The 62,258-nt window shown below is 31.4% G+C and overlaps 6 protein-coding genes across 11 annotated transcripts; 1 reads left to right on the top strand and 5 right to left on the bottom strand.

The window, feature by feature from the left end:
• Positions 1-3,960: 3,960 nt before the first annotated feature.
• Positions 3,961-6,215, bottom strand: LOC118049531 (pentatricopeptide repeat-containing protein At5g66520). The gene has a single exon (XM_035059547.2). It carries the CDS (start codon positions 6,030-6,032, stop codon positions 4,641-4,643), a length of 1,392 nt encoding a protein of 463 aa, XP_034915438.1. The 5' UTR covers positions 6,033-6,215; the 3' UTR covers positions 3,961-4,640.
• Positions 6,216-6,384: 169 nt separating this feature from the next.
• LOC118049530 (transmembrane emp24 domain-containing protein p24delta9) lies at positions 6,385-9,412 on the bottom strand. 2 transcript variants are annotated; one of them, XM_073405739.1, is made up of 5 exons: positions 8,992-9,412; positions 8,614-8,665; positions 8,456-8,529; positions 7,387-7,463; positions 6,385-6,991 (listed from the first exon to the last, which is right to left on the bottom strand). In XM_073405739.1, the coding sequence occupies exons 1-5, from the start codon at positions 9,193-9,195 to the stop codon at positions 6,847-6,849; spliced, it is 552 nt and encodes a 183-aa protein (XP_073261840.1). In that variant the 5' UTR covers positions 9,196-9,412; the 3' UTR covers positions 6,385-6,846. The 2 variants fall into 2 exon arrangements, with proteins under 2 accessions (XP_073261840.1, XP_034915437.1); XM_035059546.2 differs by having other exon boundaries at positions 8,456-8,665.
• A 1,806-nt stretch (positions 9,413-11,218) lies between these two features.
• On the top strand, positions 11,219-18,324 carry LOC118049528 (phosphate transporter PHO1 homolog 9). 5 transcript variants are annotated; one of them, XM_035059544.2, is made up of 14 exons: positions 11,219-11,547; positions 12,855-13,485; positions 13,744-14,083; positions 14,180-14,228; positions 14,306-14,377; positions 14,476-14,605; positions 14,786-14,906; positions 15,067-15,325; positions 15,467-15,571; positions 15,652-15,696; positions 15,924-16,073; positions 16,222-16,500; positions 16,579-16,718; positions 18,003-18,324. In XM_035059544.2, the coding sequence occupies exons 2-14, from the start codon at positions 12,906-12,908 to the stop codon at positions 18,091-18,093; spliced, it is 2,361 nt and encodes a 786-aa protein (XP_034915435.1). In that variant the 5' UTR covers positions 11,219-11,547; positions 12,855-12,905; the 3' UTR covers positions 18,094-18,324. The 5 variants fall into 5 exon arrangements, with proteins under 5 accessions (XP_034915435.1, XP_034915433.1, XP_034915432.1 ...); XM_035059542.2 differs by having other exon boundaries at positions 12,848-13,485; XM_035059541.2 differs by having other exon boundaries at positions 12,831-13,485.
• LOC118049529 (SPX domain-containing protein 4) lies at positions 18,000-22,121 on the bottom strand. The gene is made up of 3 exons (XM_035059545.2): positions 21,615-22,121; positions 19,401-19,566; positions 18,000-19,261 (listed from the first exon to the last, which is right to left on the bottom strand). Exons 1-3 carry the CDS (start codon positions 21,927-21,929, stop codon positions 18,777-18,779), a joined length of 966 nt encoding a protein of 321 aa, XP_034915436.1. The 5' UTR covers positions 21,930-22,121; the 3' UTR covers positions 18,000-18,776.
• A 1,270-nt stretch (positions 22,122-23,391) lies between these two features.
• On the bottom strand, positions 23,392-27,796 carry LOC118049527 (cystathionine gamma-synthase 1, chloroplastic). The gene is made up of 11 exons (XM_035059536.2): positions 27,237-27,796; positions 27,049-27,152; positions 26,807-26,880; positions 26,540-26,708; positions 26,026-26,085; positions 25,718-25,921; positions 25,529-25,615; positions 25,298-25,405; positions 24,385-24,480; positions 24,163-24,281; positions 23,392-23,728 (listed from the first exon to the last, which is right to left on the bottom strand). The coding sequence occupies exons 1-11, from the start codon at positions 27,730-27,732 to the stop codon at positions 23,596-23,598; spliced, it is 1,650 nt and encodes a 549-aa protein (XP_034915427.1). The 5' UTR covers positions 27,733-27,796; the 3' UTR covers positions 23,392-23,595.
• Positions 27,797-53,583: 25,787 nt separating this feature from the next.
• LOC118049526 (transcription factor MYB16) lies at positions 53,584-55,894 on the bottom strand. Its single transcript, XM_035059535.2, has 3 exons — positions 55,567-55,894; positions 55,295-55,424; positions 53,584-54,637 (listed from the first exon to the last, which is right to left on the bottom strand). Exons 1-3 carry the CDS (start codon positions 55,697-55,699, stop codon positions 53,704-53,706), a joined length of 1,197 nt encoding a protein of 398 aa, XP_034915426.1. The 5' UTR covers positions 55,700-55,894; the 3' UTR covers positions 53,584-53,703.
• Positions 55,895-62,258: the final 6,364 nt, after the last annotated feature.

Raw genomic sequence — 62,258 nt, 5'->3', positions numbered from 1 at the left:
TTAGTACAAGTAAATGATTCAGTATTACGCTATCTTAGCCTCCTCATGGTATGCCTAGCTGGAAATACCTTTCACAAAAGGTTCAAGAAGTAAAGGTATTTAGCTAGTTATGTATAAAAAAAAATTCTAAAATGAAAAGAAATTTATTTTTAGCTAAAAGTTTTTTAAAAAATTATTAGCATTTAAAAGATGTATATGCATTTAAGGTGACACGTTTGGCCTTAGTAGATGGCAAAAAACACCCTTGTGTATCGTTGTTATAACCTTCATTATATACTCTTCCTTTTAATCCAACCCATGTCATCAATGTTGGAGCGATTTATTGTTGATGAGGTTTTTTTTATTATTATTTTTTCTTCAAAAAATTATAAGTTAATTTTATTTTAGATTGATATTTCAACTTTAATTTTTATTTTTTTACCCTCCCCAAATAACCATTATAACCTGCAACCAACGAGAGTTGCGAGTATTGTGATGGTAATTTTTTAAACATGTTGTGTTGAAAATCTTCAATCCGATGACCCTCCATGAGGAGCTGCGCCGAATCAGAAGTCTCCGCCATTAGGACCGCCGATGTAGAACCTATTTCCATGTACATTCCTTTTTGTGGGACCCATGAGTTTGGAGAGGGAAGGAAAGGAAGGTAACCGTACCCGATCGATGATCGGCAATGAGGGGGAATCAATGGTTCTCTTTCTTTTCAAGACAAGGGATCTCTTGAAGAAATCAAAATTTATGCTCTTTGTTTGAAAAATCACCTTTCTTTGTCGGTCCCACCACACCAATGAATTTGAGAAGATGAAACTAATTTCTATTGAAAATATATATTATTTTAGAATAGTATAAAATATATTATGTTGATGATACGTAAGTTTTGTTTTGGGTTGGAGGGTGTTTGATGCATTTTATATTAAATAAATCTTAAAATTTAATTAAGACTAAGATTTAGAATTTCTGTATGAACTTAGGTCAAGCTCTTTAATCCTTTAAAATCTCCTTTGATCATGTTTAGAAAATTTTAAGGGTGGGAGAAGGGAGGGCATATAAGGGGTTAAGTGGTAACCAAAATTAGGTTGGAGTAACAAAAATGTCAAGAGAGGAAAATTTACTTGTGCTTTTTTGGTTTTTGTTTCTGTCCAAACTATGCATTTATTTTTTTTTAATACAAATAATCAATGGTTATCGGAATATGTATTATATGTTAATTTTATTATATTTATTTGAAATTTATTGAGTCCCAAAAAAAAAACAATTTTTTTCCTTGAAACTTAGAGGCAATTTTATGATAAAAAAAGTTTTTATCCTAAAAAACTCATCATCAAATACTATTGATTAATAAAAGTGAATTAAAGTCGGTCATACAATTATTTTATTATTGTTATTAAAAAAATTATGACTAAATTTTCAAATTTGAATCTGAATTTTTTATTGGCATTTGTGATCAAATTTGGATCTATTTTTCATGAACCATAGAGTTTGAACAAGTGTAAGCGTATGATATTTCACAATTCACTCAAATACTTGGTACAACAATATACAGATATGATCCCATGTTCTAAATTAATTAATTGTATTCCTGGTAGAGAGTTAATCAATGGCAAATAATTATAAGAAACCTAAAACTATTTAATCTTTCAATGTTTATCAAGATACAAATTACTGTAGATTAAACAATATAAAAATAAAATTATCTTTACCAAAAAAAGTTTATCATGCAATTGAGGGTATAATTGTTTTTTTTCATGAGATATATTTGTCATTAAAATAATGATTGAGGAAAAAATGGTCCATTTATTTTTTGCTATAGTATAAATATTAATTTGCTCTTCAGAGCATAAATTTTTAATCTTTGGATAGAGGATTCTTGTCTTTCAAAAAAGAAAAAAAGTGAAGTTATAGTTTTGTCCTTGGGAGGGAAAAAATATACATGTATTGAGACACTTCTCCATCTTTTTAAAAAAAAAAAATAGTGAAAATACAAATTTTTAACCTTTGGATGGGGGATTCTTATCCTTCGTTTAATTGAATTCTTTTCAAAAAAACAATTCAACATTAAATTTATTAAAAATTGAGTTATGTATTCTTCATGCTGGTGTGACGCATGTCGTCAATGCTGAAGTGGTTTATTGTTAGTGAGGTTCTTCTTCTTCTTTTCTCTTTTCTCTTTTCTATTTCAAAAATTATAGGTTAGTTCTCTTTGTTATTGATATTCCAACTTCAATTCTTAAATTTTTTTTTTATTTTTTTTCTTAGCTCCATTGTAAAAGTTTAATTATTTTTAATTTTATCATTCGATCTCAATTTGTCTTCTATTATTTTCTTAAAATTTGTTTCTTATTCTTTTATTTATATTTTTTTTGTCCTTTTTGCAAAAGGTTTTATTTATTTCAAATTTCATCCTTTAATCCTAAATTGTTATAATATATATATATATATATATATATATATATATATATATATATATATATATATCAGTTAGGTCCTTATTCTTTCTATTTTTTTTTTTTTCTTGACTTTTTTGTAAAATTTTTATTGATTTTTAATTTTATCCTTCAATCCAAATTTATGGTATATTTGTTTTTAATTTGGTCCTCATTCTTTTTAATTTTATTTGTCTTTTTTTAAAAAGTTATTTTTCTTTTTCATTTCACTCTTTAATAAAGAATTGTAGTTGCCCTTTAAGTTATTTTTTATTTTGGTTTTTATCCTCGTTATTTTAATTGATATTTTTTATTTTGGATCTTCTTGTGTGATTTTTTTTTTTCTATTTTCATCCTTTAGCATTTGATTTGTTGGGGATTGAGTTTCATGGTTTTTCATTTATTTATGGTACTTCTAGTTAAATGACTTGATTCATGGGTTTAAAAAGTTAACAGGGGTTGATATCCCTTTTTTTTTTTTTTTTTTTTTTTCGGTTTCATCATTTACTATTAGGTTTTTTTCTTAAAAAAAAAATTGGCTTTGTGATTTTCTTTAATTTCTTTTCAATTGAATTATCTTGATTTTATGACCTGGAATGCGAGTCTGATAGGTTAACCTGGACTGACTTGGCTTTTATTGATAAGATTACATGTTTATTATGCTAATTCAGGTTAATTTGTATCGGTTTTTTGTCCTATTTTTACCAAATTTTATCTTATACTTAATTGGCTAAAAATTAAACAACATCATTTTTTCACTCATGGAAATTTTTTTTCCCAAGTTGGTCTTTTTTTTAAAAAAAAAAATTTACCCATTTATTATTGTTTTTTTTTTCTAATTAAAACAAAACCAACTTATTTAAACATTTGACACTATAATCCAAATCATTGAGTTTTTTTTTTTTTTTTTGAAAAAAAAAAAGGTGATCGTGAAACCTAAACATTATTTTCTACACGCGTGGCGTACCCCCTGCGGACATCTAGCACAGGCTATACAAGATCTTGTAAGATCATGTGTTCCGCTTTCAATGAGTTGGAACTAGCGGTATCAATGACTTTTGCATCCCCCTTCCATAATCACATCAGGAAAGCTAGGTTCATTTCCAACACCACAGCTTCTTCAATTTCCAATGCTTCAAACATCTTTGCCTCTTGCTTGGAATCCATATAGAACCTCTGCTTATTGCCCCCGCCGCCAGTGCTTTTGACAAAACCACCATCACAGATGATACTTTGCAAGTAACATTTCATGTATTCAATTGTTTGCATACATACTCTTCGTATAGTAGTACCCTCCAGAAACTAATCTTTTCATTCGCAATTTAATCCCATTTTGTCATGAAAACTACGACTACAAACTTTTAACCTTGACTACTGTACAAAATCTCAATCACTTGTCACTAAATTGATTCATTAATACTCCATTTTCTCTGTTTTACTTTCCTAATTCTATAACAGATCATGCTAAATGCATTCTGATAAATAAACATTGCTTATCGGTGTCCCCCCCCCCCCCCATATTGATAAAGAAGATGGGATAAATATATTAGTTGTTAAAATCTTAACAAAATCGACAATTATGTGATCCTACAATGCTAAATTTGACCACGGGCATCCACGGGACAACAACATCTGACTGGCTATGGATGCCTCAAGTTTACTTCGCTAGTCTCCCACACTTGAATCAATGGCCTCACTCCTAACCTTTGCCCCGTGAATATCTTTCCTATGCCCAGAAGGAGTATCTTAAATGATGGTTGGTGTACTGTCTTTGTCATCTGGATTCTAGAGCTATTTTCTTGAGAGAGAAAAAAAACATGTATGCGGGGATGACATACAGTCTTTGATCTAGCAGCTTCTCCAATAGTGTTTGCAGAACTCAAGCATTATGTTTCATTCTCAGAACAGCCCTCATATGATGTATTTCCAAAATCAGCAGTCCTGATCCCAAAGACGTCAGCCTATTAGAAACCTCGCTCCAGATAGCCTTTTGATTGATGATTAACACCTACCAAGAACACAGTCAAAATTGTTGAGATTGCTGCAGGACTGGAGCTGAACTTAGGCATGATTTATTGATCTCCTGTATCTTTACATTCCTTACAGGATGTGAAGTGCATCCCCACCCAAATACATCCTGGATTTTTTCTTGTTAAACCTACCATCATTGCTTGCTGCGTCCGATTCACTTAACCTGTTCGACCTGCGGCGGCATAAATATCATGAAGTATAGTACCCTCCATCTGGTTTTAACTCTAATAGCTTCTTCACAACCCTCTCCCCCATATACTCATCGCCATGTTTTCTACAGGCTGCAAGCAAAACTCCCCAAACAACGTCATTGCTTGGTAATGGCATGTTGGAAATTAATTCAAATGCCTCCTCTAACCACCCTGCTTGACCTAACATATTTACCATGCAACCGTAATGTTCAATCCTTGCCTCAATTCCATGGTCTCTCTGCATACTCTCAAAAAGCCTGTATCCTTCATCAACCAACCCCACATGTGCGTATGCAGTTAAAACAGCTAAGAAAGTTACCCCATCAGGTGCAACCCTATAATCAAACATGCGACTAAATAAACCGAATGCATCTTCAGGGTTCCTGTTGTTAGCACATGCAGAAATCATTGAATTCCATGTAACCAGACTCTTCCTGCTCATGCTATTGAACACCTCCCACGCTCTATCCATACATCCACACTTTGCGTACATATCGATCAATGCATTACAAAGTGAAACCATCCATCCAAACCCATTCTCATCAATATAAGAATGCACACTGTACCCCATTTGCAAATCACCCAAATTAGTGCACGCTGAAATCACACTAACAAGAGTGACCTCATCTGGTCTCACACCTTTGTCTAGCATAGTCATATACAACTCTAATGCCTCCCTCGAATACTTAGCTTGCGAATACGCAGAAACCATAGTTGTCCAAGAAACCACATCCCTCTCTGGCATCTGATCAAAAACCCATCTTGCACGCTCTAATTCCCCAGCCCTTACATGAGCTAAAACCAAACCCGACCACGAGACAACGTCCACTCCCACCGTCTCATCAAACACTCTCCAGGCTACCACGGGATTCCCCCTCGCCGCATACAAATGTATCAACGCATTTCGAACAAACAAATGCGAAGAAAACCCAAGCTTTAGCACGGCCCCGTGTATCTCATCGCCCTCTACGACCAATGGGAGGTTACGGTTTATATTCACTCTCACTCTTGACCGCGCTTTTATCAAGAAATTGAAAGTGAATTCATCTGGGTCTACACCATTTTGCCTCATCTGATTAACTAAATACAAAGAATAAGAAGGGATAGAGCTTTTAGCGTAGCCACGAATGAGGGTGTTATAGAAGAAAGTATTTGGATGGGGCAATTGATCAAACAGACGCTGAGCGTAGGCTAAATCACCGGAAGGTGAAACCGCAGCGAAGCGAAGCATCTTGGCAAGGATAATGGAGTGGTCGTGGAGGCCTGTGAGTAAGGAATGGGCGTGGATCTGCTTGAGGCGGGACATAGAGTTGCAAGCCTCTGCCATGGAAATAAGAGCGGACGCCAGGGTGAGAATTGGCTTGCATTGTTGGTTGTTTGGCGGGTGCATTTAGGTGGCTTGCTATTAGCTGAATTTTGAAAGTTTGCGTGGGAGTAAAAGCTTTATATATATAACATGGATCTATTTTTCAAGTCATCTTTGCAATAGTTCAGGGGAAGTATGGTATGCGGAGGTCTCTACATGTGTTTTTAGTTTATTTATTTTCGTGTTTATAAAATATTTTTGTATTTATTTATTATTATGATAATTATTATTTTTAATATTAATACATTAAAACCAATATGAAAACACACAAAAATTAATTTAAAATAAAAAAATAAAAAATTTTAATATTTTTAAAACACAAAACAAACAAACTCTAACATAAATTAGAAGCATCATCGAATAAAACTTGTTTCAATAAAAAAAAAAAAAACAAAATTTATAATTTAACTGCTAAATAATAAATTCCTAAAATAAAATCCAGAATAATCACACTATTAAAACTCCAAAATAAATAAAAACGAGTTCTCATTGTTGTCGTTAATTCTCCATCAGTCAGAGGAGATCCCATATTCAAATCCTCCCTCCTCCAACGCTAAAGAAAATGCTGCAACTCAAGTAGATAAACTTGGGAGCTCCTTCAATTCAACTACAGCACTGGTTTTCAACTAATTAATATTCAAATACATGCTGAAAATGAGATAGAGGTTATACTTTCTATTGTCAACATCTCTCAGCACTAAGAACTGCATGGAATCAACAAATTTGTTAGCGATGCCAGTCCTTGAAGTTTAAGATTGAGGATATAAAATGTTAATAGTTAACTGCTGAGAATAAATAGTTTGAGATATAAGAAAAAAGGGTGATTAAAAAAGCAGAGCTACAGCAGCTTCTTCCTCTCAAAATGTGACTTCAGATGCCAGAGCTGTAAACCAGCCACAGATAAGCAAACCACAAGTGAAAGGAAACTAAGGCCAGCCATTTTGGAGTTTGTTGATTGATTAAGCTCTTGCATTTCTTCTTCCCTGGATCACCAACAGGGAAAAGGAAAAGGCGAACATGAAATCTAGAGTAAAAGTAATGCTTCTCTGTCAAATGAATAGCAAAAGAAAGAAAAAAAACCAAGGAAAACTCTTAAGATAATAACGCCCAAGAACTTCGTTTTCATGAAAACAGAGTAGATAAAAAAGTTTTCTTTTTGGTATCTGAGGGTTATTAATTTAACCAAAGATTTATTTGGACTCTCTCATTGGAAAACTGGCAGCATCGACCGTGTAGCAGCAACATATTGAAAAACAATCAGTGACAGCAAACTAGAAAGAGTGTTGAAATGCATGGTATCATGAACAACCAGTACCACTCACCAACCTATCCAGACACGATATGAAGGCTTGGCTTAATAAAGTAATGGCATTCATACCTCACACGAAGATGAAACATCTCTTCATTAATAGATGTGACAGTATCCAGTAATTTCTTCAACTCAATTTCCATAACCTAGAACAAGAGAAATTATGCATCTACCAAACATATTTAACAGGAATACACAATATTTAATAGGATGCCCAAGGATAGAAATAACATTTTAGGAATGGAGTTCCAACTGCCAATGGAAGATTAGAATATTCCATACAAAAACTAAACCAGTTATTCACAAAGTACATTCTTAGCAATAGCATACATTTGACATCCTGAGAAGATAACATTTGTAACAGAATTAAAAATCCCCTTGTGATCTAAATGCAAAACTGGGCATCAGAGGGCTTTTAGTATATTTCCTTTTTGCATGTACTTGTTATTTCATGTCACTACCTTTTGATTATTGGTTCATCATCCTAACAACAATTAGACACTCAAATTCCTTGGCCCCAAAAAACCTGATCACTTATCGACAGCGCCATGAAAGTCAAAGAACCCATTCAAAAGTAAAAAAATAACTCCAGAACATAACCCAGAGCTGACAAAACTGTTTATTCCTATCGGTTATGGTTGGAAGATAATGTGAGTAGATGGTACTTGAAGGATTCCTTAAAGCATTAATTAAATAAGACACCAACCTTTTAACCCTTTTAAATTGTTGATCCTCACCTTCCACACTCACCCCTTTCTATGACTGATAATACCATCTCAATTTAAAATGTCCTCCCCACGCTCAATTCACCCAGGTCTAACTAAGAACCCAGCTCATATAGCAGATAATGCTCGCAAATGCATGATCATGCTATACTGTCCATTACAGTTGTAGAAGATAAAAATGATCAGTGCATGTAATAAAATAATTTTACCAAAAATACCATCAATAATGAATCAGCAAATTCAAAAGAGCTGTACAAAAAAGAATTTTTGTCACCAAAACCACCCAAAAATAGCAATATACATTCAGCAAAGCAAAAAACATTTCAGGAGCAATATACAGGAGTAAACTTTATGAACAAATTATCATAAAATGTCAAATTAAACAGAAAATACAGGCCAAAACAATCACTTACTTCAACTTGTTCCTTCTTAGCAATCTTAGACCAATCCTTAGCAGCAACACCAGTTTTCCATTCAAATTCAATAGCTACAGTGGTTTCTGGTTTGTGATCAGGGGCCGTAAAGCAAGTAGTGTAATCACCAGCCTCAGCTGCAGTAAATGCAAAATTACCTGAATCCACCTGATCCCCATGGTGATAATTGTTCCCATATGGCGATGTCACCTGTATCACCGCCACCATTACCATCGCCAAATTTGACGCCAAAAATCACAATAAAAAACCAAAAACAATAATTATTTATTACTTGGTTAGCATTGCACTAATGTCCCCAACAAATCTAATTGCAATTTCTCCACGATAAGATACGTTTCTAATATCAAAAAGTTTGATTTTTTTAATTTATTTTATCAAAATACAGACACAGACCCAGATATGCAATTACAGATACAAACCCAGATATGAACAAAAAATGCAAATATGTATAAATTTAACAGAACATTTTTTTTTTTTTTGTAAATGGGTTTAAGAGAGTGGAATTGAGAGATTACCCTGACATTAAGCTTGTGGGTATCAGGGAGAGGATAACCCTCATTAGGATTGACAGCATTGTACTTTCCAACAGTAATTGCGCTGTTCTTTATATCCTCTGATATGCATTTTGTGTGTCCTGATTGCAGATCAAACCTCATCGATTCTGTAATTGTCAAAAACAACCCAAGAGTTGTTATCATTAAGAGATTTGATTTCGACATTTTTTTTTTTCAAAGAAGCAAAAGGGAGCTCGAATTTTGGATTTTGAGGTGTTTCAAGGTTTTTTATTTGAGCTTTGAAAGAATGGGATATCTGCTTGTTTTGTCGTTTTAAGGGTCTTGTCTGCGAAATGTAATGCCTGGAATCCGGATTCGGCTTCTCAAACTCTCTTCCGACGTTATTCCGAGGGTGTTCGGAAGTTTGATATTTATTTTTTAAAATGTATTTTATTTTAAAATATATTAAAATAATATTTTTTTTAATTTTTAAAAATTATTTTTGAAATTAAGTAAATATTAAAAACATATTAATTTAAAATAAAAAAAATTTTAAAATTTTAAAATTTTTTAAAAAATATTTTCCAAATTCCTTTGCTAATGATAACCAACGACAATTTATCATGTAAAGGTAATTGTATATGTGTTATTCTACATTAATAATTGTGTTATTTTAAATTGAGGGTAAGTTTTCTCTTATTTTACTAAAACTTATTCTTATTATTATTATAAAAAACTTATTCATCTTATGTTTGGCTATTAAAATTATAAAGTCTTGTGGAATTTATGTTTTTTTATTTAATGATAAAAAAATATTTTTTTATATTAGCATAGTTTTATTTTTATTTTCCAAATTAAGAGTGAGTTTTTCCTTCAATATTATAAGATTCTCATACTGCCATGTTAAATCCCAAATAAATATATTAAAAAAAAGTTGTGTGACCTGGAAAAAAAAGAGACTAATCCTCTAATCGTGCAAAGAAGTAGCTGGTTTGAGGAAGATCGTGATTGATTCGCTTGGAGAGGGTAGCCCTGATTGAAGATGTTGGCCAATCAATAAAAAGAGATAGTTTGAGAATATTTTTGTTTGGAATTTGTATATTCACGTGTATTAATTCTTTTGCGTGCCAACCTATATATATATATATATATAAAAAAAAGAGAGAGAAGAGAAAGGATAACCTAACCATTTGATTGTTGGTCAAACAGTTTGGATTATTTATTTTTTTTAATTATTATCAAAGTATTATTCAAAGCATCCTAAGTCATTTTTCATACCTAGCCTAGTTTGGAATTAAAAACTTTTACTTTTTTTTGTATTCTCAGATTCAAGTTTTGTGATTGCTAATATAATGGCTACTAGAAACTTATATGATTATTAATTTTAAAGTTTGTTGGATTAGTCGAGACGCACGCAAGCTGGTTTGAAACACCCATATTAATAATAAAAAAAAAAATATAGGATAATATGAAGAACACGAATCTATGTTCATTCACTTGGCTTAACCAGCTCCAGTTATTTTCATACTTTATTTTGATCAATTTATCTTAACAAGAGATCAGAATGTGAATATGCAATTTGTCCAAACAACTAGCATCAGTTAAGTAATGGTGGTATTAAAATTCAAAAGTTTTTTCATCTAAACAATTGACTCGTTCATAAGACTGCGACTTGTACATAGAAAAATGATAAGTGTTTAGACTTTAGATCCACTTGATGACCCTGTAGACATTGTTCAAGTTACATTAATTTTTTTATTTATGCCTCCAAAATTAAAGTGTTTTTTTTAAATTAATATTGGTATTCAAATCAGCTTATACATAACTTAATTAATCTTATAAATTTTAAAACTAATGATTATATAAATTTTTTAATGAACTGTAAAATTTATAAAACTCAAACGGATAAAATTAATTACCTAGCTAATTATATGTTATTGAGAGAGAAGGTTATCAAGGTTAGGTATTAATCTTGTTGTCAACAATTAATTTTCAAATATAACGAAATACAACACTGCTCGTATTTCATTATCATTTATGAGAAGTAGGGAATCCCATAAGACAGATGGTCCCTTGTTCAAACTTAGGCTTCCATGCGGTCATGGGAGGTCCCATGCATGTTTTTCCATGCGGGAGGCTGTTGGCTCTTCGATACATGCATTGTAATTAATTCTCCACCTACCTTTTATAGTTAAGCTTTTAATGATTAATTTTTTCATTTGTTTCTTTTTATTTAATTCTCTTGTGACGAGAGAGAGTTTTAAAATATTGTAGAATGGTAAAACTAAGAGTGAGAGGACCACAATTTAGCTTTCTTATTACAGGCCTTCCACCGTCCGTCGATGAAGGACTTGTAGCCCTGCTGCTCGCCGTTCGTCGATGAAGGACTTGTAGCGGACTTGTAGCCCTACTGCTCACCGTTGTAGCCCTGCTGCTCACCGTTCGTCGATGAAGGACTTGTAGCCCTGCAGCTCACCGTTGTAGCCCTGCTGCTCACCGTTCGTCGATGATCAAAGTTATACAACCCTAGTTTATGCCGCCTATGCTAGTTGCTACTGCCTCTGCCTTTGCTTATAGGTATGGTTATATGCACTTTAATATCTACGAAAGAGTGAGAGGACAATAATTTATAACAAGGAGAGAATATATTGCTCATCTCAAAATTTTCAAAATTTTTATTTTTATTTAAAATTTTATTTTATTTATTTTTTAGTTTCTAAGTTTAAAAGATAACATAGAAACTTATTGGAAAATGATAACACTATTCCCCAATACAACCACTAAAAAAATATATTTATATCGATGAGTTTTTTTTCTTTAAAAGAGTTCATTAAAAATGATTTTTCTCTTTCTGAACATGATAGAAAAGACAAATTAGATTTATGTTTGATTTTTTAAATTTAGTTGATTTTTGTTTTTTTTATTTTTTAATGGTTTGTGGGTGTTACCTATTTGAAAAGTTAAACTACGAAATTAAAGTCGATTTAATGTATCATTATCTGAATATTTTTTTTAAAAGATTTAATGTTGAATATTTTGATAAAAGACTAATTATTTAGGTTATTTTTAAACCTGTTAAGTTGGCTATGACATGCCAGGATAACTCTCACATGATTTCAAGGTAAGGGAGAAATCAAGTTGAGAGATTTTAAAATTAACCTATTAGGCTGGGTTAATGATAACGCTAAAGAGTTCTAAGATAAACGAAAACGAATAGGTTTTTTATATGTCAAAACCCTTAAAAATTAAAGACACCATAAATATACAAAGACTCAACAAATACTTAATTTTACTTATTCATATTTCCACTTATCAAAAAATTATTATAACCTTTTATATAAAAAAACTAAAAACCTTAATAATACTTAATAGAAAAAAAAACCGGAAAAAATAATCCCTTTACATATAAAAAAAAAAAAACCTAAAAAATATTCCCTTGATATTAATTTTCAAAGTATGCCTTGCTTTTGCATCGTAGGAAACATGAAAGGGGATGTGCTGTTTGGTAGCTGGAATAGACCACCGAATAGAAACATAAAAATCCAAGAAGAAAAAGCTTAGCTGTTTCTTTCCAAATAACAGGATTTTTCAACCGTAATCAAAGGCTGAATATTCATGATTTCCTTGACCAACATGTCTCGTCTTCAAATGGAATATTTCCTATTTTCATTTGTTATGTTTCCAATATCTGGCATTGTGAAAAAATAAATTAATATATATATAAACATTCAAGCACTTCCTGCTAGTTTTGCGTGATTAAAGACTAATGCTATTGCTAATTGCTTTATATATATATATGAAATGGGAGTGGAAAATTGTACTTGCTGTGTCAGAAGCTTCTTCTATCTTCTCTTGATCAGTTGGTAACAATCATTAGACCATAGGCCAAGAACAAACATCGGTCATCTGCAGAATCATTTTGCTTTCCAAACAAGATGAAGTTTGGGAAAGAATTTGCAGCACAGATGGTGCAAGAATGGCAGGAAGCATACATGAACTACAACCATCTCAAAACAATCTTGAAAGATGTCTTGCGTTCCAGAACGCTAAGAGGCGCACCGTCACCTGTGGCAGCAGCAACCTCACATGGTTCTTTGAAGAGAAGGGTGTCACTCTATAGAGCATTTAGTGGCCTAACAGGCCGGTATAGAGGCTCACCAAGAAAGAGTGAAGATGAAGTGATACTAGTAAGTGCAGTCCAAGAAAATGGAGGAGATGAGCATTACCAGACCATGTTTCTCAATGCATCAGATGAAGGAGGAGAGAAAGAGCTTGTGTTCTTTAGGAGTCTTGATGGTGAGTTTAACAAGGTAATCAACTTTTATAAGAACAAAGTAGAGGAAGTGATGGGAGAGGCAGATGATTTGAGTAAGCAAATGGATGCTTTGATTGCGCTAAGGATCAGGGTGGATGATCCGGTTGTTGGTGGGTCTAATATTGCGAATCTTGCCGTCCCTGGTTTCTCCTCAGTGTCCGCATCGGTTGTTCATCCTCCCATCAACAGCACAAACCCAGGTTAGAGAGATCTGCGCTGAGTCTTGAAAGAATTATGCTGTTTTCTATAATTCCCCACCCCCCCTTCCTCTCTCCGAAACAGATGTTTTGTTCCAAGATTTCCTGATATTCAATAAAGATGGATAGCATTTAAAGGATATTTAATTTAATTTCTAAAGAGATTGTTGGTAGAGATAGATTGTAGCACATTTTGGTTTTGTTTGCGCCAAATGAATGATTATACTTGAATCTAAGTTCTACACGATTTCGAATGTGAAGGTTGGTCACGTATGGAGGTGATTCAAGAGGTTGAGATGAGCGCAGAAGCAAATTCAGAGGATAGTAACAGAGGGACCAACAACGAGAATTCCAATACCCAGAGGAAAACCAATGGATACAAGAAAGATATGAAGACCTTCAGACCGGCTTCGTTAGAAGTTCTGGATCATGTTAAGATCAATGTTGAGCCTGAAACTCCGGTGTCCACAGTAAAGAATGTCATCTCAAGTTCAAAATCAGAGTTGTCGTACAGCAAGGAAGAGCTGAGGAAGGCAGAAGAACTTATGACTCATGCTTTTGTCGAATTCTACAGAAAGCTTCGACTTCTAAAAAGTTACTGGTAATTGTCTTTCCTCCTCTCTGTGTATAGAGTTACCAGAAAACATAATACTTGAGTTTTCAACACAAGTGACTGAGTTACTGAATGGTGTAACAGCTTCTTGAACCAATTAGCATTCTCCAAGATAATGAAGAAATATGACAAGGTACTGTGGATTCTGTATGCAGCAATTAATCTTAACTGGAGTTCTTGGTATCAATTGTACTGTCTTTGTTATTGCAGATCACTGTGCGAAATGCATCCAAGTCTTACTTGAATATGGTGGACGATTCTTATCTTGGCAGCTCTGATGAGGTTAGACTACTAGGGAATACTGTTTATTCACTAGAGTGGATTTCTTTTTTTGAATTTTCACCGACTTTTCTTTTTTCTTCAATTTGTTCCCCGCACAGGTTACAAAGCTCATGGAAAGAGTGGAGGCAACCTTCATCAAGCATTTTTCAAATGGGAATCATAGAAAAGGAATGAACACTTTAAGACCAAAGCCTAAAAAGGAAAGACATAGAATTACATTTTCAATGGGTAAGATATGATTGTGAATCTTATAAAGTTGCATGATGCTAATGTAGGGTTGAGATCATGCGCAAGAGTACCTCTAGTGATGATCAATCGCCACTTCCGTAATTTTTCTAAGAAATCTTGAATATGAAACATAGGCCTTCATATATGCTTTTCAACAGTTGAATCCTTCTAGGTCTGCAGGTTTCTTCACAGGATGCTCAGCAGCGCTTTTGATAGCACTCGTTGTGCTTATACATGCCAGGGATATCCTCAATAGTGAAGGAGGTCCTAAATATATGGACAACATATTTCCACTTTACTCGTAAGTCGTGGTGTTTACAGTGAAAATCACAGTATCATACACATTTCCGCATCCAAAGGATGGCATCCTTCAAGCATTTGAATGCATATGCTCCTTTCTTGCAAGACTTTTGTATGTTTCTTTCTGTTTTGTATAATAATTTTGCTTCGCTTCACTGCAGATTGTTTGGATTCGTTGTCCTGCATATGCTCATGTATTCTGCTAACATTTACTTCTGGAAGCGTTATCGGATCAATTATGCGTTCATATTTGGGTTTAAGCAAGGAACAGAACTGGGCTATAGAGAAGTCCTCCTCCTTGCTTCAGGTCTTTCAGTGCTTGCATTGGGTGGTGTCCTCTCAAATTTGGATATGGAGATGGACCCAAGAACAAAAAGCTTCACAGCAATTACTGAATTGATTCCTCTGGCCTTGCTCACTGTATGTAATCATCTATACGCTGCACTTGATTCATTATCTCATTTGTTCGAGGGCAACTTTCTTAGTTAAATGCTATGTTGTGATTAACTTGTGATATAATAACATTTTCTTTCCAAGCCTGAGCCTTGTTCTTATTTGCAGCTTGTGCTTGTCATCATCTTCTGTCCTTTCAATGTCATATATCGATCGAGTCGGTACTTTCTGATCCACTGTGCTTTGCACTGTCTTTTCGCTCCTCTTTATAAGGTAACATGATTAAGAAATCCCAGAGGCATAACAATATACTTTCTCTTACAAAACTCAAGTTTTCCTTTTTGCTTCTGTAGGTTACCCTGCCAGATTTCTTCTTGGCTGATCAGCTTACCAGTCAGGTGCAGATATCTCCTACCGTCTCTTTTTTACTCGATGCTAGATTCCACTATTTGTCCATGATTTGATTTTAGATAAGTTGTCTGGATGTTGTCACTACATTTATTACCTGGTGACAAACTACCGACAGATGTGGTTGTGGCTCCTAGACAGATGCCAAAGCAGTTTTCTTCATAACCTCTCAAAAGATATGGTCTAATTCGTTAACGTTTTCTCTATCAAAAACCAGGTACAAGCTCTCAGGAATTTGGAGTTTTACATTTGCTACTATGGTTGGGGAGACTTCACAACAAGGACGAACATATGTAGTGGAAGTAAAGTTTTTGAAAGCTTCTACTTTGTCGTAGCAATGATTCCATATTGGTTTCGGTTCCTTCAGGTATATATGTTGCTGTTGAAGCAAGAGTTCATCTATAGCATCATTCTTCTCCAATATTTCTCCATCCTTTTCTTCTCTGTTCTCATTCTTGATGCATAATGCCATGTTCTTGAACATTTTTTTCTGACAATAGACTGCGGTGTTTTAGTGCCTTCGCCGCCTGTTTGAAGAGAGAGACTCAGGGCAGGCATACAATGGACTAAAATACTTTTTAATAATTGTCGCTGTGGCCGCGAGAACAGCATATGATTTGAGAATGGGAATGACTTTGAAGATATTTGCTGCAGCCACTTCAGGTGCTGCAACGATTATGGCTACATATTGGGACATTGTAGTTGACTGGGGACTTCTTCAGCGAGATTCAAGAAACCCATGGCTGAGAGATAAACTTGCTATTCCTAACAGAAGTGTTTACTTTGTAGCAATGGTAACGTGTTACATAGCTTAAATGTCCTTCTTCTTCCTACCGCCTGCTCATTAACCCTAACCCATGGGAGATTTGCAGGTGCTGAATGTTGTCTTAAGACTTGCATGGATGCAGACAGTGTTAGGGTTTAGACAAACACCTTTCTTGCACAGAAAAGCCTTGACAGCAATTGTTGCATGCTTGGAGATAATACGCCGTGGCATTTGGAATTTCTTCAGGTATGATCCAACCCTTCCTGCTCCTCCATTCTTGCTATTTTCCACCAGAAATTGAAGAAAAAGAATAACTCGTTGAAGTTGCGATAAAAGTGGTTAGATTTTTGACTTCTTAGGTTCAATGTTGTCGGAATTCACTGTTAGGTGGCCTAATTTGTGACAAGATTCTAAACAATTAGGTGGGAAGCAGAAGCCTTTCTTGCAAATGTATGAACACTTAAGTTAGCTTTTTCTAAGATTACTAACCCTTTAATCTACCCCATTTTTCTGCCTTAATAAATGCCAAGCATGCAAAGTTTAGCAAGTGGGTCGGATATTTTTTTTATTAATAAAAAATTTAAATATGTAAATTTTTTCAATGTGTTTTTTTACATAAAAATATTTATTAATTATTCATAAAAAAACAAAGTATACACTCGTTAATTAAATAAATTAAAAACTAATTGTGTAAATAAATAAGAAAAAAAATCATTAACAATAAATAAAAATAAAATTGAAAAAATTAAAAGATAGATATAGATCAAGATATTTAATTTTGCAACACTAGCTATTTAGCCGGTTGTGTTTAATAAATTTATTTATTAAAATTATTTTTTATTAAATAAAATGATAATAAAAACTGACACACATATAAATTAATTGAATAAAAAAAAAGAAAAATAATGTGCAAGACTTCAAATATTAAAAATATTATTCAAAAATAAATTTTTATTGTTTTTAAAAATAAATTTAATCTATATAAAATGAAAAATAAAAGTGTGTATCATACTAACTTCTTAAAAACTTATACACATAAAAAACAATCACTACTTAAAAAAAGCTAAATAATCAAAAAACAAACTGCAGTAATTTGATGATTCATCTCTTTATAACCAGAGATTGAAAAATAATATAAATAAATTTTTGTATTAAAAATGGATTTTGAAAATTGAAAGAGATCTAAGTTATATAAATTGTGTTATTTTTAAAGATTGAGAACATATACGTGTGTTTTGCAAAATCCATGCTACGCCACTGATTTTTTTTTAATTTTTTTAGTCTTTCTTTTTCTAATTCTATTATTATTTAAAAAATCAAAAGCAATTAAAATTAAATCTGCTTAAAAAACTTTTAGAGCTAAAATGAATGGTTAGAAAATAAACAATAAATCGAAATTATTTTGAGAACACAATGTAGATCTGAGCAATTCATCCACACTAAAACCTTTTTAGTGTATTCTATATAATTATGTAAGAACGTGGTGATGCATTTGACCATTGAATTCATGTTTTGGTTTTTATGGAACAGGCTGGAGAACGAGCACTTGAACAACGTCGGCAAATATCGGGCATTTAAGTCGGTACCCCTGCCTTTTTACTACGAAGACAAACGTGTATAGACATGTAAAGCAGAGAGAAGAGTTGATGATGGAGGACAGAATAATACAAGTACCAAAGTCACATGCATGCACCATCTTTCTCTTTTATTGTCCATTACGTTGTCTGTGTGTGTCGTCGGTAGACTGGAGATGTACGGTTGAAAGGGAAATATTGAGAGGACAGCCACGCGCATGAACTAGAGAGTTGCATACGACAACTAATTTCTGTGATTATTATTTCATTTGCCTCGATATGCCCACCCTCATGAAGCAAATCCTACAAGTCTAGAGGAATTCCTGTATTCAGTTGAAAACAATAAATAAATAAAAATTAAGGAGAACAAATGGGTGACGATAATGGTGCCATAGAATGTGCAGTGTCATGATAATGGACATAACAATTGAAGGCTTTATTCCCAAACATGAATTGGCAGACCCAGCGACAGGGGAAGCAGCAAACGATAATCAAATCCTGCATTTGAGACCAGAATTTACTCGAGTTTCCGGGAAATATCAGAATCTCCCTTAACACATGAATATGTCCTCTCCCGCTAGATTATCTGCGCCAAGAAAAAACATCTACAATTTTATATTTTGTTCGCAGCTTATAGCACCTGGGAAATAATGATACACGTTGATTATCCAGCTTCCACCAATTGAAAACTTCGTTTCAAAAAAAAAAGGGGGGGGGGGGGGGGGTATTGTTAAACAGAATGCACATCTTCTTGATCAATCTCCTCTCCATCATGCATTGTGGCTGAAGAGTTTGAAGTTGAGTTTGCAGCTGTTACAGCACCAGTACTTTCATCATCCTGGATCTTGAAGAAAGATGAAAATGATAGTGGATTGGAGGTGGAGCTTGCCTTTTGAAGGCCTCGTATGGCTTTCATGGCTGCAAGGGTGCTGCGATATATGTCGATGGTTTCCTCCCCAAGTGTTGTCGGAGGCCCAGGTGAGATACTTGTTGTGTTATTCAGAGATGGATTTGATTGATCTTGTACGATGTTGGTCGATTCAATGACTTCTGCCTCCAATGGAAAAAGGAGCTCAAGATTATCCTCGCATTCATGGACCAACCTTGTTAGAGGCTCTGTTGTGAAAAAAGGCTGATGAAGGGCAAGTTGTGTGAAAGGTAAGCGCAACAATCCTCCTGTCCTTTTATCATACTTCTTCAAAATCTTCACTAACCCTATCAAAGGAGAAAAACATTGAATATTGTCTTAGCAACCAATCTATATTTAACCCATAATGTTTGATACAATACAAAAGTCATTAGCTACGGTGCTTGTAGACAGCTAGGTGTAAAACAATAAATGCATCTGCAATACCTGCAAAATTTAAGGAGCTATAATTTTTTAGAAGCACCATCTCTCCATGAATGGTGACCAAGTCTTTACGAATATCCATCATTTCTTCACTAAATTCACTCTCTGATGTAAAAACTCCATCCTTGCTGCTATTTTCCTTTAGACTTTCAATTCTTTCCTTCAGCTCCTGTTGAAATCAAATATACGATTCAGTAAAGAAACACACCAGCATGAGTGCATAGCAACTTATAACTCTGAACACGACAGGTCACGTATAAACATACACAAAATTCTTCAGCGATTTGTTTTTTTTTTTTTTTTTTTTGGCAATGAAGACTTTCTAACAAATGTACAGAAAAAATTTGGTATTTCAAGCATCCCAGTGGCATAAACAAAGATTTAGTTAGAGCTAAATTTATATTACCAGCATGAGTTTTACAATATTCTATTAACCATGCAAGCATGAACACTGAGGAAGGAGAGTGGTTTGGTGTGGATTTTGTTGCATGTGATAACTAGAAGAGGAATCTGCTTAATTTTTATTGCCAAAGTGCTCAAATATTTAGTATAAAAAATATGACTATCACACCGTGCTATGTAAATTTACTATAATGAGTAACCTGGCCATAAAGGTGGTAAAAGGATGACTTATCACTCAGGAGAGGAGAGATCTTATTGGTTCTAGGATAATTTTTCCTGTTTCAGTTCAAACAAACCAGAATAATGATCCATCTCTTCTGCATCGTCTTAACACTGTTTAATAGCAAAGAAGGGTGATGGTTCGAAACTGTGCTATGATTTCATCATGATTATATAATTAGCTAAATCTTGAGACCGCTGTATTCTGTTTAATATTGGAAAATCTTGCGAGTAATGGACATTGTACATTATGAAAAGACATGCTTGACACTAGAAAGGATTAGAAGCATTTTCCCATCAGAAAAAACCTGCTCAGAATTCTGGTCATTAAAGTCACATAGTTTTGTGAGAATGCATCGGGAACCTTAATATCAAAGGACCCTCCACGAGTTGGCATCTTCTTACAACTTCATGCAGTATGAGCATGACATGACCTGGCTAGTTCTGTAACGATATGGAGGTGATTCTAAAGACATCAAATTGTAAGCAATAAACCTAGCATATGCTTTTAATACTGATAAATATAAAATTATGTTTCAGAGACACTGAAACTAAGATTAATAAATAAAACACAGAACAGTTGCTCCCAACTGCATGGGTTTGGCTGCAAAATTTCTTCTATGGCTCCTAATATTATTCACAAATCACAACCCCTGGCTAGTTCTGTAACGATATGGAGGTGACTCTAAAGACATCAAATTGTAAGCAATAAACCTAGCATATGCTTTTAATACTGATAAATATAAAATTATGTTTCAGAGACACTGAAACTAAGATTAATAGTAGCTAAACAAAATTTCTTCCATGGCTACTAATATTATTCACAAATCACAACCCGATCTATTCTAGATTATGATACAACATGTTCCCTCACCGCCCCCCTTTTCTTTCTCATTTACGATCTGCTGGCCCTCTTAGCAACTTTACTATCCCTAACTAATCTCAAAACACATGCGGTCAAATGAAAAGGGAAAAATCATCCAGTCCAATCTGTCAGTTATCTTTTCTGCATGATCAGAATTCTCATATATTGACGACCTGGCATTTCATTTGAATATCCTCATTTCAGCACCCTCAATTCCCTCAACTGACTTCCAACAATCCCATTGTCACCTATAATTGACGATGGTTGGCCTTATAACTATACTACAAAATACTCTGCTCTACTTCAGCAAGTTCCACAAACTGGAAAAGATATTCTTAACTTTATCAAGCCCCTCCAATCCCATCGACAATCTCCTCTTCACATACTGTCTGACAACACCACCCAGCACTACCAGGGAAAGGAAAGCCACTCACTTTTATGCGTCTTTTTTCCTTGACATCCCACTATTCTCCTGTTCCAATGAAGTCACGATGTCTTCTCCATTCTACTCCTCTCCTGATTATTCAAAAACTTACAAAACCCTTAAACCAGACCTATGAGTTCGGATTTACCAAACATGCATATGGGAAAAACGTTAAAAGCCACCATCAAACCACAATACCTTAAATTCCCAGAGCTATAATAAACAAAAGCCTCGAAATTAAAAACCCACATGCACAAAGCTATAAACATGTAAAACAAAGAAAGAAAAGAAAAATCAAGAAAGAAACCTGAAGGCGTATAACAAAGTCTTCTTCTTTATCAACATAGAAATCATTGAACTTGTCAAGCTCTTCATTAAGAATTCTAACAAACCATTCTTGCAAATCCACCAAAGGCCTATTAGTATTGCCATGAACATCACCAGTGAGCGGAGGAGGGTGTGGATGGAGTTGAAAATTAACGGGGCGATCAAGGTTGAGAGAATCAACGGTGGGAGGTAATTGTTTGAGGAGTTTCTTGAGGGGCTTGTAGCAGAGAAACTTGTCCCTCCACTCAGGAAGGGTTTCTTCTAGGTGGGTCTTGAATTCTTTTCCAAACTTCATGGCTTGATGGTATGCTTATGGATTTGTGCGGTGCTGTGCTGTGCTGCATTCCATGTATTTGTAAAACAAAGAGACAAAGAGCATCAAAGTGTGTATAGTAAGGGGAAAAAACCCATGATAAAAGAATCCTAAAGGGTAAGGAGGAATTTTGGAATATTTGGAAAGTGGATGGGAGATGCGACTTAAAAAAGATAGAGGAATATGCAGGCTTACAACTATATATATATATAAAGATGGATTAAATAATAGATGAGACTTGTTCAAAATAAAATAACATGTAAAAAAATGTTTTGATAAAAACTGTTTGATCTAATCAATATTAAAATCTCTTGATCTAGTTTCTTGTTTATTTTGAATTAAAAATTATTCCACATAAATAATTATTTTAATTTAATCTAATTGATTTGACATGTTTAAATATAATAGTTTAAATTTTTTAAAAAAATTAGATAATATCTTTTGGATTTTGTGGCTTGGAAGCCTTGGATCACATACTCCACTAACTTTAACAATGCTGTTTTTTTTTTTATTATTATTTAATAATATGATAATAAAAATACACTATCAACTAAATACAAACACTTATTTGATGTTATGATAATCTAAATTAAAAAAATATATATAAGTAATTTAAAATTAAAAAAATAAAAAAAAAGGAGAGGAACCACTCCTCTAATGGTCATGTTCTTTTAATAATTTAATTTAATCTACAGACTTATTAATTAAATAATATTGGCTTGTTCTTAAAATGTGTGTATTATTTTAAAGTTAATTAAAAATTTGTTTTCCAAAATAATTTTTTATATCAAAATATATGTTAATAATATTTTTTATTATTTTTAAAAAAATTATTTTTACATCTACACAAAATGATTTGTAATTTAAAATTAATAAAAAAATAAAAAAATTAAATTTTTTTCAAAAATATTTTAAAAAAACAAAAATAATAATACCTAACCACCCGTCACTTCACCAAAATTATCGTCAGCTCTCTTATTTCCAAATCTAAAAGGTAGTCCGTCATCGATCGATGGTTCCTGAGCCGAGTGCGAGTACAACTTGCTCGAGGAAAGCCAGGTTTTTTTCGGCCTTGGTGACGTAAAGCTTTTTGCTCCTTCAGCCTTGTCCCTTGATTTTTACCCAAAACGGATCCCGACCAGGTCCACTGCTTGCTTCAATCATACGTGGATCTTGCCTGCCTTGCAAGCCAATCATACGTGGATTTTGTGCTTACATAGTGGCCACAGTCCGGTTTTGATTTCCACCGTTGAAATCGCAGTCGTACACTTTATAATGTCAAAAAAAAAAAGCACTTAAATGCCAACCAGCTGTTTCCCAAGAAGAAAAGGCCCATGGCTCTACGCACTTGGATCGGTTGAGAGAAGATTCATCAATGATTCAAACAAGGAAAACAAAGATTGTTTCTAGCCAGGAACATGAGCACAAGAGTCAACGCAGAAAATAGAGAAATGGCTAATAGATAAAAAGGTTTCACAGTGTTTCGTCGACAGAACAGAAACTGTAAATAAGGTGATCAAACGCAGTTACGAAAGGAAAACCTTAAGAAAAGAAAAGAAAAAAATTAAAGGGGTAGGTGAGGAGCCGTCTATGGTCTCCAAGCTTTGACAGTGCATCGAGCCTTCAAAGCAACTGCTCCCAGGCAGCTTCAAGCACTCTCTATGGTCTCCAGAGCTTGAAGTATATCAGCCTTCAAATCTTCGAAGTCTTCAACTCCAAAGCTGAACCGAACCAAGTTGTCCTTAATCCCATACTTTTCTCTCTCTGATCGACTCAGATCCCTGTTTTCAAATTCAAGGGGAGAATGAATTGATGAGAGATATCATAGAACCATGAGCATGCATTAACATAACTCGCAAGAATAATTATAACAGTTGCGTCTATTTTGTTAGTTAGCCCTTTCCAGATACCAGAAACTGTCACACAAAGGCATGTGTAAAAACATAAACCTTCCAAATATATACTCTGCTGCTTCAACAAAAAAAAAATATTTTTTCATTTAGACGGTTGAAAAGAAGAAATATGTCCTCTATGTTAAGGCAAGAAAATTTCTACAAAAACACACAATTCAATGCTTAGATAGGCAAGATTTTGGTTTTCTTCCGACCAAAGAGTTTAGTTTTGTTTCTTAAACAGATTGACTAAGCTCATAGTCAGCCAACCCACAACAGAAGGGAACATGAAAATATATACACGAGGAAGATTAATTACATACCAGTAAGACATAATGGCTGGCTGATCCACAATGCTCTCGCAGCCTCCAAAAGAAGGGGCAATATAAGGGATTTTCAATGCATCCACAAATTTTGAGGTTATGAGCAAGTCTCCATCAACCTGAAACATCAAAGAGGAAAAGCGCTTAAGAATATTATATAACAATTACAGATGTACTGCCAAGCCATTAACACATTCAACTCAAGCAGTCAGAAACACCCACCTCGAAGCTCACCACACCACCAAAACCAGTCATCTGCTTCTTGGCAATGTGATGTTCAGGATGACTTGGCAAGCCTGGATAATAAACGCACCTCACCTGCGAGTATCATTGCATGAGTCTTCCTGAGTTTTGATACACAATACAGTGGCTTTATGTTCAAAACCAAAAACCATATGCTCCCTCGGCTCCAATAAAAGGATGTCCTCATTTCCCTTTTTGTTTATCCCAATATTTATATCCATTATCTCAAACTTCCTATTTTGTTTTTATTAAATTAAACTCAACAGTTTTTCTACAACTGCCTTCATCATGGAAGGACAATATTCAAAACCAAATAAAAAGAGATGACTTCACACAAAATTCATCAGTCATTCTTAATATGTGTGCATAGTCAAAGAAGACACTTGTGGAGCAAAGGTAATATCATGTATACTTATGGTCTCCTTTCTATACACTTGTTATATATACCAAACAGTTCGATGAAAATTGAAGAGAAAAATGATCCACTTTCTTACCAGAGGACCATATAGCTCTGCATGAAGAAAACATTTTAGAATTAAAAGCACTAAATAATTCAGTAAGAATCTCTTAGTCCACCATCAAAACCACCTTGCTGCTTAATTATACAGACAAGGGACCAACATGCTTGCATGCTTTACAAAGGTAAACTCAAGTTCCATATCCAACATAAAACGACTAAATGGATCAATTGCAAAAGAAGCTAATTTGGTAAACATATAGCTTGATGTTTCTCAGAAAGTTTTAACAATGATGATCCCTACAATGTGTGGAAAATATAAAATCCCCTTTAGTATTTTCTATACAATATTTAGGTATACCAATGTCACTGGAGAGGATTCTTCATCAGAGGACAGAGAAATATAAAAATTAGAGTTCATTATAACATACATACCTTGGGATGCGCCTCTAAAATTTTGGCCATCCTCAATGCTGTTGAGTTCTGTTGCTGTACACGAAGATGCAGTGTCTTCATGCCTCGGATGATCAGATAGGCAGCATTCTTTTGAAAACGAAGAGGAAAAAAAGGAACCTTAAGTTATTCTTCATAGTAGCAGGAAGAATTTATATATAAAATTCTGCATTATATATATTATCCAGAAGTTTAATTAATCAAAGTACTCACCGGGTTGAGTGTACCTCCCAAAACATGATGCAAATTACGAATCTCTGAAACTACCTTTGTAGAACCACTTATGCATCCTCCAAGGACCTGGAATAGATGTATGTATCCAATGATTTAAGTTGGAGAAAATTGGCAGTTCATTTGTTGACAAAATTTAATTAAATGATTAAACCAATTTCGCAAACCTACATCATTGTGTCCCCCGATGAACTTTGTTGCAGAGTGCAGAATAAGATCAGCTCCAAGAGCAAGGGCTTTCTGGTTTAGAGGTGTTGCAAAGGTACCATCAATGCAGACTAATGCTCCTTTTCTGTGGCAAAGCTCTGAAACCAATTCAATGTCAACACATCTCAGGAATGGATTGGTAGGAGACTCGGTGAAGAAAAGAGAAACCTGCACAGAATTATTATGCCATGCAATTTAGGATGACATGTCATTAAAGTAACATGCTCAAAGAAGACTTTCAATAATATAATAAACTATTCTGCACTACTGACTTTGTTGATCTCAAGTGCAGATTCCAAAGCTTTCACATCTGCAGGGTCAATCACAGTAACCTGCATAATGAATAATGATCAAAATCAAAGCAGAATGACACCAAAACATCCCCCAAAAAAATATTATCACGCAAAACGTGTGATTAACCAAATCTTAAAGAAAATAAGATACAAAATTTGACATGGATCTACCAAACATGAAGGAGTGGATCTATGTATTATTAACCTCAAACAATCTCGCGTAGACAGATTGCAAGGAACTCCTCCTATATTCAGAAATACAAATGTACATATTTTTAAAACATGATAAAAGAAAAGTTATGCATTAAGATCCTTTTGTAAAACTGCAGTTAATTCCCAACATTAGAAAAGAAATTTTTACACGTTATTACAAATTCTACGAAAAGAATAGTTAAAAACTTGATCTGTTCTCTTGAAACAAAATAAATGAAACAACAAGTTTTCACAACCTCAAAGCACACAAGCAACAGCATGCAAATGAAAGAATCCATACCGTGATCCCCATCTTAGGAAGAAAAGTCTCCATGAAAATCCTAGTCTTCCTATAGCAATCTGTGGTTGTCACAAGATGACCACCAGCAGGTACCAACGCCAACAACAAGACAGTACTAGCACACATCCCAGATGCCAAAATCAATGTTGATTCCGCTCCTTCAAGCTCACTGAATTGAAAAAACAAACACGACACAGACACACTCTTATTAATCATCATGCAACCATACAAGTCTAACAAACCCCAAACTAACTACTAAACACAAACCTTATCTTGTCCTCCAAAACCTGTGTGGTCGGATTTCCATACCTACCATATTCATAACTTGCATGGCGCTTCTCCTGTAACAACATTGTAGATTACCACAAAACTAATCAATACATTATAGCACATCATTAATCCATTCTCGCAGATTTCATTAATACAAATAGGAACATCAAATGGCATAGAAATGATTTCAACGTAGAACTTGGAAGCCTTAAAATGCATAATTATGATATTATTATTACCTTGAAATCAATAAGCTCTTGGGTTTTCTTAAAGAAATAAGCAGAAGTATTAACCACCGGAGTCGTGATTGCATCTGTCACTATACCGCGACCTAATCTTTCACCTTCACACAACCAAAAAGAAATTAATTAATAATAATAATAATAAATTCAAAAAAAGAAAAGCGAAATCAGATTTGAATGCTTACCAGCGTGAACTGCAATGCTTCCATCAGAACTCAAAAACGACTTGTATTCCAAATCGCTACTCAAATCCTCCAACTGTACAACACTTACATTCTTATTATCACTGCTATCAATTCCCGCCACCTCATTTCCGGCCAAGGTCACGGCCGGCTCGGCTGCGGGGATTGCGGAGGCAGCAGCTGCAGCAGCAGCCGCCGCCGCCGCGGAGGAAGCACCTGCGGCGGAGTTGTTTGACCACGAGGCAGCAACGATTTGCGCTACGCCGATGTTGCTGCAGTTTCTTCGAGCTTTAGTGCTAAGCTGGCGAACGAAGTTGGGAGGAAATTTGAGAATCAGAGAGGACATGCCGGCGCCAGATAAAAAGGGTGTGGTTCCATGGCGAGCGGAGTTGGATCGGCCTTGACTGGGCTGGTCCGCGCTTGAGGAGGAGGAGTCGGAACGGCACTCGAAAGAGGATGCGACGAAGAGCTTAGGACACGGACAAGAAGAGACGGCCATGAGGTGGAGAAGTTTGGTCTCTCTTTGGCTTCACTGGAAAGGGAAAAGAAGCAAAAAAATGGCCTTACGATAAGCGAAATGGTCACATAAGTAGGCGTTGGGTTTTGTCGTTTTGTTTGGTGAGTTACCCTAATTAGTTTTGGATTAGTTTTTAATTAACTAGAGTTTAGGGTATCTAATATTATATTGAGTAAATAATGGGTGATTAAAGATAATAAGGGGGTGGGACAGGTTGGAGTAGGCTATTTCTCGATGTTTGTTGGATTTGTGTAAGAGATTCCAGAGGCGCGTTTGATCTAATTTAGGAGTGCGTGGCTTTTTTTATTTTTTTTATGTGTAGTCAATGCTTAACTTACTAAGAGATCAGCTCATAGCTGGCACGCAGTATATTTGATTGCTATAATTTCCTCCCATAGATTTCACTTACAAATAAAAAACAAATATAATAAATCTCATAGTTAATTTTTTAATATTTAATAAGTATTAGAATTTGAATCAAAAATCAAAATAAATTAGAGAGAATAAATAATAGACCATCACTCCTTCTCAAAACCAGCATCATTGAAACAAAAAAATGAATTGGGATTATAAATTATTGAATTACCATGTTAATCAAGATTGATGAAATGATGGTTTCATGAGCATTAACTCAAATCTATTATAAAGCTTCATTAATAAACCTACTTGGTTTATTTATTAAAACTAGCTATTTAACTTGCGTTCTGTTAGAAGTTATAATTTTTTAAAAATATATATTAGATATGCAAGCTATTTTGATGTGTTTCCTTACATAAAAAAATCAAAATAATAAATTATAATTGAAGGATTAAATTGAAAAAAAAAACTTCTTTGAAAGGAATAAGAATGAAAAAAGAAATTAAAAGAATAAAGACTGAAACTATAAAAGGAATAGGAACGAGCTTAGAAATTAAAAGAATAAGGACTGAAATTAAAAATAAAACATATGAGAAAATATAAGTGAAGGACTAAATTGCAAAAAAAAAACATCTATAAAAAAAATAAGAATGAAATAAGAAATTAAAAGAAAGAAGACTGAAATGAAAAATAAAAAAACAAAGAGGTTCAAGGTATATTTTATATGTCAGAAGAAGAAAAAAAAGAGAGGGGAAAACAAACGATCACCAGTGACAATCCAACCACCATAAGTAGACACGTGTCACTCCATATGAACATGGTTGCGCATCTAGAAAGATGATGGAATACCAGATTTGGCTACCAGGTGATGTCACACGTTCTATTTGAATAACATAAACACCATCCACTTGCTGGCGCGTGAACAACACGCTCCATCAGTTTTTTGATTCAAATATTCAAAAGTAAATATAAAAATACCAAAACATTTATCATGACCCGTTAATTACACAAAATATCCTTGTGAAAATATAAAAATACTTCCATAACATTTTTTTTGTTTTTACTAGCAAAGAAGTATTTTTATTATTAAGAAACCTGTAAAAAGTCAAAAAATCTCATGGTAACAGTTTTAAATTTTATGGACTAAAAAGTTTATCTATTGTTTAAAACTTTTTAGAAAAAATATGTACACCCACAAACAAATCGGTGAAAAAAAAAAAAAAAAAAAAAAGGCCTTAAGGGCTAATTTTTCCCACTAAAGAATAAATAAGTAATTTACTGTAGGAATCTACAGTCAACTGTATATATTACTACAATAAAAACACCATACAGTTTATAATTTTGTTAAATATATTCATAATAGATTTTGAATAAATGTAACTATAGTTCTTTCTTAACACGTGTAATTAATGCATTGCTATTTTAGTTGTCATGCTTAGTCATGTGTTTTTCTTCTAGAATATTTAGATTATTTTATAAGGAATATTTATGTGAGGGATTTTTGTTTTTCTTTGAGTACGGGGTTATGATAATTATAAGCAAAAGATGGCAGATGACGAGAATACAGATGAGTACATTTCCATTCTCATCGGAGAGAACCGTACCACTGTGGTCAAGAAAAAAAAAAAGACATCCATTTATAGAAAATTTAAAATTCTCAATCTGTGCACAGTGAAGAGATGAACGAGTAAATAAATTATTATGGTAATTATCATGTGTCTTGCACTAGAAATCCCACCTTCGTCTCGCAAAATAAACTTTAGCCTCTCAAACCATGTAATCTCAAGGCCGGTTTAAATTTTTTAAATATATAAAAAAATTATACAAAAAAAATAAAAAAAAATAAAAATAAAAATAATAAGAATTAAAGTTAAAATACCAACAACCAAAAAGATCAATCTATATTTTTAAGTGAAAGAGCGAGAGAGAAAAAAAATGGTTAATTGGCGACAAACCAAACTAAACCACCAGCACCGACACACGACATTCCACATAAAAGAGGATACAATGTTGATTTCAACGACATGATAAAAAATATATTCTTGGATGCTAGAAGATACTACATGTGTCACCTGAAGTGTGCGAGCACCTCCCATGCCATACAAGTACTTGTCCATTTTTGTTTTTTATATTTAGTTAAATACCACACTACCATTAAACTAACATGATAATAATAAAAAAATATTGTGAAAAGATGAAAAAACCTCCTGCCTCTAGTTTACAAATTTTTGTTTTTAAAGTTAATTTGGTCATTTCATTATGTTTTTTATATTTTTTTATATTTGGTCAAATAAGAAATTGTCTCTCAGCTAATATTATAATAATGAAAAAATCATTGTGAAAATACAAAAATATCCCTTGAGACTAGTTTTATTTTATTTTTTACTTCTAATGATATTTATATGTTTCACTATGCAATTCATATAAAAAAAAAAACTTATTTGTCACTAGTTAATTTACTAATGACCAATGATTCATGTAAAAATATTTTAATATTTTTAGAAGCTAATGTTAAATTTTTCAAATTAAAGGATAAAATCATTATTACAATATTCTAGTGAACAATATTTCTAAATTTGGAGCTACAAATTTTTTTCAAAGCCAAAGAGTTAATCTTTCATGTAATACACCTCATTAATCAATCATAAACTTTATCACTCTTAGCATGCTCTTTCTTTATTCTTCATTAAAATTAATATAACACTAATCATTATCCTTCGTGTTGCAAAGAAGCAAATGTCTTCTGGGATCAGTTATCTTGTAAAGGACTATGGATGATTTCCCATTTGCAGAAGAGAATTTGAATGATCTCTCACTACAAAAATGAAACTTGTGGGTAGTATTTTCATGTGTTTTTCTCAAAAATAAAAAAAATATTATTTTAATATATTTATTTTTATAAAAACACTTTAAAACCACTACCATAAGATCTAAAAAACAAAAATGGGGAGAATAAAAATATCTTTTTCGGAAAGAGACAGTGCATGCTAAGCCTTGTTTCTGGTGAGGAGTGGAATCAGCAATCTTCTGCTTTGGTTGGACCAGCCTTTTGAGCAATAATTCTGGCATGTTATGCTTCCACTTGCACAAAGTAGGTGCCTCGTATTGTCTAATAATTGCTCTTAACTGTTTCCTCGCACGAAAGAAAGATCGATGGCCACAAGAATCTGAGTCCTTTTTGTCAAGAAAACAACAGATTGAGAGGGTGGAAGGCGAGGAGCAGATCTTTTGGTGTGGCTAACAGCATTATCCAGCATCTAAAAAATCGCACTAGGGTTTCATGGATAACTTGAACACCAACAGTATCTCAAGCTATCTCATGAGTAGTTGTTTACTCCTCAAAATAAACATCTATGAATCTAACTAAATAAGAATAGTTGGTGTTTATTATGAATACCAAACAAGAAAAAAAGAGAGGCTAAAATAGATCAGAAAAGTTAAAAAAAACAATGAACTAAGAGATATAAAAGTCATGATAAATTAGAAGTGTTAGAAAATATGATTAACCAAAAATATACAACTAATTATAGAGATAAAAAGAGCTTACATGATTGATTAGAAAATCAATTCCTGTTCAGAATCAGAATGCTCAACATATTAAAATTGGCAAATTACATTTAATTAGAGTTTATATGACAATCAAGAAAAAAAGAGTTAGAAAATATGATTAACCAACAATAACCAAAAATAAAAAGAGCTTACATATATGATTGATTAGAAGATCAAATTCCGTTAAAAATAAAAATGCTCAACATATTAAAATTGATAAGTATTATATTTAATTAGTGTTCGTATGATTATCAATAAAAAGTCAAAATGTATTTGAATTCATTATGTAAATTCTTTTTATGTAGTAAGAAATTGTATAGGGCTAGGAATATTATTATTCATGTAAAATTTAATCTTTGTAAAAATATAAAAGACCATCCATTGCCTAGAAATGAGGATCAACTCCATATATATAATTTCTTTATGCAACATGCTTTTTTTTTTTTATTGCAATTTATCTTTCATTTTTCCTATACAACCTTTACAAATTTTATAGTTTTTTTTTTTATATAAATATTTTTGTATGTGCTGTCCTTATGCTTGGTAGTTTGTAAGTTAGGAGATGTGAAGGTTCTCCTTCCACTCTCTTAAAATTTGGCGCTAACTTCTTCTTTGTATTGTTCTGTTTTGGAGTGATTTGGGGGAACAGTCGGACGACACGTCATCATGGAGTTTGGATTGGTTCGGTCATGGAAAAAAGTGGAAGATTGCGAGTTGTCGTGGGACCGGAGAAAGAGACGTTTTGTTACAACGACGGTATGGTTTTTTCTTTTAATCAATTTTTAAGTATGTTTAGAGGAGTGGTAGTGATTATTTTTTAAAATAATTTTTATTTAAAAATAATATGTATTTTTATTTTTTAAAAAATATTTGTAATATCAATATATCAAAATAATTTAAAATCACTTAAAAAAATAAAAATATTTTTTTTTTCAAAAATTAATTTTAAAATACAAAAAAAAACATTCCTTCTATCTAATTATTTACTTCTAAGTCAAACTGAATTCTAAGTTAAACAAGGTAAGAAGTAGGAGTCGATGAAGTTTACCATCCACTCAAAATAAAAAAAAATACTTTGTTTATTTAAAAAATTAAAAAAATATTATTTTAAATCTTTAAGTACATAAAAGTTTAAAAAATTGCATGGAGGAGGTTGTGAGGGTCTCGGTAAAGTCAATTACCAAGGCCAAGAAATACTTTGTTTATAAAAAAAATTAAAAAAATATTATTTTAAATCAAAGTACATAAAAGTTTAAAAAATTGCATGGAGTAGGTTGTGAGGGTCTTGGTAGAGTCCACTTAAAGAATTTGGTTGGGTAGAGTGTAGGCCGGCCCGGTCCTACAGTTTACAACAACTTCTATTTATAATATTAGTTTAAAAAATTTAGGCAGTGTGAATAAGGATCATTTCTATATATATAAAACAAATATTTAGCATAACAAGAACAATTTTAAAATAATAATTAAGAAACAATTTAAATTAAAATATTAAATTAATCCAAAGAACAAACATTTGTTTAAGTTCCACCATGCAAATTTATATTAATATAATTAATCCTAACTACTAAAAAACTCAAAAGAAAGGCTAAAAATATAAACAAGCGAGACAATCATAATATATAATTAGCCAAATAAAAATAAGAATAAGATATTAAATCAGACCCGCAGAAATGCATGGCCCTGCTACTGGTATTATATATGAAAATGATAATATTTTTTATTTGTAGCTATTTAATTGTAATATTTATATCACCACAGTCCACATGTCCAGCTGTGTAGTGAAGCTAAATTAAGATCATACATGTATTTTATAATACCAAAAAACACATTCATAATATCAATGATGTCCATTGGCAAACTAAAGGGCCAAATAATAACTCTTCGAGTTCCAAGTAGGAAAGTTCATCGACTACAACTAGTTGTTACCAAAATTAAAATCTCCAACTTAAGGATAAATTCAATTAGACATGGCAATCAATGTATATTAAATATATATTTACGTAATGTTTGGTGTGCTGGATAATATTAATTCAACAAATAATTATTTTGTCATATGTTTGGTAAGCATTTAATTGAACTAGAATTTATTTTATTTTGTGTTGTAGATGTTGCATAGGACACAGTTGATCTGACACTTGGACTGGTCCGAGTTAAAAGAAAAAATATAGAAAGAATTGACTTGACTTGACCATGTAAAAAATTTATTGACTTTTTTTTTTCTTTTTTGTTGTCAAAACAAGGTTGCTTTGATTCTTTTTTTTTTAATACATTTTGGTCCATTATCCAGTCATTGCCCTAGGTTGACTCCCGAATCAAGTTTTAAAACTATAATAGTAATAATTTTTATCATATATTGACTCAAGTCAAATTGGGTTGACCATTCGACTCGTGACATGATCCTTTCACTAATTTGACCCCCAAATCGGGTTTTAAAAATATCAATGGTCAACCTGACTAGTGGCTCGAGCCTTATCTTAGATCGATCCCCGAGTCATGTTTAAAACTATAATAATAACTAATTTTATCTTTATATTGACACAAGTCAACAATATACTCGATCTATGGCCCAAGCCTTGCCTTAGGTTTACCCTCAAGTCGGGTTTCAAAATTAAGATAATAACAACTTTTATCCTTGTGTTGACACAGGTCAATGGTCAAACCGACCCTTGACCCGGGCCTTGCCTTTGGTCGACCTCTTAGTTGGATCTTAAAACTATGATGATAATTATTTTTATCCTCATGTTGACCTAGGTCAATGGTCAACCCAACCTATGACATGGGCCTAGCCCTTGTTCGATCCCCGGGTTGGGTTTTAAAACTATAATAATAAACACTTTTATCCTTACATTGATTGGGTCAATGATTAACCTGACCTGTGACCCAGACTTTGTTCTAAGTCAACATCTGAGTCAAGTTTTAAAATTATAATAATAATCACTTTTATCATTATGTTGACTTGGGTCAATGGTCAACCCAATTTGTGACTCAGATATTGCCTCAAATCGAACCCCTAATAGAGTTTTAAAACTATGTTAATAACTATTTTTATCTTTATATTATTCCAGTCAATGATCAACCTGACCCGTGACCCGGTCCTAGCCTAGCCTTAGATTGACCTTCAAGTTGATTTTTAAAAGTATAATAATAATCAATTTTATATTTACATTGACCTGAGTTAGTTCAACTCAACCCATAATACGGGCCTTGCCTCGGGTTTAAAAACCATAATAATAACTTATTTTATCCTTACATTATTCCAGGTCAGTGGTCAACCAGACTAGTAGCCCGGGCTTTGCCCTAGATCGATTTCTTAGTCATATTTTAAATTATGATAATAAATATTTTTATCCTTATGTTGACTTGAGTCAACGGTCAACCTAACACTTAATCTAGGTCTAGTCTCGGGTTGATTTCCGAGTCGGATTTTAAAATTACGATAATAACTACTTTTTTATATTTTGACTCGGGTCAATGACCAACCCAACCCATGACTAAGGTTTTGCCTCTAGTTGACCCCCGAGTAATGTTTTAAAAATATAATAATAATTGTTTTTATCCCTACATTGACTTGTGTCAATGATCAATCCTATATATGATTTGAGCCTTGTCCTGGGTTGACTTCTTAGTTGGATTTTAAAATTATGATCATAATTATTTTTATTATTATATTGACTCGGATTAACCCAGATTAGCTTTTTTAGTAGAGATTTTGGATAAATTTGCCCTTTTTATTTTATTTTAGCGCGACAAAACTTTCTTCACTAGAATAACTTTGAACAAGATAAAAATTGATTTTTATAGAATCCAAATATGCACCAAACAACATCACAAAAGAGTTTACATGTCCACCCTATCCTTATTCGGCATAGAAAAAACACTACCCTAATGCAAGAGTCCTAGATGTTTAAAATTTGTATACTCCTTTAGGAGCAAATAATTAAAGGTGTAACTTTCAAACACCTTAGAATACATATGGACTGAATTCGATCCTTCATTTGTTCAACCAGGTGCTCAACACATGGTCACTGGGAGGTTACTTTTATATTAAAAAACTATCTCAACTTAATAGCTTAAACTATTAAATGAAATTTCAGGATATAATTTATATTATTTTTTAACATACTCCTTCAAGTGAGGATGATGAGATTCGAACTCGTGACTACTTGAACATCAAAACTCTAATATTATGTCAAAAAACTATCTTAATACAAATAGCTTAAACTGTTAGGTGAGGTCTTAAAATATAATTTATATTATTCTCTAATATTATAATAATATTTTTGTTCATGCTAACATGCAATTTGACTCTCTTATGTCTAATTATAATGGAGGGAAATCTCGTATTCATGTGAGCAAAATTACTTCACTTACTAAATGGCCACCAAAGAGCCACAATGAACAATCTTATTTTTCTCATCACCATGATCGGAAACAATATTGATGGTGATTCGGTCACTCCAACAATAATATAGAATATTAAGCCAGTGGCTAGCCCAATCGTGGCTAATATTGTGCCCGAGGTTATGAAAATCACGACTATAGAAACTGTTAGGCTAGAAATTTTGGCATACTTGGCTATGATCGTGGCCAACATTGTGTTGAGTTTCTCGAAAGACATAATTCTGAGATCAAGTAGTTTTATAGAGATATGCAGCTTATGCAATCTTCGTAGTTTCCAAATTTAAAACTATTTAGAGTGGTTTTACAGTCATTCTAATGCTCCACTATATTTTACGCTGCTCTTTCGTACAGAACTGTTGTATTTCTTGCCTTGGATTGTTGCTACTTGTAAGAGAATTCATACAATTGAAATTGTTGAATATGCAGATCAGGGAAATGGCGTCTGTGTTTGAATGGAGACTGTCACCAAAAACCATAGAAAACAATTTCAAATTTGAATGGTCAGAACAAAGAATTAACTACCATGAAACTGATATCATGTTTGAATGCTCTAAAGGGATTCCGTGACTCGAGATGAGTCATCAACAGCTTCGTTTGCTTCTCTTTTTTAGGCTTCTTAGGGCAAGGAAAGAGAGTTTCATAGGAGTGTACGTACCCAGAATTCTTGATAGCATTTGTATTATCTATGTATAGACTATGCCATGCAATACAAATAATTTACAGATAATCCATGTTCTGTATAAATCATAGCTGCAAGAACTGTCTTTTCTGAAGTCAATATTCTGCAACTGTAAAGGGTGTTCCAAGAAGTTTGGATTTAATTCCTTGTGATTTTGCTTTTGTTCCAAACATTGACGGCAGCAGAGATACATCATCAAGGCAGCTGCCAGTGATCAATAACAGAGATATGAGCTGGAAGAACAGGTGTGAAACGCCAATTTTTGCAGATTTGTGCCATGCCATTTCGTAGGATTTGGAGGAGATCCTACAAATCTTCCACAAGCAGGCTAGATGATTCACTCTTGGATTTGTGAATACGAATCTATGTTGTGGAGTTTTGGGGGAGGAAACATTATCATGATCATGAAGTTGATGATTTACTCTAAAACAAATGCCCACAGATATCAAAATAGCTTTTTTAGTTTTTTTTAGCTAACAATTGAAGAGCATGAATGTGGGTTCTAGTGACTGGTTATTTCTCATCTTGTCAAGTATGGGCCGGCTGGTGGGTTCTCTGCTGCCTTACTATTAGAAAATCAAGCTAGCAAATAAAAAAAAAAAATGCAAGAAAAGGAGCCTTCAATGATTGAAATCATGGTGCTGTATTGAAATGCTATTCGATGTAATTCTGAAAGTATATTGAATGTAGTTCAAGTAACTTCAGAATGCTAATATACTGTGCATTCAAGTAGATGGTCTCAAAACTAAAATTTGTATTAGGCTATAAAAAAAACCCATAAAAATCAAATTTAATTTCAAATTGGCTATAAAAAAACCCATAAAGATCAAATTCAAACACTCTATTTAAAAGATAAAAGCCCAAACAAATTGTATACTTGCATTTTGATCACAAATTTTATTGGTTTTTCATTTAAAAACTTGAAATAAGTTGATATCAATCAGTTTGAATTGATTTTTAATTTTATCTAGTTTTAAATTTATATATTAAAACATTAATTTGATTGATTTTTTTTTTAGTAAAAATCCAAACCGGATCAGACTAAAAATACTTACCCCTACTCCAAAATAAAAAGTTTTCAATTGACTATAAGAAATTAGGCCAAATAGCAAAACTTTTATTAGACATAGATGAAATTCAAATATTTGAGAAACATGAAGGAAGAAATAAAGATAAAGACGATCCGAAGGTTCTTTACAATTGTGAATTGTACAATTGTAGTAATAGTGCGGCAACAGAATTAATTTTGGTAGCAGCACTTGGAATCATTTTTCGTCAACTCTATCCTATTATTCTTTAGTAAAAATAATTATTGTTCTAGTAAAATTCATATTTCAATATAATATTTTTATTTGTTTAGTCTAGCTTATCTTTCAAGTTTATTTGGTGATTAAGTATAATATTTCCTCTAAATATAGAATCAATTTCATTGTAATTTTTAGCTTTTCTCCTGACACAAATTTCTATTCAGGTTTTTCTCTCAATCTCAATGTTTTAATTTTTGTATTTTAAAAATATTTATAAAAAAGTTTAAATTTTTTTAATTTTTTTCTTTGTTTTAAATTAATATTTTTTAATATTTTTAGATCATCTTGATACGTTGATATTAAAAATAATTTTTAAAAAATAAAAAAATATTATTTTAATGTATTTTCGAGTAAAAAACACTTTGAAAAATAACCACAATCACACTTCCCAAATATACCATTTCATGCGAATTATTTTTGTAAGTTTACTGCTTTCTTTAAATTTTTTTTTCTTTTACAATTTTCTTTATTTTTTTTTTTTTACCTTTTTTTCAGTGTAATATCTAGTTTTGTTTTAGGTTTTTCTCTACTAAAAATATTTTGTAGTTTATTAGGTTTTTCTATCTTAAAAACCTTAATTAATTATCTCTTCTTTATTTATTTTGATTCATTGATATTCTTAGAACCTTACTTTTTCAAGTGATCAATTTTATTCCATTGGGGTTTATTAGAACCCTAATTAATATTTTATTGATTTTCTTAAATCCACTTACTTATATTTACTTTGTCTAAATGCATCGAGTTTGATTGTCAGATAATTAGGAATATCTATCCTAAAAAGAGAATTTCAATTGATAATATAGCAAAATTTGTGACCTTGAAAAACTCTCTTGCAACAATCTAGTAACATACTTTGTTTGCGATTACAAATTGTTTTTGACAAGAAATGTTTTTTGGAACAATTTGCAATTGTGGATTTGTTTTTTTTTTTTTTTTACTGGAATTTAGGACCAATTTACAACGACAAATCTGTCCCACCTTATATTTTGACAGAAATTCGACCACAGAGAATTAATTTTTGTTTTTCAAAAGATCAAATTTCAATTAGTCTACGAGTAATTTATTTTCCTAATTAAAATATTAATAACAGTCATAAAAATCATCACCACCATTTTTCCTAAAAAATTATTTTCTAAAAATATTATTAATTTTCACTAGTATGAATCCCCTATTCATACCCAGCAACCATTGTCGTCTTGTCTTACTGAGTTATTGGATACCGCTTGAGAAATCGTTTATGCGAGTTAGCTCAGGCATCATTCTCCTAGTAAAGAGAAACTAGACTCAGTAAGGTTCAATGATCACTTATGCAATTGGAAAAGAAGTCCTGAGTAGTTTGAATTGCTTAAGTTATGTCTTGAATTGCAATTAAGAAGTCTTCAGCAACTTCAGAAAAAACCGTAAAAAACCAAATCGTCATTGGAAAAGAAGTCCTGAGTAGTTTGAATTGCTTAAGTTATGTCTTGAATTGCAATTAAGAAGTCCCCTCTCTACTCTTCTGTAGTATGAGAGGCGTCCCCGGTTTCCTCTCGTACCTTGAAGGGTTACGGTAGGGTAGAAAATAACGGTAATGAGAACCTCAAGGCTGCTAGCAAGCAGGGGTGAGTAAAAATAATAAAAAATTGATTAAATTGAAAAAATTAAAAAAAAAATAACTAAAAAAATTAAACATAAAAAAAAACAGATTAAACTTATTAAAATTAAAAAAAAACAACCAGTACTGTTCGGTTTTGGTTTTATAAGGTTAAAACTAAAAAAACCGAACCCAAAAAAAAAAAAAACCGACCCAAACCAGAAAAAACTGAGCCAAATCAGAAAAAACCGAACAAATTAAACATAAAAAATAACAAATTAAACAGATTAAAATTTTTAAAAAACCAACCGGTACTGTTCGGTTTCGGTTTTATAAGGCTAAAACCAAAAAAACCGATCCCAAACAAAAAAAAATGGGAAAAAAACCGACCCAACATGAAAAAAACCAACCCAAACCGGAAAAAAACTGAGCCAAACCGAAAAAAACCGAGTCAAACCAGTTTAAATCGGTTTTTGTCCTAAAAAATTAAACTGAACCGAACCAAAACTATTCGGTTTGAACCGGTTTAGTTTTTTTTAAAAATATTTAATTTAATTTTTTTTTTATAAAAACTAAAGCTAAATTGAAAATAATGAACCCTACTAGCAAGGGTCAAGGAGAGGCTATCTCAATAGTGTTGGAAATTGAGAAACAAAAGCTGAGGATTCGGCAATCAGCACTGTGGCTATAAGTGCAATACAAGAAACTAGATGTCTACATGCTCTTGTAAAATTGCTTGACTCACACATAAATTGATCATTAATACGTTTGATACAGTGAATGTAATGTAATTACGAGCTAGAAATGAAAACACAATAAATTATTATATTACATGATATACGAATTAATTTCTTAGGTCCATGGTACATGTGATGGCTACATAGATGCATGCCCATCCAATGCTTTTCTGTTAAATTTGATGGTCAACAAGTAGAAAAATCTTGAACGCAGCAAATTGTAACGTTTTAGATTAGATGCGAATAATTGAGTTTTTATCCATAAAAGTTGATGGGTTTTATTAATTCCATTAGGGTTTGCTTTTATCGAGGATTTCAATGTAGGTTGCTTGAGGCCACAGCCGCAGACACTACACAGCCTATGGTATGCCTATAGATTAATTAATGGTGAAAAACATTAGAAGTTAAGGAAAAACGAGAAAAAAAAAAGAAAGAAAGAAAAAGAACTCATTAATAGAGATGGGATCGTTTCGCGCTTTGATTGATTGAAACGATGATATAAAATCAAAGGGCTGAAGACATGACAACATTCTTTTTTTTTTTTAAATAGAATTTCTTTTAACAAAAAATAAAATAAATAAATGAGTAGAGAAATTCATTCTTATTGTTATTATTATTATTATTATTATTACTCTTCCTCACAAGGCACTAAAGCACTGTTAACTTGAACAATTTACTTAACAATATTTTTTAATTTTTTATTAATTTCAATTTTATCACTGCATATAAGTTTTTTTTATTTTTGGTCAAGATTCACAAATTAAATCGTTTTTTTTTTAAAATTTTTTTTCTAGCTTTATCTTTAGTTTCATAATTAATTTGAAATTAAGTTCCATAATTTTTTTTGTTTGTTTTCTATTAATTTATATCAATCTTATTACTCGAGTCATAAGTTTGATGGTTTAAACTGGGTTAACTCAATTTTTTTTTTTAATCTTTATTTTTATTTTTTTTAATTTTTTCATTCAATATTAAATTGATTAGGAATTAAGATTTATAATTTATTTCAATTTACTTTCTATGGAGTTATCCTAATTACATGACCCAAATTGCAAGTTTGGAAGGTTAACATAGGTTTACTTAAGTTGTTTGTTTTTTGGTCTTTTTTAATTAATTTTTCTTTTCACTTTCATCCTTCAACATTGAATTTCATAATTTGTTTTGATTTGTTTTCTATAGGGTTATCCTAGACTTATAAATCAGGTTGTGGATTTGACAAGTTAATTCAAGTTAATCTAGGTCAATCAAATATATTTTTATCCCAATAAATAAATAAAAAAAGATACCTTGAAATTTATTTTAGTCAAAATATATTTTTAATAGTCATCTAAGTTATCTTTGAATTTATTAAATTGATTAGTTAAATGTTGGTTCTGCTAAAACCAAGATAGCAACACCTATATATTTTTTATATTAAAAAAAATTAATTTGACTTACAATACAACACATGACAATTATCAAGTTATTTTTAAACTCCTTGGTTTGGTGAAATATGTTTACGAGATTGGAGAAATACTATGTATACAAATGAATTAAGGTTAATTTAAAACTTTGAATAAACAATCCTGGCATGTGATCATAGTTGTTTTGTACAAAACATTTGTATGAATTGTTCAAATTCACCATAGTAGTTGGCTTGGGAGACTAATTTGGTCATCAAAAACTTCCACTACAAGAAAATTGTAAAATACCAATGAAATTACTGGCATGATATTTTTCATTGATAATGTCCAATTATAATAGTGATTCAATATTTCTATAAGTAATTTCTAATGTAATTACCAACAGAAATAATTTCGTTGTTAATATGATACATCATTATTTTCTAATGAATTTATTGATTGTACTTTTTGTTGCAATATTGCATTGAAAATTTCATTGGCAAATTTAAAATTTTTATAAATAACATTAGCCTTCTTCTTCTTCTTCTTCTTTCTCCTTTCTTTGAAATTGGAAATCAAAATAGCTACCCCTCCCACCTATCTTTCCATAAATCTAGGCCTCATCATCACAAATTCAACCACTCAATACTCTATTGTGTCAGCATCAATGTTTTGATACCATTTTATTTTTCTAAATATTCTATATACCAAGTAAGCAAACCTACCCATTTATGTTTTAAGATAATGCATTAATGTTGTTCCTGATAAAATATAAAATCATTGAAGAATTACAAAGAGTTTAAGGAAAAATTCAGGAATGTAAACTATCAGAAGGATTATATAATGGACTATTTTTTATTGATGATATTATATACTAACGCAATCACCAATGAACAACAATATCATTAGAGAAATACAAAGAAGAATTAAGGATTTTTTTTTATTCTTTGATGGTTTTACCAACTAAATATATGATCATCGAAAAATTACAGAGAGTCTGTTGGTGTCCAATCTGTCATTGACCCCTATTCTGGCAAGTTAATAGTGGAATAGAAATTGGATTTAAGCATGTAATGAAATTTATTTAATTCAAATATTCTATTAAATTAATAATTACATGTTTATATAGTCAAATGTTTCAGGTTTACAAATATGAAAGTTGTGCGAACAATAATATTGATGATGAAATCATAGATGAAAGTTCTCTTGTTTCAATAGAGCCAACTTAAAGAGCATCTTTAATGGATGCCATGGTTAAGGCTTGATAATGAAAGTTTATGGTAAGTACATATACAATCGATACTTGTTTTTAGTAATAAAATATGTTTTTTTAATTAATCTATAAACTAATTTTTTTACGAAAATGATTACAAGAATAAACTTTGGTGGGAAAAGGCAAACTCTTGGGTGGAAAAACAAGTCTTGGAAAATCAGAAAGCAACTAGGTAAGTTTTAATGTGTAAAGTTTAAGTTTTTTGTTGAATTGTAAAAGTTTTTGGTTATATATTTTTGTTTAATGGATTTTTAAACCAAGTTACATGATTTCTGATATGACACGCACTTATGCTAGGAAATATACCAAGTAAGATGACTTTGAAAAGTGAAAGAATTGTCAATCTCCCCATATCATTGAGAGCAATTAGGAGAGATATCTAGAATTGTTCACGTCGAAGGGTTCTATGAGGCATTCATGGAGTGAGTCTTTGAAAGAAAGCAAAGAGACTCACAATTCCATTAGGAAGCATACTGACAGGGCACTGTTTGTTACCAACCATGTAAAGTGTCTAGTAAGAGAATATGTTTTAATTTTAAGTATTTTTCTTAAAATGATATTCATTATTTATTACAAATTTTAACTAGGGATTTATTTTATAGGCCATATAGCTTATAAGCAAGCCAACTTTAATGGAGTTATACATAGAAACACATATACGAAGAGAAAATAGATAAAAAAAGGTGCAATAGTTCATAAATAGTCAATGATGCATTTATTGTAAGTCATCTTTTTAACCTTTTATATATAGTGTAGACTAATATTTTTTTATTCATATCTTTGACTTGTTTATTTTGTTATATATGAATAAATAACAATGGCATACGTGCCAAACATGAGGAGGACCTTTCAACCTATCTGGAATACAATCCGGAGTTATGGTTAGAGGCTGGAGCAGCTAATGGATATGATAAAAATCAGATTTATTATTTTTTTTTATGACTATAATCCAATAAATGAGGTTAGATTATAGTATCTTGACCATATAGACACTTCACAATCCTACATCAATTAAGGTGTCGGTTGAAAAACGAATTAGTGCTCCTAGGGTAGAAATGAAAGCAAAGTAATCTGTGGGATATATTTTTAGTGACAAAAAAATAAAAAAAACTACTTTTCGATGGACATAATATTTCGTTGGTATAATTTATTTTTCTAGTGGTGTTTGACATATGCTCGTCGGGCATTGATTTTAAACCTCTCATCATGTTCATCACTGACAAGATGTCTAGGTATAGTTTTTTCAACAAACATGGGCGGTCCAGCTTATTGTTCATGGTTTAAAATAAATAAAAGAAAATCGGTGGGGTATCATACCTAGTTGTTTCCTTCGATCCGGAGTAGCCTTAATATATGCTTATATGAGTTTAATATTCATTTGATTTTGGTTCACGACGAGAGAATATTGAAACCAGAGGGCACAGTTCCAAACAAACTAAGGTACAGAAGTGATGCGTTTGAGGCAAACATATCATAAGGCATGCAAAGTTTTCAGTTTTGTAGGACCGCCGTGCATGGTTCTATTTTTAAAGATGAAGAACTCATTCAATAAGCACCGACGCCACAGGCAATTTAAGATCCATGTGATCGAGGATATGATGAAATAAATGCTGTTTCTGTACACTAAAAGAGAGAAAAACCTGCACATATCTTTTTCAGATAACGTGGTCTTTATTTCACTATTGCATGTACTGTAACTCTCAACACAGGCTTGCTTCATGATCCACTCATTTAATGGGAGAATTATGCCACCCATTATCCTCCTTTTTTCTGTTCAATAATTTGTGAGATGATTGCAGCATCCGCCATGTGATTTTTTTGGGTCTTCATGCACAAGACAGGGAAGAAATTTAATGGCATTTTCTTGAGAAAAATTAACTGCAATTGATTTCAAAATATGTATAGTTAATATGGAAGGAAATTAATTGCATTCCTCAAACTCAAAAACCGATTCATGCAATGGAACTTAATGAGTTTCTTGATCTAAGCACAATGATGAATGGAAATTAAGAGGTTTTAAATAGTAAAGAATGGTATTAAGATAGAAATTCAATATATAGCTACAATTTATGGAAAGAAAAACCTTCAATGAATGTGATCTTAGGATCGAATTCCAATTTTCATATTCTCCTTCGCACTTCTAAAACTTAGAATTATGTCTTTCAAAATAAGAAGAATCTGAAATGAACTATCTTTTCAATAATAAGAGAAAAAGTTAGGTGATATGCTTTTCTTTGGCTGTGTTTTTTTTGCACCTGTTTTTGTGTTTGCAATGCAAAAAACACAGCTAGGTGTTTGGTAACTGTAAAAACTATATTTTATATTGTGGGGTTCATTAAAAAATTAAGTTTGAAATGTATTTTTCGTGAAACAGTTTTTACATGTTTTTTTAACCAAGTTTCGTAAAATACCGTTTATTTTTGCGTTTCAAAAGCGTTTTTGAAAAAATTTAAATTTTATTTTATTTGCTTTAAATTAATATTTTTTTTTAGTGTTTTTGGATCATTTTTATGCACTGATATCAAAAATATTTTTTTAAAAAAATAAAAATACATTATTTTAATTCATTTTCAGTAAAAAACACTTTAAAGCAATCATAATAACACAACTACTAAACATTATATATATATATATATATATATATATATATATATATATATATATATATATATTTTGTTGGACATAAATTTCAACCATAATTTTTACCAAACACGTATTTAAATCCAACTAACCTCAACTAACCACACTTTTTTAAAACTTATTTTTTCAAATTACAATCACAAAATCTACCTAAATAACAAACACAATAAAACCTACATGAGTTTTGTTCAGCATATATATATATACTAGACACATGACCCGCGCGATGCGGGGGGTCATTTTTTTTTTATATAAAAATATTAAAAAAAAAATTAAAAATCTTGGGTTTTTTTGCAAGGCCATACCCAAGAATCTTGGGTTTGGCTGCAACGCGTGACCTAAAAATAATATTTATAATATTAATAATAAAATTAAACTTGCATGACTTAAGTTTAAGTGAGCCTGACTGCAACACCGGACTCAAGAATATTGGATGTGGGTCTGACTATAAGGTCGTGTCATAAAAGTGTGATAATTAAATAGACTAATTAAAAAAAAACAAAGAAAAAAAATCAACAGGAAGGAAAAAACTAATGAAGAAAACGCAAAAAATGAATTAATTGGGTTAACCCTTCAAACCAGGTTATCCCGTAAAACCTGGGATTCACGTCATGAAAGTTTGATAACTAAATAGAAAAAAAATGACGGGTTTACCTAGAATTATCTGGGTTAACCCATCAAACCAAGTTAACCCGTCAAGCCCAGGATACGTGTCATTAAGGTATGAAAGTCTGATAATTAAATAGAAAGAAAATTAACTTTAACAAACTAAACTAAATGAAAAAAATAACTCGTCAAATCAAGTCAACCCATCAAACCCGAGATCCGTATCATGAAAATCTGATAACTAAATAAAAAAAATTTAATATTAACAAACTAAATCAAACAAAAAAAATTCATCAAAAAAAATTAAAAAAAAAACAGCTAATATTGTAGTGATCCATATATATATATTATTATTTTTTGAAAAAAGCTACAAAGCTAAGTTTCAACCAGATCAATATAAAAAAAAAAAACGACAAAGATTATTATTATTTTTTTTTAAAAAAAGTCAATTTTGGGTAAAATAAATGAAAAAAAAAAACATGTAAAAAAAAGGAAACAAAAGCAGAAAAAAAAAAAACATGTGGGGAAAGCTACAGTGTTTTAAAGAAATAAACAAAAAAACTAAATTTTCAACCAACTCAATAGTAAAAAAATAAAATAAAAAAAATAATTCTAAAAAAAAAAATATGTCAAAATTGACAATTTTGGAAAAAAGAAAAACAAATAAAAAAACAAAAAAAAAACATGTAAAAATTGACAATTTTGGAAAAAAGAAAAACAAAAAAAAAAAAAAAAAAACACATGTGGGGAAAGCTAAAGTTAGATTATCATTTAGCTCAATATTAAAAAAATAAATTCGATAAATATAAATTTTTTAAAAAATATGTGGGGAAAGACTTTAGCAAAACAAAAACCATGTAGGGGAAACACTGTAGCAATTCATATTATTTAAAAAAAGAACTATAAAGCTAAATTCTCAACTAACTTAATATAAAAAAAAATAAAGTCTACAAAGACCATTTTGAAAAAAAAGAATAAATAAAAAAAAAAAACAATGTATGAGAATATTATAGCAATTCACAATGTTTTAAAGAAAAAAACTACATAGTTAAATTTTCAACCAGCTCAATATTTAAAAAAAATTAGTAAAGATAATTTTGAAAAAAAAATTAAAAAAAAAAACAAAGACAAAGAAGTCAATTTTGGATAAAAAAAATAAACAAAAGCAAAAAAAAAAAAAAAAAAAAGCTACAGTGAAAAAAAACTGCTACAGGAAAAAAAGAAAAAAAAAAAAAACCAAAGCTACTACAGTGCCGCGGGTCATTTTTTTTGTATAAAAAATATATATATAAAAATTAACATTTAAAAGTGTGAGGTCTTTCTGCAAAGCTATACCCAAGAATCTTGGGTTTGGCTTTAACACTTGACCTAAGAGTAATATTTATAATATTAGTAATAATATTAAACTTGCATGACCCAAGTTTAAGTGGGGGTGGCTGCAATACCAGATCCAATAGTCTTGGATGTTAGGTCTGGCTGCAAGGTTGTGTCATATAAGTGTGATAATTAAATAGATTGATTAAAAAAAAAAACTAATGAAGAAAAAATAAAAAAAAATATGAATTAACTGGATTAACCCGTCAAATCTGGAATTCGCATCATGAAAGTTTGATAACTAAATAAATAAAAAAAATTAACGGGTTTACCTAAAGTTAACTGGGTTAACCCATCAAACCAAGTTAACCCGTCAAGGCAGGATACATGTTATGAAAGTCTGATAATTAAATAGAAAGAAATTTACCATCAACAAACTAAATCAAAGAAAAAAAAATCATTAAAAAAACAAAAAAAAATAAGAAATTTAAATAATATAATATAATATAATATAATAATAATATATTATTAATGAGTAAAGTGAGGCGTGAAAAAAAAAAAAAAAAAGAAAAAAGCTTTCATTCACTGATGCATAGGAGGCGTGGGGAAAGCTACAGTGCTTTCCCCACACATTTTAGAGTTCTATAATATGCGCGTATAGAATATAATAATATGTACCAATGATTATAAACAGGATGTTTAAGATGCCAATAACACGTAATAGTCTTGAAATTGCAAGTCTTACATATAATTGTATTGAAAAAATAGGTATAACTTGATTATCATTTATATTATGTCTTTATTGAACCATTCTTTATAAAAATAAACAAATTCCATACATCAAAGTTTTATTTGTTCAAAACTAGCAATATGATGCTGAATTAATATAAAACTTTGTTGGATGATTTGTTTTTTAAAATGTTTATCCACAATTGATGTAAAGTTTTTCAACTTATTAAATATCTGATTAAAAATGGATGATGCATATAAATAATATTTATATTGATGTCAATTCATTTGAAGATTCTTTTACCTATGCTGGTATCGCAGTTTTATAAAATCGGAGATTATTGCCCATCATCCTTAATATATAATTCTACGTTTAATTTAATGTATGATAATATTATTAGAAAAAATATATATTGAGAACCATGTGAATCCCTGCCATAGTGTTGGTCCCTTGACTGGTAAATCCAAATATAAAAAGTTATTATATAGACTTTTAGTTCAAGTCAATCACATTATAAGAAGCATATAAATGAGAGAAAAACAGCATTGAATTTATATAATTTTAAAGTAAAAAAAAAATAGCTATCAAAAAATTATCTCAATTTAATATTTAATTTTAATTAAATAAATAGGAATGATTTCACATGTACTCGGAGATTCACTAAAAGAATATTCTATGCAAAAAAAACCCAAATAAGATTTTTTTACATATTAAGTGGGAAAACTAGCATATAAATTGCATTTTTTATATATAAAAAAGTTACACGTACACACCATCCCATTGCATTAGGAGTTATACTTGCGAAACTGTGAAGGTTCTGTCAGTCATATTACAGAGAAATTATATTTTCAATCCATCATTAAATCAAATCATGCATTATCAGCCATAGAGTTGAGTAAAAAAATCAAGAAACTGAAAAAACCGAGAAAAAAATAATTAAAAAAATTAAATTATAAAAAAAAAACCAATTAAACCGATTAAAATTTTAAAAAAAACTAATTAGTTCGGTTCGGTATTGGTTTTATAAGTCTAAAACCAAAAAAACTGAACTGAACCGAACCGAAAAAACTGAGCCAAACTGGAAAAATTGAGCCAAAACCACAAAAACCGAGCCAAACCAAAAAAAACCGAGCCAAAACCAGAAAAAACAGAGCAAAAACCGAAAAAATGAGCTAAAACTGGAAAAAAACCAAGTCAAAACCGAAAAAAAAAACTAAACTGAAAAAAACCGAGCCAAACCGGTTTGGACCAGTTTTTTCCCTAAAAAACTGAACAGAACCGAAACCGGCCGGTTCAAACCGGTTTCGGTTTTTTTTTTTCTAATTTTGGTTTGATTATTTTTTTCGATCAAAACCAAACCAAACCGAATTTAATCACCACTAATCAGTACTTCATTTCCTAGTGTCGGATAATTAGAGCATAGGAATCTTGAGTTTATATATATAACAAAAGAGAGCAGAGGGATCTTGATGGAAACCATGAAAGCACTGCTTCTGCACCATGAAGCATGGCACTTTGATCTTGTCCTTAGCCTGGCTCCATACATTATTGTGAAATTTTCAAAGACGAACAGCTAGCACGTGGAAGCTCTAATAGCCATCCATTTAGCATATTCAAGAAGATATACAGTAGAGGTTTTTGTTTTTTCAAAAATATTGAGGTCGATTGATCCCTTGGTCCCAGTTCATAATAAATAAAAATCAATGATCAAGCCCAGATGAAGGACCATCTTGGCAATCTTAGTAGGATTCAATTGTGCTTCTGCTGCGGGCAAAAATAAAAGCCACTTTTTGGGTGGACCCGAAGCAAGGTTGATCATAAATACCTCGCTGACAATTACTGTTTTTGCAGCTTGCAAAACCTTGAAGAATTAAAATTATCATATAGTCTATCTCGGTTATGATTATGCAAAATCATAGTGGTAGACAGTGTAATATATGCTTGAAAAGACATGAGCTCTCATATAGTTTTCAAGCTGGCCCGAGTATGACTTTACCTGGATCTCAGGCAACTAGCAACTAAGGATGTATTTGCAACCACGGTGTAATTAAATCATGTTTTTATAAATTTAAAAAAATTTTATTTTATATTTTTAGATTATTTTGATGTGTTGATGTTAAAAATAATTTTTTTAAAAAAAATTTTTTTAATATATTTTTTAAGTGAAAAATATATTATTTTGTATTTTTTTATATAATAAAAATTAATAAAAAAGATAGCTTTAGTGTGGTAAAATGGTAAAAATACCCGACACTAGCACACTCTTATTTTCGTTTAAAAATAAAACTACAATACTCAATTTTCTTCTTTAAGTAGTAATTCAAATATTTGTTGATAAATTAGGATACGAGATGAACAAACTCTCTTGAAATTGATGTTCAGGATACTCTTGAACAATTATCTCTATGATTATAAAATAACTCTCCATCTCTGACAAGAAATCCTAAATTTCTACAACGGAAAGCTAAAGACTAGCAAATTCCAAGTCCCATTCTCTCTTTCTTTTTTTAAGAAGCACCGACCCTCTTATACACTGCATGGTGTGAAGATAATTAAATTACATTAACATTATTTTCTTGCAATAATTACACAGAAATATAAAAAATAAAAAGATTTTACTTAGTGAAATTGAAGGTGAAGGCAAAAGTAACAGTGCAGGCACCAACTAGAGAATGCTCTTTTCCGCCTTCTCTTTTCAGTCTCTTCTCTCTCTATTCTTGATTTTTTTTTTGTTCTCTCCTCTGTTTTCTCACTTTTGTCGTCCCTCTGCTTTTCTCTTTTGTTTTTTTTTCTCTGTTTTCTCTTCTTTTTTTTCTATGTTTTTTTTTTTCTATATCGTCCCTCTTTTTTTATGCATACACTGAGATCTGTATTTATAGTGTTAGAGTCCCTTCGCGTGTAAAAAACAAAGTTTCAATCAAATTCATTCTTTTATTTGAAGTTTGAATTTGATTAAGAATCAAATTTAAAAGCGGATAACTATCATTATCTTGAAGACAAAGATTATCTTGAAGATAGGGATTATTTTGAAGATAAAGATAGAATGACAAAAACACATTGTAGTACCTAGTTTTCATGCAAGTTGACAAATCACACTTTTCATCGAAATAAATCTCTAATATTTTAATTTTACATTTTAAACCTTGTAAAATTAAATTAAAAAGCCAAAGGACCAAAATTGGATTACAACAATATGATTGAGGACCATACTGCTAATATGTGTAAGAATCACTATGATCACTCAAGTCCTTCAGCACAAATGGAGGATCATGGTTGAGTTATATCATATATGCAAATGTGAGTTGTGAAAAATTTATCCCACATTGATTGAGAACACGAAAAGTAAATGGCTCATAAATTAGAATGAAATATAAGTTATCTAATATTTTTTTAATTAAAGATGCAGTTCATTGATATATCTAAGCTATAACATGTGTAGGTCCAAGTGACTCCTTAATGAAATCTTTTCAATATAAAAATGTGTTCAATAACCCTAAAGAATTAACTAGATGGGTTAAAAAATATATTTTTTTCCCAACCGTGGTTTTAGTATTTCAAGATATTTTATTTTTTAATACACTAGGTTGATGTCCATCTTTAAAATAGTTCAAAAAAAGAAATTTGATGATACATATTGGATAGAAATTTTATTCAGAAGTCAGGAATTTATTAAAAAGATGTTCAATTACTTAGAAGTCATAATTAATACCTTATGAACGAATTTAATTAGATTGTCTGGTATGATACTAGCTATCTTGCTGAGAGATTTATCATATTGTATGATTGGTTTGGGTTCATAGATAAGCTAATTACTGATGCAAGCTACGTACCTTCCTGATGTTTTATTGCCATAGGAATAACTTGCCCTTGACAATACTAGGAAAGATATATTTTTTTTGCTAGGATGGATTGATAGGAGGATCATGGTCCATCTTCTTTTTTTCCGAAACCAACAAAATGTTTTCATCAAATATGGCTTAATTAGAGGATTATATGGATCAATTTGATCTCCCCCACTGCAAGACATTAATTAGATACACATGCAGGCACCAAGCTCTAATCGAGAACAGCGAAAGCTCCACCTAAATGATGCTATGTTAAGTGTTTTGAAGAAAAATGCAGTAGGTTTGCTGAAAAGGACACCGCATAAATAAAATTGTTAATCAAAGATGATGAACATTTATAGCCTAAATAGAAGTGTGTTATCCAGGTACGTACCCTTCAAATTATGAGCATTGAGTCGTATATCTTCAAAAGATGTTATCATCGTACCGCATGTTATAGTCCATCAATTAATATTTCCAACGTTTCCCGAGCTATCGATGGCTTCTCTTTACACTTCGACAAATATTGCTTCACAATTTAAGAGTGTTTTGATGCCAGGGTTTTCCTTTTGGCCCATGGGAAATTACTTTTCAAGATAGAGCAAACTAGATTGAAGGTGAAAGTAATTCAAGAGAAGCACAGAGGTAAGAATTTTGGAATGGAAATGGTTACAGGATTGATGATGAGAAATGCTTTTGATGCTTACTTTAAAGCTGTCACGTTTCATTTTTCTTTGACTCAAGAATGGAGAATCCTCCTTATGAAGGCATTAAGCTTCGGGCATGTCACCGTTGTATGAAAGAGATACCAGCTTGGGAAATCTAAAAGAATGGGATCTTCAATAATCTATTTTTTTTAATCCCAAAAAACAAGAAAAGGAAATTCATTTCCTTTCCTTATTCTTAATTCATTTACTTTCACGGCAACTAAGCAAAATAACTTTCAGTCTAGTAAGCAGACTGTGACATGAAACTAACAGCAATAAAGACTCATAAATACCTCTCTAGCTTATTGAACAAGTCCAAGTCCACAATATGCTGTCTGTAGTATAGAGCATTACGGAGAGAAAAGATTTTTTGGGTGCTAATCATTCACGCACGCCCATCCAGAATCAATATCTTAATTACATTTTGGACTCTGCATAAATCTCATGGATTGAGAACTTAGATCTAGATGAGAGCATGGAGATATATAGTAGGAACAATTATATATGTCATTAACTTGACATACAAGCTGATCGATTCTGTTCCACTGTAACATATTAGCTGATCAGAGTGGAATCAGCCTAGCTATTTCACGTTTCACGGGAAGGAGAGACTGCCAAAATTTCATTTGACTCCCTCATTTTATTTGGAGCATCTGATTAATTTCAAACTGGTAGGGTTTGAAATCTGTGCAGGCAACCAGAACTTTCCTGTGTGTGTGTTTGTATGGCGAAATTCTAATAACAACGTGAATCATTGGAGAAAAATCAGGAGAACTTCACATTAGCTAGGTTGAGAAATGGGGGGAGAATACTTAAATAATATAAAGCTCCTGAATCACTTTCTAATTACAATAATTTAGAGAATCTGATTGCATTAGAACATGGGTGAATTAGATGGGGAAGAATTCACCAAATTGAGAATGCTGTTCCAGTAATTCTTGTTGTCTTCGTAATAATTGCTGCCACTGCCACTCCCACCACTATGGTCAGAGTCCTTGCCATCGTCTGACAAACTCCTCTCAGCAGAATCACTAAGCAAAAGATGAGTGAACCCTTCTTCCATGACATTTTTTCCAACATGAACATTGTCACAATTTGCCCTTAAAGAATCTGGATTCCATGGTGCTTCCATAGAAATTGTCATGTCATGAAGGGTTGATGTTAGGGATACTGAATTATCGGGCAAATGGCTTGAATTTGAAAGGCTTTTCCAATCATGTTCACCTTCTTCTTTGATAATTCCAGTCTCTGTTGACCCTGAAGTTCCAACAAACTCAATCATTGAAATTGAATTCTCTCCAACTGCACCTGAATTCATGACCGGTGGTGCATTTTCTGAGAAAGTTAGAGTAGATGTTGGAGACTCAAGGACATCTCCAATTCTCATGTTTAGACCACCACCATTACCTTCACTTGATTTTGACCAGCCATCATTCCAAGATTTTAGCACATCAAGAGACCGCGGCGGTTGAGCCAAAGTTGAAGTTGAGCCTGGACTCGAACCTGAACCGGGAAAGTAACCTGGAGTAGCACTGCTAAGTTGGTGTTGAATTGAATGTGAACGTAGTTTGGATTCCCTGACCAATCTAGCTTCAGCCTCGAGCCGGGCACTTTCCCATTGAGCCATGTGGCTAAGATTTGCTGCATTCTTGGATTGACCGTCAATGGAAAGTAAAGCATCATTTTTCGACTTGTGAGTTACGGGATCAATCCCCATTTTGGCTAACCTCTTCTTAAGATGTGTATTCCAGTAATTCTTGATCTCATTATCTGTCCTCTTTGGCAAGTGAGTGGCTATAGCCGACCACCTGAAGACAAGACAACATAGAGACAGACCTTAAAAAAAACAATAAAAAAAAACCCTAACCCCGTTCCTGAGTTTCCTGTAGATGGATCCTCCGGAACCACAATAAATTACCATCGACTACTACAAGCATTTCTGTGCTCTAAAATATTCAACGGGTCAGTATGGACAAATAAAGTAACTTGGAAAGCCAAATGAAAAAGAAAAAAAGAAATCAATCTCATTTTCCGTGTCATGCTGCTGAAAAGTAAATGGAAGATATACATGCACCCAGCATTTAATGGCAACCAATAATGATACTTTGATTGAATGGCGAAAACAGTAAGCAGAGACTACTGTTCAAAATATTGGTCAAGAGGATTTGTCAAGATGGTAGGTTATAGACATAAAGCTAGTGGGTAGTTGAGAGTGATTAAGAGAGGCTATTACATCGGAAACAATGTTACAGTTGAAGAGATTGGTGGTTCCAGTCAGCAAATATCTGTGAACCAAAGACTATGGAAACAAAGAAACACAAAGTTCAAGAAACTTCACAGTAGCAATTAGTTGCGTTTGATGAGACCAGAATTCATGTGGAAAATTCAAAAACTGAGAAGAAAAGAATAACAACAGTAACATCACATGAAAAGAAAGCATGTGACAGCAGATATAGTAGATATACCTGTTCCCTAAGAGGGCATGGAGTTGAATGATAGTTTGTTCTTCTTGCAAGTTGAACTTTCCTCTCTTAATATCTGGCCTGAGATAGTTAGTCCATCTAAGCCTGCAGCTCTTTCCACATCTTTGAAGACCTAAAAACCATCAGAGACTAAAAAGTTACACACAGACACACATGTCTATACACTCTCATTGAACTTGTTCGACTTAAACCCTTCATCTCTTAAATCTAAGGCGAGCAAGCCTATAAGGAGCTAGCTAGCATATATAAATCACCTGCTTTAGCGGGCAAGGCACGCCAGCTTCCATGACCATGTTCTTCAATATAAGCTAGGAGTTTTTGATCTTCCTCGGGAGTCCATGGCCCTTTCTTCAAGCCCACCTTGTCACAGCATGGTGATCGACCCATAGTAACTTGCTTAGTGAAATGATCAGCAAAGAAGGTGGGTAGTTCTTTAGGCTCTTTATATAGCACAAGAAATGAATTCGACTTGTTGAGACTTGAGAGTAGCTGGGTGTGAGAGAGGAGGATTTTGTTGTTTGTAAGGGAAGATATACGGGCATAGAAGAAAGGTCAGCGAAATAAATGACATATAAAAAAATTAAAATGATCACAGTATTATGTGTACAAGCCACATGACAGCAGGATACCCTTAAATTCAAGCTACATCTATGGTAGCTAGCTTTTGTCCATTTGGTATTCCGTACCTTTACTTGTTTTATAGGCCGCCCTACGTAGTAATTAATGATTTAGGGTTATATTACATGTAACTGAATTTTCTTAGTTTTTTTTTTTATACAAAGAAAATGGTATTTTTAGGTTAGAATATTTGACGTATAAAAACTAAGTAATTTTGCTGAATTTAAGAAAGTCATTTATGTTCTTACGTCCAAACTATTGCATTTAAATAAATAAAAAGAAGAAATTCTTATATATAACCTTTCTGAAGACTCAAATCTTATGTAATAATAAAGGAGTATATATATATGCACTTACTAACTAGAATAAACCTCAAACAAAATATGATCATCATGATGTTATCAGTGTTTTTATACAATATGATAGATTAAGTGAATATGTATATATATATACACACACCTCCCATTATAAGTTATTTTCTTAGTTAATTTAATATAAAAATTTATTTTAGACCTTCCTTAATAGTCTGGATTAAGGATTATGTTGTTGGTTTTTTTTTTTAATATGATACTAAAGCTTCTTCTATCAAGTGACTATGTCTTCCAATCATGCCAACAACCCCCCTCTAATTAAAATCTATTAGCACAATTTAATTTATTTTGAGGTTCAAGTGTCAAAGTATAATTAAATACAAGGAAAAACTATATAATTATATGCAAAAAAATGTATAAATTGCAATGATTGATGAAGATGAAAGTTCAAAGTATCAGAGGAGAAATCAAGATAGAGAAAAATGACTCCAATTCTTCGGGGGGAAAGAAGAATATTTGAGGTTAAACAAATATAAAAGAATTGAAAAAATAATATTTTCACCTCTTTTTAATTGGCCAATTTTTCAAAAGTAATATTAGATATTGAATGGTAACAGTTGTTTTTTAATATTTATTTTAAGTTAACAAGATAGTATGTGTATTATATTAAAAATATCTTTTTGGGGGAGTGGGGTTTTCTCAAATAAAAAAAAAATATTAAAAATATGAAACAAATGGTTAATGGAAAGGCACAACGGTGACTAGAATATGGTGATTTCAATTGTATTTTTGTTGATAACAAAATAGTGGTGTTAATAGATATGGAGACGATCCCGACAATGATCAATACTAATGACATGTCAACAATATTTATATGGAATTTTCTTAGTCATAAATTATCATGTGCATTTAATTATATTTTAAAACATGTGTGTGTGTATTAATGAAATGTTGCATTAATGTATTTCTTAAGAAAGAGAAACTAAATTACTTGTTTTTTAATCAAAATCTTTGACTGAAATCTTTTACAATATATTTGTTAATTATTTTTTCTTAAATCTTTATATTAAAATATATACTACATCTTATTTTATTAAGTTTATCATAACCTGATTTTCTACTTCATTTTATTAATAGTTTTCCAAAAAATAAAAAAAAAAATATATATATATATATATATATATATATATTTGGTATATTTGCTTCATTTATGGTATTTTTAGCAATTTTTTAAAAGAGTTTAAAATTTAAAAAATTATTTTCAACAATGTTCAACAGTTAACGCACCTATTTTAAAATCATTTTTTTTTTTTCATCAAGTTGATGTTGTCTTTTCTTAAAAAAAAATAAAATTAAAATACAAAAAAAAAAACCAAAAAAAAAAATATATGGACAAGGAGACTAAAAATACAAAGGAAAAGAAATAAGGGACCAAAGTTGGTTTTTTAGTTGCTTGGAGATCAAGCAATTGAGAGGAGAAGGAAGAGAAAACATAGAAAGCTTACATAAGATTAAACTACTAAAGTTTCTTGATAAAAACGCTAGGAAATATTGATAAGAAATGAAAGCAAAAAGGTAAAAGGCAAAGCTTTTAGGTCCAAGATTGAAAAACAAAATACTAGAAGATTTGAAGCTTAAGGAAGGAGCAAAAGGTTTTAAACAAAGATAACAATATTGTCAATCAAGGTATTCTTGAAATTTTAACGAGAGGGTGGAGCTCAATGAGCACACCCTCTCCTCTTTTATTTTGTCCTTTAAATTATTGCTCACAATGTTGTTAAACATCCTTTAAGTTTTCTTTGTTATGGTTTAAAAGCCATGATTCTTATTTTAAAATGTTTAAGCATGCCTTGAATATAGCTTGTATATGCTCAAGTTTTGTTTAATTGTCTTGTTTTAATGTGTTAGAATGTGATAATGATATTGATATATGATAATATATCATGTTGTTTTGCATGCTTGCATGTTTAATTAAGCATGATATATGATATATGAATATATGACAAGTTATGTTAAGTTTTTATGTTGTTGTGGAATATGTTGTTTTAGGTAAGCTTGATGGGTTTGTTGAAGCTCTGGGTTTGCTATCATCATCGACTTTGCTCACTATTTCTTTTATTGATTTTTTTTTTTTATGATTCAAACAAGGTTTTTTAAGCATGCTTAAGCTTTGTTTGCAAGGTTTAGCTTACTTTTCTAGGTTAAATTACATTTTTCTGGGTTTAGGCTTTGTTGCTGCATTTTTGAGTTGGTATTATTCGGTTATACATTGCTTTAGGTCTTTGATTTTCATATCTTTTTGATCGATTGTTAGTTATTACACATGTGCACAAGTCTTTTTATCACTAATCTAGGATCCTAATGGCTTACATAAAAATTAAATCTTGTGGTTTAATTTTTTATTCTTCGTTCGTGTTCTTCACAAAATTTAAATAGTCATGCTTATTGTTGGATTGTTGTCCTAATCCAACCTCAAAATCTGGCTTAAATGTTGATTTCACATGCGTTTATGCCTTTAATTTGATGTAATCTGATCTACTTATGGAATCATGTTTATGGATTTACTTGTCTTGTTCGTCATGTTCTTGGCGGAGTCCCTTTTTTTTTTTTTTTTTTTTTTTTCTCTTTGGTCTTTGTTTTCTCTTTTCTGATTTTGGATCGTGTTTATAGGCTTGGGCCTTTAGTCCAGAAAGCCCGACCTATATGGATGGATTGAGTCCATTTTAAATAAGGCAGTAAGCATGTTAAATTTTTATTAAAGGAAAAATGCTATATTTTGTCTTTTAGGCGTGCTTGCCTAACACAGTCTTAAAACATTTTTTAAGCCTATAATTTTTAGTTAAGGTTTTGTTTGGAAAACATGCCCTACTGATTTTCTAACAATGTTTCTTTTCTTATTTCTTGTGATTTTACCAAACAAACCTCAAGTATTTTCCAAAAAAAAAATGTAAAAACATTCATGAACCATTTTAAAATTATTTGTGGAGCCCTCGTATGTTTTGTTAACCTTTTAACTTAATATCGGGGTTGTAGATTTATACTATAAGATACTAATTCAGTATTAAATATACATGTTTTTATTCAAAATTTCAGAAAAAAATACAAAAAATAAAGAATTTCCTATTTAAAAAAAAACATTTTATTTGTGTACATATGACCAAGTTTCTTAAAAATAAATCATATTTGCATAATTTAGCATACTTAAAAAAATACAAAAATAGTCTTTTATTTTATATGCATTTTGAATTTAATAAGTAGTTTATTAAAATCATGAGAACTTGACCTACGTTTCAAAAACAATAAAACCTTATTTTGTTTATTTTAATATATAAGATTATGAACCTATATATAAGACGCATTTCCAATATTGAATAAAAAGATGTTTTTTTTTTTTTTAATGTTTTGACTCTAAAACAACTATGATTTTAACACTATAAGATAAAATCTTTCTTAACGAGGATGATTTTTTAAAAACTTTAAATAAACCAACAGTTACAAAATATAACAATACCTTAGTTTATATCAGATAAATAAATAATGCAGCTTACCACATGTAGAGTGCATTGAGGGTGATGATTCTTTCTTGTACACAGATAGTCCCCTTACCTAAACTTTCATAGACCATTATGTTTTCTAGTGATCATAATAATAATGATGACTCATGAGCCCTTCAAATTATATTTTTATAATTATTTTCAAATATACCCAACCCCCCTCAATCTAGAAGCCTTACCCACCATCTAATACCATACAAGTCACAAAGTTCAAACTTTTATTATATATATATATAAAACAATTGAAAAGTATCACATATGAGATTAATCTATCTAAAAACCCTTGAAGTTATCGAGACATTTGTTATCGCACATGAATTAAAATTAAAGTTTTAATATATACCATTATTTTTTTTAATTAAATATTTTTTTATTAAAAATATGATAACCAAATGCATGGTTAATGGAAATGACATCAGACACAATGGTGACTTAGATGTGTGATTTCAATAGTATTTTTGTCAATAATAAAATAGTGGTGTTAATTGATATGGAGACGATCCCAACAATGATTGGAGGACAAAAATCGTAACAATGGTAAGTGTTAGTGATAGTTGCAATCATGAAAATGAGATTGCCTTTTTTTTTTTTTTTTTTATCTTATGTACATTATATTTTAATTTTAAATATTTAATTATTACAAGTACTGTATTATAAAAAAAATCCTAAATAATAGACTTTTATTTATTTATTTATTTTACTTATTATAAAAATCCATGGGTTAGTCACTAAGTTGTTTATGAGTTATTAAATAATGTTTTTGGATCTTTTTATTTTTATTTTCTTAAAGCAATTATAGCGATAGGTTTTGCATAACCCCATGAAAACTTTATTCTCTCTTACCTTTACCGAATTTCATTTATTCTAGAAAAAAGGAAAACAAATTTTGCAAACTTAAAAAGTATTATTACTATGATTGAAATGTTATTAATTCAAAAATAAAATTTCCTTCACCCTTCCCTTCTACCCAAGTCTCTCTTTGATTTCATATAAAAAAAAATAAAAGAAAGAAGATGTGAAGGCAATTGGATGTGATGGATTTTAATTGAGGAAGTAGAGGTTAAATCTAGAAAAGAAAATTCAAATTCTCTTTGCATTTTTCTATGGGTGTTGTTTGATAGAATTTAAAGTGGTGATTAACAATTTAGTCAATTGTTTGTTTTACAAGTGCATTATCAATGTTTCAAAGTTAGATTTCACTTGGAGTATTTTGAATAATCAAGATTGAATTTGTTTACATGACATTGTATAAATTTTCTAATAATTATAATTTCATTTATATTTAACGTTTGATACTTTTTTTTATTATTTTTGGCATAATAATTATTGCATTATTTACTTAATTATTAAGATTTTCTAGGTTATATGGAGTTTGAGAAGAGTTCAAGATTTGGTTTGATAAAATAAGCATAACTTTTAACCTAATCGTTAGATTAAAATAAGATTCTTACAGAAGACTCTAAAAGCCTTGTTTTCTATTCGATTAAATTTTCATGATGATCGGAGTTTGGGAATGCCTTAAAAGAACGAGCAAAAATTATTGTGCGAAATTATCTTTATTTACCTTGTTATATTTGGATTATTTTTTTTTACTTAGATTAGACTTTTAATTTAATCAGTAATTTACTAGTTAATAATCTTAATGCTAGATGAATTCTATTCGTTAGATAAGTTTTGATTGTGAATTATTTTCCTATAAAGGATTCTAGGTGTTGAATTAGAATAAATATGGATGTTTAATTTATTTTTGCTAGAAGATTCCAACTATTATTCAAGATTTTTTTTATAAAATATCAAAGCTTTTATCTAATTTCTCTAAAATGTTCGGGCTATAGCTTTAGGGTTTAAGAACCCTAATTTTTATCTACTATACATTATATTAATTGGTACAAAGTAGATTAGCTTGTTTAATGGATATAAATGATAGCAACCCATTCTGCAATGTAAAGATGGAGGCCATCTAGAATATTATGAGGGCTCGAGAGGTAGCATTAAGAGCATACTTGTATAGAATAGATGGTTCACAGCAAACAATCAAAGACATGTTATTGACAATGACAATACTCTCAACTAGCTTAAAACAAATCCTTTGATTAGTGAAAGGCATAAACAAATTTTGCAAAGAGAAAAAAAACATGTTTGGAAACTTATCTCATAATAGACCTTATCTTAGATCTTTTAATGAGATTTCACTTAGACAACTACTTATTTATGTAAAGGACCCTAATAAAAATAAAAATTTATAATTATCTAATCATGTTGGAGATACTATGATAAAAAATGATGCTGATAAATACTTTAAATCTTTTAACATTAAGTTGGAGAAGATAGTGACAAACCACTTATTTTTTTAATATTTTTATTTTATTTTTCTATCTTTTAATCTTATCCTTTCCTAGTCAATTAATTTAAACTGGTCTTGAATTTAGTTCTATAAGAGCAAGATTCTAAAAAAGTTTTTGC

This window comes from Populus alba, chromosome 17 (assembly GCF_005239225.2).
Source record: "Populus alba chromosome 17, ASM523922v2, whole genome shotgun sequence".
Taxonomy (NCBI): domain Eukaryota; kingdom Viridiplantae; phylum Streptophyta; class Magnoliopsida; order Malpighiales; family Salicaceae; genus Populus; species Populus alba.
Note: the sequence above shows the minus strand (reverse complement) of the source record. Positions and strands in the feature narration are given on the sequence as shown.

What these genes read in the sequence shown, in the direction of transcription:
- LOC118049531 (XM_035059547.2), bottom strand. Translation starts at nt 6,032, where the DNA reads ATGCACCCGCCAAACAACCAACAATGCAAGCCAATTCTCACCCTGGCG.
- LOC118049529 (XM_035059545.2), bottom strand. Translation starts at nt 21,929, where the DNA reads ATGAAGTTTGGAAAAGAATTCAAGACCCACCTAGAAGAAACCCTTCCT. An exon ending in ACTTTGTTATACGCCTTCAG is followed by an intron (nt 19,567 to 21,614) that starts GTTTCTTTCTTG and finishes TGATTTCAACAG; the next exon opens with GAGCTGAAGGAAAGAATTGA. An exon ending in TAGCTCCTTAAATTTTGCAG is followed by an intron (nt 19,262 to 19,400) that starts GTATTGCAGATG and finishes CTCCTTTGATAG; the next exon opens with GGTTAGTGAAGATTTTGAAG.
- LOC118049530 (XM_035059546.2), bottom strand. Translation starts at nt 9,195, where the DNA reads ATGTCGAAATCAAATCTCTTAATGATAACAACTCTTGGGTTGTTTTTG. An exon ending in CTAAGAAGGAACAAGTTGAA is followed by an intron (nt 7,464 to 8,455) that starts GTAAGTGATTGT and finishes CTCTTGTTCTAG; the next exon opens with GTTATGGAAATTGAGTTGAA. An exon ending in ATGTTTCATCTTCGTGTGAG is followed by an intron (nt 6,992 to 7,386) that starts GTATGAATGCCA and finishes TTGGTGATCCAG; the next exon opens with GGAAGAAGAAATGCAAGAGC.
- LOC118049528 (XM_035059544.2), top strand. Translation starts at nt 12,906, where the DNA reads ATGAAGTTTGGGAAAGAATTTGCAGCACAGATGGTGCAAGAATGGCAG. An exon ending in TAATGAAGAAATATGACAAG is followed by an intron (nt 14,229 to 14,305) that starts GTACTGTGGATT and finishes TTGTTATTGCAG; the next exon opens with ATCACTGTGCGAAATGCATC. An exon ending in GTGTTTACTTTGTAGCAATG is followed by an intron (nt 16,501 to 16,578) that starts GTAACGTGTTAC and finishes GGAGATTTGCAG; the next exon opens with GTGCTGAATGTTGTCTTAAG.
- LOC118049527 (XM_035059536.2), bottom strand. Translation starts at nt 27,732, where the DNA reads ATGGCCGTCTCTTCTTGTCCGTGTCCTAAGCTCTTCGTCGCATCCTCT. An exon ending in AAGAGCTTATTGATTTCAAG is followed by an intron (nt 26,881 to 27,048) that starts GTAATAATAATA and finishes ATGTTGTTACAG; the next exon opens with GAGAAGCGCCATGCAAGTTA. An exon ending in TGGGAGGTACACTCAACCCG is followed by an intron (nt 25,406 to 25,528) that starts GTGAGTACTTTG and finishes CGTTTTCAAAAG; the next exon opens with AATGCTGCCTATCTGATCAT.
- LOC118049526 (XM_035059535.2), bottom strand. Translation starts at nt 55,699, where the DNA reads ATGGGTCGATCACCATGCTGTGACAAGGTGGGCTTGAAGAAAGGGCCA. An exon ending in TGCCTTGCCCGCTAAAGCAG is followed by an intron (nt 55,425 to 55,566) that starts GTGATTTATATA and finishes GATGGTTTTTAG; the next exon opens with GTCTTCAAAGATGTGGAAAG. An exon ending in CATGCCCTCTTAGGGAACAG is followed by an intron (nt 54,638 to 55,294) that starts GTATATCTACTA and finishes TCTTGTCTTCAG; the next exon opens with GTGGTCGGCTATAGCCACTC.